Source organism: Brienomyrus brachyistius, unplaced genomic scaffold (assembly GCF_023856365.1).
Source record: "Brienomyrus brachyistius isolate T26 unplaced genomic scaffold, BBRACH_0.4 scaffold36, whole genome shotgun sequence".
Classification (NCBI taxonomy): domain Eukaryota; kingdom Metazoa; phylum Chordata; class Actinopteri; order Osteoglossiformes; family Mormyridae; genus Brienomyrus; species Brienomyrus brachyistius.
Genome location: NW_026042311.1, coordinates 3,142,716 through 3,214,804, shown reverse-complemented (window position 1 = coordinate 3,214,804; position 72,089 = coordinate 3,142,716). Strand labels below are relative to the sequence as shown.

The 72,089-nt window shown below is 44.2% G+C and overlaps 1 protein-coding gene across 7 annotated transcripts; it reads left to right on the top strand.

Annotated features, from left to right (window-relative positions):
• The first annotated feature begins 19,897 nt into the window (after window positions 1-19,897).
• LOC125721982 (NACHT, LRR and PYD domains-containing protein 12-like) lies at window positions 19,898-69,109 on the top strand. Of its 7 annotated transcripts, XM_048998204.1 has the most exons (15): window positions 19,898-20,032; window positions 25,049-25,150; window positions 25,832-25,945; window positions 27,467-27,580; window positions 28,768-28,881; window positions 41,392-41,455; window positions 41,635-41,863; window positions 42,785-44,495; window positions 50,003-50,176; window positions 51,183-51,270; window positions 51,866-51,951; window positions 53,026-53,199; window positions 65,796-65,969; window positions 66,084-66,130; window positions 67,759-69,109. In XM_048998204.1, exons 2-15 carry the CDS (start codon window positions 25,089-25,091, stop codon window positions 68,277-68,279), a joined length of 3,672 nt encoding a protein of 1,223 aa, XP_048854161.1. In that variant the 5' UTR covers window positions 19,898-20,032; window positions 25,049-25,088; the 3' UTR covers window positions 68,280-69,109. The 7 variants fall into 7 exon arrangements, with proteins under 7 accessions (XP_048854161.1, XP_048854162.1, XP_048854165.1 ...); XM_048998205.1 differs by lacking the exon at window positions 51,866-51,951 and having other exon boundaries at window positions 51,183-51,356; XM_048998208.1 differs by lacking the exons at window positions 25,832-25,945; window positions 27,467-27,580.
• Window positions 69,110-72,089: the final 2,980 nt, after the last annotated feature.

The window sequence follows — 72,089 nt, the reverse complement described above, 5'->3', positions numbered from 1 at the left end:
GGCCATCTCTGCCAGTTTGGTTGTTGGTTCAAATCCCATGGCAGACAGAGTCATCGTAACATTGTTAAGCCCTTGAGCAAGTCCCTTAGACCCAAGTGCTCTGACCCCAAACTCTCCTCACTTCAGACAAAAGCATATGCTGAATATATGTAATCCCAAAGGGCAGTTACAGAAGACCCCAGGACCGGAGTAACGTGGGAAGCAATTACTGATGCCTGGAAGCTTTAGGGCATGCAAATAAACTGCATCCAAAGGCAAATGGCTAATAAAGAATGCTCTGAATGCCAGGCATTCGTCCAGCAGTGAGATCGTAGAGATAATGAATAAAGATAGAAAGTGTGAATAAAGATAAAACATTTTGATTGTATTTGCGAAGCGATGCTGGATGTGCTGAGCTCGCCGGGAAGGTCATGTGGTCCGCATTCCCTCCCCATGCACACGTGATCAGCTCAATCACAGCAAATTTGTCGGTTTGCTGCCCTTCAGGGAAACAATCTAAAGGGTGTTACGGGAAAAGTAATCGATGCAAGAGCCAATGATGTTCTCCTGGTGCCTACCCGTGTTTATGTTATCGTTACTGACACAAACAATGATGAACGATAATAAGCATTTATAAGCCATGATGACCGCACCATTAACGCGGAGTTGCACTAACGTCTGTTTTTATAGCTAACCAGCAAGTCAACCTCACACCCTGGTAATGCAACAGCGCCGTTTAAACAATACGTTTACACAGAGTGCTTGTGATCAGTGGCCTGTACTACGAATCAGGGTTACTGGCTTATCGAGGTAACTTGATGGATTTAAGGTACCACAGTTTAAATGAATTTCATATTTGTTCATCGGGATGTCTGAATCGGTGCTAATCAGTACTACGATGCCAGTTATGCAATGTAGTTTTGATAAAAACTTTTCTGTCATTTAACATAAGAGGAAAAAAATAATTATACTGTAGTCAAATTGGCTGATATAAAATGGTTTAAAACTGTGACAAATTTTGCCTTTTTTTTACAGTGTATACTTCCAGTCACAAGGTAGCAGATACGGATTTCTGAAATAGCAAAGATAAAGGTCAATGATTAATATCCCTCATCTCTTTTAAAACGATAGGTAAGATGCTGTTTTGATATCCTGTCTAGGGTTGGAGTGTAACAGTATTCACGGGAAAGGGGAATGGGATAAAGGGACAAACAGGGTGAGGGCAAGAAGGGAACACCAGTGGACAAAGGGATATTTTTTGTATTTTAATTTTTTTTCCATGTATAATACTGACACTGAACAAATAACCCAGTGCAAAAGACTTTGGGAGTGACCACAGCCAAAATAACAAACAAAATCCCCAACTATCAAGTGTGACCCACAGCTAATCTCACCTAAGTGCAAAAGAAAAGGAAACCAAAAGACAAACACTCCACCTCACTCCCTGACCAAATAAACAGAGTCCAACACACACTTGCAAAACAAAATAGCAGTCACTGCCTACACAGCAATACAATCACACATACATAACTTACACACAAGTCAAAGCAACGAGGGGGCTAGTGAAGACGTAAACCAAAGAAAACCAAGCGGGGAGACAGCAAGCCAAACTGAGGTCGCGGGGGGGACCGGAGCCTGTCCTTGGAACAACAGGCGTAGGCAGGAACCAACCCTGGGCAGGAGTCAACACTCTGCAGGGCGCAAACACTCACAACTCAGATTTGCCAATTAACCTACCCTGCGCACTTTTGGACTGTGGGAGGAAACCGGAGCCCCTGCTGGAAGTCTTTCCCCATTCACCAGATTATATTGCCAGAAGACTGAAAATTAGATATCAAATACTAGAGTGACATAAAAACAAAAAACAAGTTTGCTTGTAATGAGACGAAAAACAGAAGATTATCTCTTTTTATATTTTGAGAAAACATTTTAACATTTATCCAACCGGCCAAATGGTTTAATACTTCATACAGCAGCATTTCTAAACTCATTCCTCAGCCCACCAGACAGCTCCACGTTTTTGCTCTGTCCCAGATCCCTGCATGCATGAACCAAACAGTCACCTTTTACTGCTGTGCTGAGAGCTTGGACAGAGCAAAACTGTGGATCTTTGCAGTGGGGTCCAAGGACTGGCTTGAGAAACCCTGGCATAGAGGAGACTGCAGTGAGAGCCAAGAAAAAAAGAGATTAGAGAGGAAGGTAAAATGCTTCCATTAGCATGGCAAATAAGCTGCAAGTACAGACCCTGTGCTTCCATTACAAACAAAAAGCCTGTATGACCCTCCTAAACACACGTCAGATTAACTTAATCAGGGGAAATAAGCATAAAACTTGGCAAAGACTAGACTATGAAAAAGGAAGGTGAACATCATACTTACACGAACTTCTGCTAAAGCAAATGGACAAACCCCTTTTAACTGAATGAAGTTACTTTAAAAAATTAATAATCCAAAAATAAATCAATAAAAATTAAGAAAAACACAATCATGCTTTGAACTAATACTGCAGTCAGTCCTAAATGTTCCCATGACATTCTTTTCGTCACGACGCACACTCGGTACATATTGGTTAAAAACCATTTATAATCCTTCATGTACCAGTCTATGATGGAGCACCCCAACCTGGGCCACCCATCCAACATGGCAAATTTCTGCCCCCTGGCCCCAGAGACTAGCAGACCAACCTCTGGAAACAGGGAACCAGGGGGACATGGGCCGCTGACTGGATGGGCGGCTCCAGAATGAGGTGGAGCAGAAGGTAGACTCCACAGCAGAGGACCGAGGAATGTAGACCAAAACCAGGGAACCTGAAGTGGCAAGAACACAAACCAGGACAGACATATAAAACCAAAGCAAACGCATCAGTGGCACAGCCCACCAGCTTGTGAAAGATGGCTACCTGGCATCATGAATCCCTAAATCAAAAACCTTTGTGATGGCAACTTTGTCACCCAGGACTGATCCCTCCTAAAGACCTCAAGTTTCAATGCAAGGTTTCCGAAATGTTTTGAAACATTAGTTCATGTGACTGCTGTGGTATTGTTCCAGGCAGGGAAAACAACTTAGGAGAAAATTTCCGTGCATGTTGGGTGTTTGTGGTACTGTTGGGCTGAGGGGGTAATTGAGTGACTATTAACCTTTGAAATCCAATTATATTATTTAAACAGGTTAGTAGTTAGACAGTGTGATTTAGATGAGGATAAGGATGTTTTATTGTCATTACAAAACGTGTTCTACATGAAGGGAACAAAATGAGGCACTCAGATCCGGTGTATTAGCAAAAATAAAATAGAAATAAAATCGAAAGAACAATACAATGAATAATATGGTAAAAATTAAAGTAAAATAGAATAAAGACATTAAGATAAATTCCATTAAACCCTCTGGGCCAGGCGCTCTGCCACTCTGCATTGTATTCTTTGCATGTACAACTTTGTACTCCATAATTTTAATATTTTATCACGAAGCCTGAAGAGCAATATGAACTGTATCATGCTTTAAGTAAATTGTCTCATCCTTTATTTGACTAAAGTATATTTAACTTCTACAGAACTTTGCAAGCTCATCTAGGATGGAGAATTTCTGCTGCTGAGCGCATTAGAAGAGATTCTCAGAGGGAGATACGAGTCCTAGGTGCCTGCTGGGTACATATTGAAGACAGAGTTAGGACCGACTCCAATAATTCTGCACTGTCTCCCAGATTAGAGGAAAAAAATGTATTTTACTGAAAATTTCATTTATGAAATTTTACCTTAGACTTGGTCAGCAGCCATGTGGATAAATTTCAGAACTACAGACGGTCTGTGGGTTGGGGGGGACAAGCAGGTTGGCCGGTGGAGGCACGCGGAATGCTCCTGGGGGTGTGGTGGGTGTGCTTATATGATTTACAGGAGCCGAGGCTAACAAAGGCACTAAACTGCACAAACAGCCTCATGTACGAAGTTTTACATGAAAAGGGGCCATGGGCTTGTTGGCACTATGTTTCTTAGCAGACTGACTAATACAGCCAACTGGACCCGTCTACCTCTTCAAAAACATCAAAATGGGGTCAAAATGGCCCCATCTGTGTTAATTTGCATCATTAATTATGGCATAAATCAATACATTCCAGATGAATTTTAAGGTAATTTCAACAAAAGCCTGTAATATCATTTTCGACCACCATGTGACACCACAAGCCATTGGAAAACCACTAAGCTGTCAATATGAGATTTGGCAGAACAGAAAATATGATGTTAAATATATCACAGTGCAATAGTTTTAAAAATAAATCACTAACTTTGCACGACTATTTTATGTGTTTTGTCAAATAAAAAACCTGAAGTATTTGAGCTTGAACTGATACTGAGCAAAATATTACCTCTTACTTATATGAAGGTTCGCATTATCTATGATGTAGAATAAAAGACACAAGTAAACAATCCATTTCTTTGTTTTAAAGAAACAGATTAGCTAAGAAAACCAATTCCCACCCTGTGGAATCAATGTGCATCACCTGTCTGTTTGTGGCCACTGCCCCGTGCACAATCTGCCACTGAAGATCCACCGTGTGCTTCTCAATGGGGGGCTTGTACAGGGACCTCCAACATCCCCGCGGGGAAGATCCAGGCCTCAACAAACCTGACCACCTAGAATCTGCCAGTCCACTCAGTGCCCGAAAATGCAGCACTTTAACACAAGCCTGGTACAGACCTTTCTTAGACAAATCTCTAAGAGCCACCTGCTGAAGAGACATGAAAGAGAGCAGCAAACCCACCTCCTCCCGATGACCCTCTACAGCAGGAGGGAAAAATGGGGACTACTGCCTCCTCCCAACTCAAGCACATTCTTAGTTGCCTCTGGTAGCGTGCAGACAATGTCCTCCAAAGCTCTCTGAAGAAGTCTGGGGGAGGGGGAAACATTTCCGCATGTAGGGGGCCCGTGGCATTTAATTATTTACAGAAAATTCCATAGAGCCAATGTAGGAACCTGAGGTCAGTTTAACACAGGTCACTGTCCGTGGTGCTGAAACCTTTACTTGATGGGCTGGTCCTGAACGAATACAATGGCTGGCCAGCGTGTCTCACTATGTGTTTCCACTGACTGACACCTTCACATGTAATGTGATTGTTAACAATGAGGAACATTTTACAAGTTACTACAGGAAGCAATATTTACATGCCTGTAGCTTTCATTTCTCACCACAGAAAACCCCAAAAAAAAGAAATAAGAAATACATTCATGTTATATCCAATATATCACTTCCTCATTTAAAATCATAAAACATATCTGACTGTTAATCTCTATGTTTTAATAATTTCAATAGCATTGCGTGATTTGCTTATTTTTTTCAAAAGCCACTGTGGAAGCGAAATTTAAAGAAGTTTGGTCCCCTTATAACAGCATTGGGTAAGAGAGCCGAGGGCTGCTGGGATTGTTCTCAATGTCTTGTTGGTGCCATGTGGGTTGTGCTGCACTAACAGCTTCAAGTTATGAGATAACATGAGCAGATGCCATTACGTCATTAGTGCTACACAAGATATTGTCATGACCTGGCTCAAGGCCATAAGAAAAAGTGGACCAGTGTTAAATCACTGTGCCCTCAGACCTCTTCAGATTGCAAGCCCATTTAAATGGCACAGAGGTACACAATGGGTGGCCTGTATCTGCTTCACTTAATGTGCACCAAAGACCTCATATGAGGACCACAAGAGCCACCCCAGATTTACCCACCATCATGAGAAAGACTAAGATCAACATGGATCAAATGGCCTATTTGGGTGTACAATCACCCCCAGACCACTCTGACTGGCTTTGGGTTTTTGAGACAATATGAGAAGGGCAGGTGCCCTTTTGCGTGGAATGTCTCCCATTCCTGTTTTTCCTTCTTCCTCTTTTTGTTTTCTTCAAGTGCCAACAAGAGAAATTAATGACAATGCCAAAGCATCTGTAATTGCAACAATTTTCTAGGAGAAGGGGTGTGTTTTTTGACACAAGTGCAGGGGTGCCAATATTTTTGGCCATGACTGTAATAGTTATTTGTGATTTGTAATAATTATTTAATTTTATCGATCCATCTACTTACCTACACTAAAAAATGTACTGTTGGATGTAATTAATTTTAAGTGGTTACATGAAATTACTTTCTAAGAACATTTTATTTTGTAATTCAAATTTTTCTTATTTTTCAAACCAAAAAGTTACAGCACTCTCATATAATACACTTCAGCCATTCACATTTATAAAACAATATGACCAATCACTAGTTCAACCTCCCAGCCATTTATCCTTCAAAAACATGGCCCTAGAAACATTCCCACATTTTCATTATATCTCGTTTCCCATTTAGTCTGTCCAACATTTTTTCATATGAAGCTGCCTTAATCATCTCATCGGTCCATTCCTTTATATTGGGGATTGTTGAGGATTTCAAATGGCTTAATATTACCCTCATGGCAGTTATGAGTCCCACCATCACAGCCTTAAACTGTTTATTATTCCCCTTTGGCAATTCCACTCTATCTCCTAGCAGACAGAGTCGGGTTTGCGGGGTAAAGTAAAGCCTAGCCATTTGTCCAGGAGATCAAGAACTCTACCCCAAAATGGATATACCTGAGAGCACTGCCACAGCATGTGTAAATAAGCCCCCACCTGTCTTCTAAAATTCCAACACTGATCAGTATTAATTAGTCCAGTTCTATTTAGTCTAACTAGTGTCCAGTACTATCTGTGTATAATTTTATACTGAATAAATTTACCTTTTACTTCCCTATAATATTTCCCCACTCTAGTAAGTATTCTTAACCATTCATCTTCTCTTTTTTAACACTCGTGACTCAATGCCTCAGTTGCAAAAATTTCCAAAAACTCCCTCCTCCTCCTACATCATACTTACTCTTTAAGTCTGATGATGACATAAACATCCTATTTACAAATAAATCCCAAAGAGTTTTCACCCCTTTGGATTGCCATTGTTTCCATACTTTTTCCTATTTGTATTTCAGGATTGTGCCAAATTGAGGAATATGGCTGCATGTCATGTGATACTTTAAGCTTCTTATGTATTTTGATCCATATATTAATCGAAAAAGATATTATCGGGTTTGTATTTCTTATATTGTCCCCCCATTGTGACAGAATGTGCAGAGGTTGAAATAGTGAAGCCAAATCGCTCTTGATAGCTATCCAGTCCACATCAGAATTCACATTCTTCCAGTGATAGTAGAGTTTGGCTATTTCAAATGACATGCTATATAATCTAACATCTGGCAATCCTAGACCTCCCTTGTCTCTGGGCGAAGTAATTTTAATCCTAAAGGTTTTTTTCTTTCCCAAACAAAAATCTTTTACTATACTCTCATACTGATTAAATATCATTTCCGGAATATTAAATGGAAGCATCATAGAGAGATAATTAACTTGAGGCACCACAACCATTTTAATAACATTAACTTTCCCCCCATAAGGATAATTTCAATGCTTTCCATTTGTCCATATTAAGTTTAATTTTGTTCAATGAGGGTTCAAAATTCAGAATTATTATTTTGTCAATATATAAACTCAACAGATTTAAATTTCATGTTTATAGTTCAATTTTGTGTTATATAAACAAAATAATTTTTAATACAGTGCATTTTTTTATTAATTCAACAGCACCCATGTTCAATCCACTTAAGTTTGGAAGGTGTATTGGAAGGTAACGCAGATATTTCTTAAGTGGGCATCCAGAGATATCGTCCCCCCCTCCAAGCACCCCTTTTCTCCACTAGTTGTGTATGGAGCTCAACAGGAGGAATGGAGAGGTAGAGAAAGGGGTTAGTCTCACACATAATGTAATGCAAAATAAAGAGTAAATACAAGTGCCATGAAGCAGAATTGAGCTCCAGCAGGCCTCGACTTACAGTAAAGGAATTGTAAGGCAGACATGCTAACAAAATAGCTTTACATTCCCAATTCCAAACCATTAATGGGCAACCTTAGAGTGACGACGGCTAAAAAAAACCTTAGCTATAAGCAGGAATGAAACGTTGTGAAAAGCCAAGACTCCACATGAACATGTTCTCCCCTTGCAGAGTCAGATCACGCATTTGAAGTGTCCCCAAGTGTTTGTGTGTTTTAGGTTCCTGTTAGTGAGGGGTCCTTTGCCGTTCTGTCTGACAACCAACAGAAAGTCCACTGTGTCTCTGCAACTTAAGCTGAGTCAGTGTAAGTGTGTGGCTCAGTAGCTCAAGTATTTGGGCTTGTAATCCAAAGTTTGCTGGTTTAAATCCAGCTTCAGATGGATAACTGTATGTTTATGGGCCATTGAGTTATGAAAAATAATCAATGTAGTGAATCACTATATTCTCAAATTACTTGTTGTACTTTTATGAACAACACCATTTATTAAACAAACAAATCTGCATTGGCAGAATGAAGAATTAAAAATGAAAATAATCATTTAAGAAACTGTGGAAAACTGAATATACAATATTTGTAAATTGAAGGAAGAGTCCATTAACTTAACGGAAAATGTGCTGGTAATTGTCTGCCAGTACATTTTCCGTTTTTTGGTGGATTTTTTTTTTTTACAGTGTATGACGCGCTTGAATTCACTGAGCTCAAGTGTATGTGAAAATTAATATATTTACATCTAGTATGTTTCATGGCTTCACTGTATTTCCCTCTGGAATGATCAGTTTCATCTAACTGCTGATGTTAAAGGCAGAGCTGAAATTTAGTTTAGTCATGACCTCAAAATTTAATTGAGTAGGTATTCTGTACAACCAGACGGAACTGCTGGTTGGGCTGGTCATCACCTGCGTTTTCTAAGTGAGGTCTAAATGTAAAGTTTCAAATTGCACAATATATATTAATCTGTTTTTAATGTTTTTACAAAATATTTTTTATGTGTTTGCATCTTATATTTTGTATAATGGGCTTGTACATTTGATTCTTCCTTGATTTCGGTGTAATGAAGTGTAACTAGTGAAAAAGAGAGAAGCTTTTGGGAAGCATTATTGAGCTGATTGTCCAGAGTCACTTGGGTGATAATTAAGGTCAATATAAATCACCTATTACCCACTGTAACCCTTTGTATTCCCCCCGCACACTCTGTTAACAAAATAAGAGGGTTGAAGTCAAATCAGGTTAAAAAGGTAAATTTGATCCTCCGCCTATCGCGGAAGATGTGGTCCAGACCCATCAGCGATAGGTGAAAATCCACGATACAGAAGGATCATATAATTTTTTTTTGAGGTTTAAGCCTTAAAATACCCCTCCCACATGCTTTAAACATATGTAAACTCATTAAAACACATATATCGGGCTATGTTAAATGTCGGGCTAAGGATATGAGTAACATAATAATAATAATAATAATAATAAAATAATAATTTTTAATATATATACACACACACAACTTTCTCTCTATATATGTAATGGAATATATAAAAATAAAAACATATATGGCTCTTACACATTCTTTTCATCCTTCTTCATGTAGCGTACTGTTGATTCATTCAAGCCATAATGGCGAACGCCGTCCGCATAACGCTTTCCTTCCCGAAGCACATCCAGAAGTTTTACCTTCTCCTGAATGGTCAACGTCTTCCATCGTAGGGCTTAGAACAAAACGAAAACAATCGGACCACAAACAATATACCGGATACGCAGAGAATTATGAGGCGTCGGAGGAAAATCCGCGATATAGTGGGGGAATCGCTGTAATGTGAAATCTGCCAATCCTGGTTTTCAGCACCATGGACAGAAACCAGTCGTTTATAGGGACCTATTATGCCCATTTTCACTGTTCATAATTGGATTTTTATGGTCTGCTAGAATAGATTCACCCTTTTAATAGGTGATATCCTAGAATCCAATATATTATTGCAGGGCTGTTTTCATTTGATGTTAACCAAACGTGATATATTTATTTTTACTTTTGATATCTCATCCTTTTCCCCTTATCTGATAAGAGCCGCTGTCCGCTGAGACAAGCTGGTGTGTTTTTACTGCTCACTGAAAAGTGGGTGGTGTGGACTTTGTGTATTACATGACACTATGAGACAGTCACTGATTGGTGGGCTCTGAGGGGGCGGTGTGACCTGAAAATCATCCATCAATCAACCCAGGATGGGGGGCCAGCCCATCGCAGGGCACACTCACACACCATTCACTCACACATGCTCTCCTACGGGCAATTTAGCAACTCCAATTAGCCTCAGCATGTCTTTGGAAAGTGGGGGGAAACCGAAGTACCCAGAGGAAACCCCACGACGACATGGGGAGAACATGCAAACTCCGCACACGTGTGACCCATGAGGAGACTCGAACCTGGAACCCAGAGGTGTGAGGCAACAGTGCTAACCACTGTACCGCTCCTGAAAATCATGAACCATTTTAAATATTGAAGTATTTTTTAAATATTTATTAATTTTAAATATTTATTAAATCACAACATTGGGCAGTATACATGTTATAGGTACTTATTAATGAATAAGCAATATAATAAGATTCAATTTTGCTTTCACTACTTAAAGCGCCAGAACATCGTATTTGAAAAATTCAACAGCAATATCTCTTACCAGAAATCAGGAACAGGTTAAGAAAATCCACAGACTTCGTCGCGAGCAGTTCAATATACGAACTATTTCCTTCTACCCGACGCCACACACCAATAATATTACTGCGCAGCAGATATCGCCAGGGAGCTCGCGCTTGTGTCTAATGCGCAGTGATACGAGTAGTGTACTTCGATAAAAGCCCGACATTTCTACGGCTGATATTTCCAAACCTGAACAACTCCCAGCAGAACTTTGATGAATAGATAACATTAAGACCCCTCTAAAATATCTTTTTATAGTTTTGGGGTGAACCTCCCATTTAAACGAAGTACATGGTGGTGCTCATGAATTTGAAAGCCTAGATGCCTCACCTCGCTTTTCCACAACGTGTCAGCAGCGCCACCATCTTGGAGCGGTAATTAGACATAAACAAGCAACATGTCAGGGTGTAGATGGAAAGATCTTTTAGCCATAACTTCTTTACTAATTAACGCATTTATATCTTACAATTATGTAGAATAAATAAACAAGCCCACCACTACTGCCCCCCCAAATTTATGTAGTACTACTCATAGTATTCTCAACAAAAACTAATGCTAGTATCCCGTCAGTGTCACAGGCAAGTAAACATGTTATGTATCTTATTTGACCGTACCGCAGATTTTTTTACCTGTGAAATGTGGTTCCCTGTTTTCTAGTTTTAACATTCCTCATGTTGTTGCTGTGATGTCCGCTCCTTCCGCTCCTCGTGTGTGCCACGCCCCCTGATTACCCACGTGTGCTTCCCTGATCGTCTCCAGCTTTGTCCATTTACTTTGCTTGGTCCTGTCTTATTTAAGTCCTGGTCTAACCTGTATGCCTTGTCTGTCATTGATGTTAGTCGTTAATACTATTAATGAAGTAGCCGCCCTATCCTTTTACTTTGTATGGAGTGTGCATACAAGACACAACTAATGCAGTTGTACTGTTATGTATATAATTTAAAAGGTATACTTGCCAGCAAAAGATTGAGTTAATAAAATTAAATGAAAAGTATTAAGACCCCTTGTCATTCATAGTATTATATACTTCTTAATTTTACAAAGACTTTTTTCCTATCATATTTTTAAGTTTTTGAAGTTGATAATCTGGAAAACTGCTGCCTGGGATCAACTATCCATTCTTGACTCTTGGAATAGGAATTGAAGTCGAATAAAACAGCCTTACAGCACCCTCTTGTGACATACAGTAATATGGAAAACAGAACAATTACTAACTGAACGCAACATCCCCCCTTTACTTATGTATTCTTCTTCCTGCAGCAGCACTGTATTCTATAAAAGACACGCCTTACCTGTAACATTTCTTCCTTTAAGGTCACTACACCCCAGACAAAACAATAATGTAAGTTCAACAAAAAACATTGTGCTTGTGCCTTCCTGTAAGTGCACAACCTTTTCACTATGAACTGCCTGTTTTGCTTCCAACAGAAATCAATTACAATTAGAAATGTTCCATTCACTGAGGACCACAGTAAGAGGATCTATGAACAACTGTTATATATTTTACACTGAATCTCTCTTTTCCTTTAAGGTATCTCTTTCTAACCAGAAAATCACGCTCAGAACATGCACTTCATTTCTTTGTTTAATTCTGTGAAGTTCCATAGTCCTTGAGCCGATGATGGTTTGTGTGCCCTGGCTGCACAGCTTCCAGTTCCTTAGGCCATTCCAAGCTCAACTGTTCTTTCAGGACCAGTCTTTGGCAGGGCTGGAAATTTGGGAAGTCCACTGGGTACTGAGGCCAAATGGGCAGCATGCCATGCTTTCCCGTCAGCCAGGATGGGTCTCGATGGGTGCAGAGAATTTCTGATGCCCTTTTTGCACATGCGCTGGTTTCCACAGCCGCACTCTGTGCCCTTCTCTGAATGAGGGAGTGCGAGCTCCCTGTCTTGCATCACAGTACTGTTTCATGTGAGATTGGCATAGAGACACCCAGCAATGCACTTTATTATCATGTCACTTAATTATCACTTATGCCCCTTCAGTATCAGGCCAAGTACAAACACTACACAAGCAGAGTATTCTGTGGGGAAAAATTAATGTCCTCAACTGCTGAGAGCAGCGTGCTGGTGATGCTCTGTGCTCATTACATCTGTGAGCTCATTACTCTCTGTAGTGCTTTTCAATGCTGCATTGAGCAGTTGCCAGGATGTTATGCTGCCTCTGAGGATAACTGTTTGTTTAGAAGTAGAATAATTCAGAATAATTCAGAAGATGAACACAGATTTTCTCTTATTAAACAAGACACTGGCTCACTCATAATTGTCCAATAAGAGGTAAGGAGCATTCCTATTGAACAATCATGACTTCTAGCTTAAGTTAACTCCACTAACTGAGAAATCCTGCTTAGTGGAACACCTCCCTGGTCAGAAGAGAACAACTACAACAACCAAGAGTCACTACCTGGCTTCTGGTTATTGTGCATTAGCTCACAGCTCAGACTGGGAGTCATTTCATAATGAATCGACTCCTCAAGTCCAAGCGTTGCAGTGGACTGCAAAGCATCCAGGGACACTGCGCAGCACGTTAAAGGACAGCTCTTATGGAGTGACCACTAAACGTAAAAGTGGAAAAATAAATCATTTAAAAAATTTTAAATGAATAGTTAAGGAAGATGTAGCATTTGATTATGTCCATGTATTTTATAATCTATTCAGTACAGGATCATAGGGGAGTCGCAATAGGACATACTGTAAGGAAGGGGAATATTCTGCCAAGAAGGTCAGTGCATCATAGGACTCACTGACAGACACAGACACACACAGGCACAAGGAAACAAGCAGCAGAACATGCATATCACATGCAGAGCCAACAAGCCTGTAGGACCTAAGAACAAACTTAGATTTGGTTTAAAGTGTTCTATCTGGGATGTTCTTGCTGTTGGTACTACAGCCAGACACACAACAGTCTGTAGTCATGATCCTCGTTCCCCAGTAAAATACTCTTATTTTCTTTCATGCGTACTTTGACAAAGACATCAGCTTAATACAATGCATAAGACTCACAAGTTGAAACTTCAAGAATAGGCACAGACCATGACATCACCTTAAAACCAGCTTGGAAGGTGATGAAATTGTAACCTGGCTGTCTTCATCGCCTGATTTAATCCCCATCGTTAACTATGGGGCCTTAATGTAGCATAAGATTAACCACGATCACAAACATTACACTTCTCAGAGTGGCATCTGGGAGGTTGTCCTGCCTGCTTGTGAGTGTATGTGTGTGTGTGTTTGTGTGTGTGTGTGTGTGTGTGTGTGTGTGTGTGTGTGTGAACTGATAGTAGGCTCATGATGGTCATTGACAAGAAAGGGCATTAAACTTGGCAAAAGGGACCGCAATGAATGGCAGATTGTTATTCTTTATATAAATTCAATAACTAAGTCTTCTTTTATTATTGCTTCTCTTAATAGAAAAGATAGAAAAATCCATCAGTTTCTTTTGTTTTCGTTTGTGACTAATTTTCTCTAAAAAAGAATTTACTTTTAGCAAGACAAAACTTCTGAATTCATTTTCTCAGTCTGTCAGTTTGCACGCACAAACACACACACACACACACACACACAGAGGTGTGAGGCAACAGTGCTAACCACTGCACCACCATGCCGCCCCCGCTACCAGAACAGACTTTACCTAAACTTATCTAAACTTCATGTAGAATAAACACGTTTTAAATGCTTTTTTGGATATTGTCATTTTCAAATCTATATAAATACAAATGTGATTAAAGAAGAATAGCAACAAGATAAAATTAAATTTTAGTCGCTGCCCACTGGTGAGTTGTGGTATTTGTAGAACAGGTCCGTGGACAACTCATGTGGTCCTTGGGGGCATCCTGGTGCCAGTGGGCACCATGTTGGTGACCCCTGTTCTAAATGGTATGTAGGGTTTGCAAACTACACCAACGCTTCTGATGTAGCTACATTTAGGCTTATAGTGGAATAATATAGTGGAAGATTCCTTGCGTGAGTGTCTGAGAGCGTGAAAGTCATGCCAGATGCATGGTAGTTGGCAGCCCTGCTTTCCGTGTGCATCTGTCTCTTACTTTAGGTGGCTAGAGATCCAGCATTACTCAGGATTAGGAGCCACTTGCACTGATAATAATTAGTTTCTTTTTCCCCTTGCAGTCTGCTGCTGTATAACATTATGAAATCAGCCCAAAAATCCGCAACCCATGACCTCCTAATATTTACCCGAAACTATGTTTTCAAAATAGCACAACTGGGCATGAACACCGCGGACCTGGAAACTCTGCTGAGCATTGAGAATCAGCGTGCAAAGGCTCTTAATTTGGATATGTTTGTGAAACGTTCTGCTGCACAGCACAACAAAGAAAAACAACTGGTCAGTGATAATGAAAAGTACAATCAGCATTGTTTTAACCATGAGAGTCCAAATGCTTAGATAAATTGTCACTTTTTCAGTGTAAGTATGCTCCTGAGCTCCACGATTCTGAATGATAGTCGGTTTCTCATTGAATTTCCATGCCACTCTGTTAAAGACTTAAGGATCTTGAGTATTATTTCAACATAAACTTTGCTTGGGTGCTTCATATTTTAAATTAAATATAAATTATGGCAACGTGCAAAACTATTAAGCAAAATGCAACGTATTTGTTTTTCATTTACGTAATTATATATGTTGATTATGATTCTTTTTAGTTCCACAGTACATGCAGATACTAAAATCCAAGCATGCACTCTTAGGTTAATTGCTATCAGTTTATATAAAGATTTATAGAAATTTCAGTCAGAGACTAGCTTCTGATATACGAAGAATGTTTACATTTTTTTGGCCGTGGAATAGTTTTTCAGTGCTGCATGTAGTTTCTCTTTATTGTTTGAATAGGGCACACTTACACATCAACAAGTGCAGTGGCAGTTGTGATGTTCTCGCATATGAGAAAATACAAGGACAACTTTTATTAAACAAAACGAAAGGCTTTACTCTCCATACTCCAGTCAATTGCATGCATAGGCCTACTGCTGCATATCACTTTGCCAACTTCCGCTTCCGTGCGGCTCAGGAGGATCTGGCTGCAGAACACTGGAAAGGGGTCCACAGCTCAAGGGGACCACCAGAGGACAGATGGAGTGGAACCGGGAACCAAGGGATTTGCCAGTGGCTGGCACTCACTGTTGTTTTCGACTACAATAAAAACAGCTGTACTGGCTAAATAATAAGCATACAAAAGGAAAAAAAGACATGGATAGGAATAAAAAAGTAATTAAAAATAGAAAAACAACAACTGAAGAGTCATTCACACTGAACACGCATCTCTGCTCTCAGGACGACGATCCTGCCAACTGCGCCAGACTGTGACAGACTGAACTACAAAACTGTAGACTCAGTGGACAGCTGACTACGCCACCCTAGGAATTTCATCCAGCTTTCCATTGAGACTACAGTTTTGCAGTCTGTTCTGCCAAACAATGTATTAAAAAGTGCAGTGTTACACATGACACTGTAATTAATTCAATTCAAGAGATGTACTATCAAGTTATAATAGTGTGATTATCATAATCACACAAATATATGAATTCCTCCGTTGCTGAATTAAACAACCCTTCATGCTGTCCCTTATGTGAATTAGTAAAAATTTCCACACCTTTTTCACCATAGCCAACCATTCTCTCCATAGTCATATGCAATTCCAATTCCCCCTTTTATTTATTTTATGGCAGACAGACAGCAGTGTTTCCCCTATCATTATATTAGGGTGCCCCCCCCCCAGAAGGTCAAGTTAATCTTATTTTATTACATTTTCTATATAGCGTCAGATCACAGCAGAAGTCATTTACTGTAAGGTTACCTTTACTATAGAAGAGCTCTATACATTGTCCTTTTAATAAACAGATTAAATAACCTTTTGTTATTATATCTTATTTGCACAACAGCTTGTCATTTTTGTCTCTATACCAGAGGTGCCCAATACATCGATCGCGATCTACTGGTCGATCGCAAAGACTGAGTAGATCGCATGACATAAAAAATAGAGGAAGGATGACGCGATCAACCGCGCCAGCTGCTGCAAAACTCCAGTAAGCAACCGAGTCGCCTCCAATTTATTTCTACTAAACTTAAGAGAGGGTATAAAACTGAATGGGGGAGCAGGACCAAGTACGAAGCCAATAACCTACCACTTCCATACGGAATGAAAGGAGGAGTATTTTTTCCCCACAAGGTCATATTCGAAGTGCGTTTGTTTCATCTGTCAGTCTACCATTGCTATTCCGAAGAAGGGAAATGTGGAGCGGCATTTTCGGACTGCTCATAAAAACTACGGCATTAACTTCCCTCCGAAAAGCGAGCTGAGAAAGAGAAAGGTGAAGGAACTAAAATCCCAGTTCAATGCAAAAATCCTTAATTTATGCCAAAGGGAAATTAATAACAATGATAAACAATATTAAATAACAATAATAATAACAACAATAAATAATAACGAATATCTATAAATCTATAAATAACAATATGTTTTTTTAAGTAGATCATTTTGACTTGGTCATTTATAAGTAGCTCGCAAGCTGAAAAAGTGTGGACACCCCTGCCCTACAATTTCGCGCATGGCGGAGTTCCGTCCCGATTCGCGCTCACAGACACGTGCGCGCACACACAGGTGAGCACACTCCCACCAGCGGACAGAGAGCGCGCGTTAGAAAATATGTAGCGTCAGCCACCTGAAAAGCAGCGAAAAATATCTGCGTTTTTTAAACGCTCCCAGGGTGATAAAGACGTTTCACAATGGAATTTTCTGCTTTAAACTATCACCGTTTTATGCTATCAGCTATCGATTTTAAAGCCTAACAGTTAATATATTTTCAGCTCGAGCCAAACATCCGCAATAGGCTGCCAGGAGACCATCTTGTAACATGCATGCAGATCTCAACAAATAGGCCTGACGTTTCCGACTTCCCATATCAAGAGGCTCTAGAAATGTTATTTTTTTCCCCTTGTCCTGTCCGGCAGTTTTAGCAAAATCATGGTCTGAATGCACTGCTGTGCCAAACATGTTTGCTTTATCATGAGGGGCTCTATAAACTCTGTATAGGCCTCTCATGTTGATCTATTTCTTTATTTTATTTATTTATTTTTGTTTTAACACATGTAAAGACATTGCAGTGGGTGAGCTGGCCGTAGTGGAGGGACATATTAGGAGGGGGGAAAAAATAATGAAAAGGAGAAAAAAAAGACAGGAAAAAGAAAAAAGGAATGGATAGATTCAGAAAGGAATAAACAAAATTATAGCGTGCAGAAAGTAACAGCACTATACAAGCATATAAAATCTTAGTGTGTGCTTGGATGGGTGTGTGTGTAGGTGGGGATTGTGATGGTGATAAGGGTTAATAGGAAACACCTGTGAGGGGAAAGGAGGAACAACATAAATTGTCAGCGAAGGAGTAAGAAGGGGGGCCCCATATGCTCGGTGGTGCTTGGAGTCCATGCTGCAGCTGCCAGATGCAGAAGCGCATGTGCTGGGGAAAAATTATTGCGTTGTTGGACATACGGCGAGTTATTGGGGTGCGCAGAGTTGGGAAGCTAATGACGCCGGTCAGCGATTGGTGGCAGCGGCGTGGATTCCAGGCGCCACAGGAAAGGTTTGTGGTTCCTTCTAGGAGTTGGATTATGGTTTGTGTTGTGGGTTTTGTTTTCGGGGGATTGGTCTGTCTTCCCCCGACTAGTTACTTTAAATAATATTGTTTGATATAAATTGATTTATTTTTTTTCCTTGTGTGTTTAGGTGTTATTTAGGAGGAACCACACGTGATTTTGGTGTTCATGGCCCTTGTCTTGATGTGAGCTGCCCAGGCCTTTTTATTGTCCACGCGTGAACTTTAGCTGGGTGTTTTAGCTGAGTGTAAAGTGTTTTCCCAAGTGTTTTAGAGATTGCTGTGCTGAGATCATTGTGTGAGGGGTTGCGGTGTTGCCTGGGTGCTCTATTCACTTATTGGGTCAGGGACACTGAATTGTGGAATCCTGGTAATAAAGGCTTATTGCTAGACTTCTGTTGTGAGCCGTTTCTTATACCTGGTGCCCAGTTTAGCCGAGTCACAAACCTGCATCATTGGGGAAATCCGACTGTTCCATCTATGGATCCTGTTGAATCTGCTGTTGGTAAGGTGTGTTTTTCTATACATGCTCTTCAAGAAATAATAAAAAAAAAATCAGGACATTCTTTACCCAAAACTACACCTCCGTTCCACATGTTTCATACTGGAATGGCATAGTGGATAATATACCTTGGAAAAAGGTGTGGACTTTACCTTTTAAGTTTTTATCAACAAAGTAGAAGTCACCTTTAAATTGACACAAAGTTTATCCGTCCAAATATTTTCAATCTAGCTGTTCTTTCTGTGAATGTGACTGCAAAACTAATGTTCGTTTATTTTGGTCTTGCCCTTTTGTTGAAAAATTATGCTCTGATATGCTTAACATGATACAAACAAATGTATGTTATAATTTTCAGTTTTCTTGTAAATGTGTTTTTTTAGCGGGTTTTTTGTGACTGGAAGAATACATGTCACGATCGCCGTCGGGCGAGCAGGGAGCGGAGAATCAGGAACTCCGGCTTATTAGGTAGAACAAACAGACCAGGCGAAACACGGAGCACGACGTCAATGACGGAACTGGGGATACGTACTCCGACGTGGACTTAAATACACAGGACTGAATGAAACAACAAGAAACAACCTCACGTGGAACCCCGACGTTAACGAGGGGGGCGTGGCACGAGCGTGACAATGCAGATAAATTTAATACTATTTTATATTCGTAAATGTAAATACAATAAATCCAACCTATTTTCCCCTGTTCCCAAATTAGACCTAATAAATTATATTAATCTAATCAGAAAGTCTAAAAAAAAAAACAATCAGAACTGTATCCTGAGTTGATCCCTTTTTTACCTGATGTATAGATATAGTGCTAAAATGTTCTGTCATATTTGGTATTGAGATGGTAATCTTTTACTTTGTAATAACTCTTTATGAATATCTGTTCTTGTTTTGTTTAATCTGTCTAAAATGTTATCTGTACTTGTTGAGCATTGGAAATAAAGTGTGATTCAATTGTTTAGTTTGACTTTTACTTTGCTGCACCAATTAATATATTTTGATGAAATTATAAAATGACAAAGTTGTCTTTGACGGTCCACCACCCCCAAATCGGTTTGATCCCTCCATTTCTAAATTTCTCAAATCGCCACTGTTAAGTGTTACTGCAGTACCGCTTTTTACATGCACGATCCTCCTGAATGTGCGTTATAATCGAATTACGGTTATTGTTACTAATTAAGTCACATAGATAATATCCCCCCAAAACCCTACGATGTGCCGCAGAGTCCGTGTTCATTTTTTGCATGAAACGGAGCTGATCATTTCCTGCCTGTAAACGAAAGTGAAATTAAGTGTCGAGATTTTAAAGGCAGAGTCGAAAGTTTGTCAAGAAATACTTTATCAATATTCTGGAATAATTTAAAGATATTCTATGTTTCAAGGTAAGACTATAATAATAAAATGCATATGTTTTACACAGCCTACATATATAGCGGGATTTAAAATAAAACGGCAGATTTGGCAAAAAGAGACAATGTCACGGTTTTTCGGTCTGGTGAGAACAGAATACTTAATCCGTGGCTTCTTATTCCAAATGTAATGAGAAATTTGAGTGTTCAATATAATTAAGCATTAAATATACGTCCGTACAGCACAGTAGGTTACTGTACGTGTATCAGAAGAGTTTCCGAATTAACATCAATAATATTTAATTACTTACAGTACGCTCAGCCATGAGTTCGCCTAATATACTGTGCTGCGTAAACATTGTAATATTTTGAAGCTATATTAAGTTTTTCTTTTTTAAAGTGTTGGGGATTAATATGCAACTAAACATAAGGCTTAACATTGTATTAAATCAAAGGTTTTACCACGGATCTGTTCTGTGTTCTCCAATCTGAAATGTTCTGATTAATTGACTGGCTTTGCAGTCGTATTTAAATTGTTTAATGCAAATAGTACGCAAGTCTGATTTTAATAATCGGTAAAGATTAAGTCAAACGCAACCCACAGCGCAGCTGAATGACAGAAGGTGGTGTATGTATGTATTACACACACACGGGGTTAATTGTGTTGTGTGTGTGTGTGTATAAGTGTGAGCTCTTTATTATCAGTCCCGAAAAGGGCGCAGCAGAGCCATCAAGCAGGAATGAATTACACATCGCGGACACCGAGCGGAGTAAATACGGAGGGGGAGGGGGTCACACATTGTACCGGAAAATGAACACACGGTGTGATTTTAGAGACACAAACTTCACTTTTACACAGACGGCGGGTTTGCTCTTGTGGTAACGAAGCATTTTGAGCAACGTTTCCCCTTTTCCCCTGGGAGAAGCAAGGTAAGCGTCCCTTTCCCCAGTGAAAGACAAGACAAGACAGGTTTTCCAACTCTTTCCGTGAGAAGTTATTCGTGAAAAACAAGTTATATACGTGAACAATGAAAAACATGTTTGTGCAGTTCAACCATAGCACAATAATATTATGGGTGAGTCAAGGACGACGTATTTGAATCTCCGGATGATTAGTCCATATACGATCAGAATCAATCCATACCTCAATCACCTCACATTCTACTCGTATGTCTACTGGGGGCGGGGGGCACTCTGCCAAGAGTAGTGGAGCCGAACAATCACAACAAATCATTAACAGTAATAAGTTAGAAAGAGATCTCTCAATGGAGGAGATTGATGATTTTATATCGTCCAAGGCGTCTTGGGATTTTTCAATACCATCGATACGAGCCAAAATTCGGTCCAGTACAGAATCGGCACCTCCCGCACTAGAATGGGAGTCATCGTCTTACTGACTAGCGAATACTCGTCAAACCAATTTTCATTTTTTTTTCTTATCAGTGTGAGAACGAGTTGAGGAAAAAAATGGAAAATCTCTGTAACTTCGACAAGGTTAAAGTATATTGTAATAGTGATTTGGGGGGTTAAATGGTGGAGAAATTAAATAGTTGGGAGCTGAGCAAGACTCTAAGCGGTCGTCCTGTACGAGATCACGTGACTTCTTGGCTTCTGATGAGTCACACCTGTTCTCAGGTAAATAGCCAGTAGGATAGAAACATTTACTGGACAGTAGCTCTGCAGGACCGGAGATGGAGACCCCTGCTGTACAGTGTTTGATATGGTTTTCAAATTATGATAAAATTCATTTTTATAAAAACACTTTGTAATGTTACAAACATACACATCCTACTGGAAATAAAGCATTGAATTCTATTCCCGAACTTGTCATACTTTTAGGTCCCTTGGAAATCAGCCTTTGTCAGAATCAGAATCAGGAGTGCAGTTGCAGTGCTGTAGGTGTTTAGCAGTGTGACAGATCAGCTGTTTAGGAGGGAGATGGCGAGGGGAGAGAAGCTGTTCCTGTGTCGGGTGTCCTGGTCTGCAGGCTTCTATATCGTCTGCCAGAGGGCAGCAGGTCAGAAAGTCTGTGTCCAGGGTGTGTGGGATCTGTGATGATTTTCCTGCCATTTCCCTGGATCTTGAGAGAGACAGGTCCTGGACGGAGGGCAGGGGGGCACCGATGATCTTTCTGCTGTCCGTACGGTCCGCTGCAGTCTCTTCCTGTCCTGTTTGGTGGCTGCTCCATACCAGACTGTGATGGAGGGCAGGGGGGCACCGATGATCTTTCTGCTGTCTGTACGGTCCGCTGCAGTCTCTTCCTGTCCTGTTTGGTGGCTGCTCCATACCAGACTGTGATGGAGGGCAGGGGGGCACCGATGATCTTTCTGCTGTCTGTACGGTCCGCTGCAGTCTCTTCCTGTCCTGTTTGGTGGCTGCTCCATACCAGACTGTGATGGAGGGCAGGGGGCACCGATGATCTTTCTGCTGTCTGTACGGTCCGCTGCAGTCTCTTCCTGTCCTGTTTGGTGGCTGCTCCATACCAGACTGTGATAGAGGGCAGGGGGGCACCGATGATCTTTCTGCTGTCTGTACGGTCCGCTGCAGTCTCTTCCTGTCCTGGTTGGTGGCTGCTCCATACCAGACTGTGATGGAGGGCAGGGGGGCACCGATGATCTTTCTGCTGTCCGTACGGTCCGCTGCAGTCTCTTCCTGTCCTGTTTGGTGGCTGCTCCATACCAGACTGTGATGGAGGGCAGGGGGGCACCGATGATCTTTCTGCTGTCTGTACGGTCCGCTGCAGTCTCTTCCTGTCCTGTTTGGTGGCTGCTCCATACCAGGCTGTGATAGAGGGCAGGGGGGCACCGATGATCTTTCTGCTGTCTGTACGGTCCGCTGCAGTCTCTTCCTGTCCTGGTTGGTGGCTGCTCCATACCAGACTGTGATGGAGGGCAGGGGGGCACCGATGATCTTTCTGCTGTCCGTACGGTCCGCTGCAGTCTCTTCCTGTCCTGTTTGGTGGCTGCTCCATACCAGACTGTGATAGAGGGCAGGGGGGCACCGATGATCTTTCTGCTGTCTGTACGGTCCGCTGCAGTCTCTTCCTGTCCTGTTTGGTGGCTGCTCCATACCAGGCTGTGATGGAGGAGCAGAGGACAGACTCAGTGACTGCAGTGTAGAACTGGATCAGCAGCTCCTGTGGAAGACTGTACTTCCTCAGTTGTCTCAGGAAGTACATCCTCTGCTGGGCCTTTTTGAGGATGGAGGAGATGTTGGTCTCCCACTTCAGGTCCTGGGAGATGGTGGTACCCAGGAACTTGAAGAACTCCACAGTAGACACCGGGCTGTCTGATATGCTGAGGGGGAGCAGTGATGACGGACGTCTCCTGAAGTCCACTGTCATCTCTACAGTCTTGTGCGTGTTCAGCTCCAGGTTGTGCTGACTGCACCAGAGTACCAGCTGCTCCACTTCCTTCCGGTATGCAGACTCATCACCATCCTGAATGAGTCCAGTGATGGTGTCGTCTGCAAACTTCAGGAGTTTTACAGCTGAGTTCCTGGAGGTGCAGTCATTGGTGTAGAGGGAGAAGAGCAGTGGGGAGAGGACACATCCTTCAGGGGCACCGATACTGAGGGACCGTGTTTCAGAAGTGACCCCCCCAGCATTACTTGCTGCTTCCTGTCTGTCAGGAAGCTGGTGATCCACTGGCAGGTAGCTGGTGAAACGTTGAGCTGGGAGAGTTTGGAGGAGAGGAGATTAGGCAGAATGGTGTCGAAAGCCGAACTAAAGTCCACAAACAGGATCCTGGCATAAGTTCCTGGACGGTTGAGATGTTGCAGGATATAATGCAGCCCCATATTCACTGCATCATCCACCGACCTATTTGCCCGGTAGGCAAACTGCAGGGGATCCAGCTGGTGTCCTGTAATGTCCTTCAGATGGGCTAAAACCAGGTGTTCAGAGGATTTCATGACCACAGACATCAAGGCGACAGGTCTGTAGTCATTCAGTCCTGTGATGGTGGGTTTCTTGGGGACGGGATAATGGTGGAGCGTTTGAATCAGGAGGGAACTTCACACAGCTCCAGGGATCTATTGAAGATGTGGGTGAAGATGGGAGCCAGCTGATCAGCACAGGTTCTGAGGCAGGAGGGGGAGACACCGTCTGGTCTGGGGGCTTCTTGGATTTCTGTTTCTGGAACAGCCGGCTCACATCCGCTTCGTGTATTCTGAGTTCCGGGGGGGGGGGGGGGGAGGTGATAGGTGTGAAGAAGGTCGTGGTTTTTGTACTGTACTGTGTAGATGTACTTTGTTTAAGTACATCTGCCCTCCCCTGGTCTGCTGGAATATCACTGCTGTATACATGCACCCACTGCAGTCACCGATCCGCCTGTCGACCTCCCGCTCCATCCTTCCCTCACTCGTGAACAAGACCTTGAGATACTTAAACTCCTCCACTTGGGGAAAGACCCCCTCCCTGACCCAGAGAGAGCACTCCACCCTTTTCTGGCTGAGGACCATGGTCTCGGATTTGGAGATGCTGATTCTCATCTCAGCCGCCTCACACTCGGCTGCGAACTGCTCCAGTGAGAGCTGAAGGTCACGGTCCAATGAGCCCAACAGAACCACATCATCTGCAAAAAGCAGAGACCCAATCCTGAGGCCACCAAACCGGACACCCTCAACGCCCTGGTTGTGCCTAGAAATTCCATCCATAAAAGTCTAGTGACCCGCGTCCAGGGGAGGGAGAACGTGAATCCATGTTTTTACTCATCATAAGGGGTCTAATGAGCCGCAGTTAGTCTGGTTCCTCACCCAGGACCTGCTTGCCTTGGGTGACCCTACCAGGGGCATAAAGCCCCTGGCAGCTTAGCTCCTGGGACCTTAATTGTAACACGCAAACCCCTCCACCACGATAAGGTGTCGGCTCCAGGAGAGGATGTTTATACATATATTTATAAAAAAATGTGGCATTGAAATTTTGCACTAAACCTCTTTACTATGTGTAATTATAGTTACATGAGTCCAGTTCATCGATTTGATGTAAAAATGCTGAGTACTCGATATTGTGTATTTATCTATGTATCTACTTACCCTTCATGTTCACAGAGGCCCCAGCAGGAATCATCTGGTCTGGATCAGCATAGAAATGGATGGATCTGCTTCTGAAATGCGCCCCCCTGTGGGGTGTAAGAGAAAGAGCCCTGAGAGGTAACAGTGTTACAGCCCACTAGCATGCATGTCTCTCTGGGTCTATAGTCAGGCCAGAACATAAAAGTAAACTGGGCTCCTAGCTGGGGCTGGTCAGTGGGCAGCACTTTAATATGTGTAGCTTAATAAAAAGACCTCGCCATCTTCTGTCTTCGCCGTCTTCTTCCACAATCAGCCAGTACTTTTATACTAGAGGCGAGTAACAGACCATCCCTCCTGTACAAAATGGCCACATAACAAAACTAAACAAACAAACAAAAACATATATAAACAGGTAAAGAGTAACATCAGTCAAGTGTAGTTGTGGAGGTTTTTAACAGTGATGCTAAAAGTTTCATATAATATCTAAATTTTAGATGAGACAATTTCCTTAACAGCCGACTGTAAATAAGTCTGTTTACATCAAGAGCTTCACACAGGGGCGCCGCTAAGGGGGGGAAAGTTGAGACAATTCTAAGGGCCCACGCCCTTTAGGGGCCCCCAGAGATCTGAATGGGTGTGGTAGGGGGGCCCAACCTCATATTTTGTCATAGGGCCCAAAATTGCTAGCGGCGCCCCTGGCTTCACAGCATATCAAAGTACATGAAGGCAGAGCAGAAGGATAAACAGCAGTGTGATGTCGTCCCTATTGTATGAATTATATTTATACCATGAGGGTTTGTTTCCTCTCGCTGCCCACAGTGTCCTGATGAAGAGAGCAGACTCCCCTGTACCCAGCTGTGTTTCCATGAAGAGTGACAGGTCAATGAAGCAACCAGTCAAATTCAGAGAGGAACCTTTTCCTACAGATCAAAGGTAAATGTGCATTTAAACAAACACTGTTAATGACATTCAGACTCTCAGTCAAATGGCACAGAGACACATACAAGCTATGAGGAAATAACATATTTAAAATGAATGCAGCAATTTTTACCTTTAACAGATTCCATCACCTTGAGAATTTAAAAGTTTGTCTGTATTCTATATAAATAACATCTGAGGTAAATGGATGAGGATTACTGTAAAACCTGACTTTCTGTGAGCTGGAATTGGAAGTTATTTAATCACAAAGTGGATTTTAAATTTCAATCCTCAGCACAGAGCTGTAAAAACCTGGTTTGCCTGTTTCCCCCTGCATGTCCATTAAAGAATGACTCAGCAATAGATTGTTAACATGTGAGACGGATGCTTCTGTGTTAATAAATAATTTCACTCATGAATCCATTAGATTATGCTCAGACTAAGGCTTTAGTTTAACATGTTTAATGGAACAATGTGGCTTAATAATGAGGCAGGATCATCAAAAAAAAGAGAAAGACTATTGGTTTGTTAGCCAATGGAGACAATAAAATTTTGCTGATTCAGTGCAAAAATAAGTAAACATTTTTAGAAGTGAATGAAATTTCTGTAGGATAACAAGTTTAAAAAGTACACAGAACACAAAGAAAAAATCCTGAAAATACCATATAGTTCAATAAATAAATATAGATAAAAAATTTTTAATGGTTAAAACTCGGACGTTAAGGCTGGCTGTGGGGGCTGCACATCGACAGCAGGCATTGTGGTGTCTAACGGCAGCAGGCAGGAAAGATCCCCAGTAGTGCTTCTTAGCTCACGGTGGGGGAATGAGCCGGTGGCTGAAGGTGCTCCAAGATAGCGCCCCCTGGAGCCTCGGCTGGGTTATGGACCGGGCCAGTGGGGCCGGTGCCCTGGGGCATCAGGACATTAGAAGCTGTGAGTCACAACATTTATAGTTCAAGCCATGAAATGCGCCCCCCTGTGGGGTGTAAGAGAAAGAGCCCTGAGAGGTAACAGTGTTACAGCCCACTAGCATGCATGTCTCTCTGGGTCTATAGTCAGGCCAGAACATAAAAGTAAACTGGGCTCCTAGCTGGGGCTGGTCAGTGGGCAGCACTTTAATATGTGTAGCTTCATAAAAAGACCTCGCCATCTTCTGTCTTCACCGTCTTCTTCCACAATCAGCCAGTTCTTTTATACTAGAGGAGAGTAACAGACCATCCTTCCTATACAAAATGGCCACATAACAAAACTAAACAAACAAACAAAAACATATATAAACAGGTAAAAAGGAACATCAGTCAAGTCTAGTTGTGGAGGTTTTTAACGGTCATACTAAAAGTTTCATATAATATCTAAATTTTAGATGAGACAATTTCCTTAAAAGCTGACTGTAAATAAGTCTGTTTACATCAAGAGCTTCACAGCATATCAAAGTACATGAAGGCAGAGCAGAAGGCTAAACAGCAGTGTGATGCCGTCCCCATTGTATGAATTATATTTATACCATGAGGGTTTGTTTCCTCTCGCTGCCCACAGTGTCCTGATGAAGAGAGCAGACTCCCCTGTACCCAGCTGTGTTTCCATGAAGAGTGACGTGTCAATGAAGCAACCAATCAAATTCAGAGAGGAACCTTTTCCTACAGATCAAAGGTAAATGTGCATTTAAACAAACACTGTTAATGAAATTCAGACTCTCAGTCAAATGGCACAGAGACACATACAAGCTATGAGGAAATAACATATTTATAATGAATGCAGCAATTTTTACCTTTAACAGATTCCATCACCTTGAGAATTTAAAAGTTTGTCTGTATTCTATATAAATAACATCTGAGGTAAATGGATGAGGATTACTGGAAAACTGGACTTTCATCCGTTCTCATCCCCTGAGTATAAAATAGGATGATTTGTTGATCCAAGAGGGGAAATTCTCTTGTGTTCAGCAGCAAACTGTTGTTATTTATATGATTAAAAACAGAGAGCAGCTTTTACCACATTAAAAATGGGACGTTAAGGCTGGCTGTGGGGGCTGCACATCGACAGCAGGCATTGTGGTGTCTAACGGCAGCAGGCAGGAAAGATCCCCAGTAGCGCTTCTTAGCTCACGGTGGGGGAATGAGCCGGTGGCTGAAGGTGCCCCAAGATAGCGCCCCCTGGAGCCTCGGCTGGGTTATGGACCGGGCCAGTGGGGCCAGTGCCCTGGGGCCTCAGGACATTAGAAGCTGTGTGTTGCAACATTTATAGTGCAAGCCATGAAATGCCCCCCCTGTGGGGTGTAAGAGAAAGAACGTAGAAGAAGAAGAAAGAGGCAACAGTGTTACAGCCCACTAGCATGCATGTCTCTCTGGGTCTATAGTCAGGCCATAACATAAAAGTAAACTGGGCTCCTAGCTAGGGCTGGTCAGTGGGCAGCACTTTAATATGTGTAGCTTAATAAAAAGACCTCGCCATCTTCTGTCTTCACCGTCTTCTTCCACAATCAGCCAGTTCTTTTATACTAGAGGAGAGTAACAGACCATCCTTCCTATACAAAATGGCCACATAACAAAACTAAACAAACAAAGAAAAACATATATAAACAGGTAAAAAGGAACATCAGTCAAGTCTAGTTGTGGAGGTTTTTAACGGTCATACTAAAAGTTTCATATAATATCTAAATTTTAGATGAGACAATTTCCTTAAAAGCTGACTGTAAATAAGTCTGTTTACATCAAGAGCTTCACAGCATATCAAAGTACATGAAGGCAGAGCAGAAGGCTAAACAGCAGTGTGATGCCGTCCCCATTGTATGAATTATATTTATACCATGAGGGTTTGTTTCCTCTCGCTGCCCACAGTGTCCTGATGAAGAGAGCAGACTCCCCTGTACCCAGCTGTGTTTCCATGAAGAGTGACGTGTCAATGAAGCAACCAATCAAATTCAGAGAGGAACCTTTTCCTACAGATCAAAGGTAAATGTGCATTTAAACAAACACTGTTAATGAAATTCAGACTCTCAGTCAAATGGCACAGAGACACATACAAGCTATGAGGAAATAACATATTTATAATGAATGCAGCAATTTTTACCTTTAACAGATTCCATCACCTTGAGAATTTAAAAGTTTGTCTGTATTCTATATAAATAACATCTGAGGTAAATGGATGAGGATTACTGGAAAACTGGACTTTCATCCGTTCTCATCCCCTGAGTATAAAATAGGATGATTTGTTGATCCAAGAGGGGAAATTCTCTTGTGTTCAGCAGCAAACTGTTGTTATTTATATGATTAAAAACAGAGAGCAGCTTTTACCACATTAAAAATGGGACGTTAAGGCTGGCTGTGGGGGCTGCACATCGACAGCAGGCATTGTGGTGTCTAACGGCAGCAGGCAGGAAAGATCCCCAGTAGCGCTTCTTAGCTCACGGTGGGGGAATGAGCCGGTGGCTGAAGGTGCCCCAAGATAGCGCCCCCTGGAGCCTCGGCTGGGTTATGGACCGGGCCAGTGGGGCCAGTGCCCTGGGGCCTCAGGACATTAGAAGCTGTGTGTTGCAACATTTATAGTGCAAGCCATGAAATGCCCCCCCTGTGGGGTGTAAGAGAAAGAACGTAGAAGAAGAAGAAAGAGGCAACAGTGTTACAGCCCACTAGCATGTATGTCTCTCTGGGTCTATGGTCAAACCATAGGGCACTTAGCACACGCCAGCCGCCTGGGGTAGTTGGCACGGTTTTTCGAAAGTCTTGCTGGATGTGTTGAATAGCAGCACATCCAAATTCTCAAACCTGCTCAGAGCAGGTTTGTTCTGCATAAACAGGGATTAGCTCACAGATTAATAGTGTCCGTGCATGGAAATCCGTTCAGTCATGGCCTCGCCATTCATATACGTAAAATCAACAAACACATACATACACACACAAACTCATACATACAAACATATATATATATATATATATATATATATATATATATATATATATATATATATGAATGAAATGTTGTGTTTGTACTTCACTTTAACTTGTTCCCATATCCTGCATGATTGTGCATGTATTTTATCTGTAATTATGACAATAAAAGAATGATGAAACACTGGAAACATAATACTACATTCAAGTGATAAATACAATAACTAAAAACTACTTACACATTTAATTTGTCGGACACTTTTTGCCAGCCGTCTTTACTGGTTTGGGTCGCTTTTGATGCACTAAATAAAACTACATAAGCATAAATGAATGTATACAAATGAATACAGAATACAAACGTATATTTAAAAATATGCAATACGCAACTCAATATGTTTTGTAACATTAATTAGTCTCATGTCATACCTTGGGGTTATTTACACTCCCACCAAAATTATGTGTGTTCCAAGCAATACCCACAAACACAAATATTTTTCAAATCTGTATCATTTGGAAAATAAAGCATAAACATCAGTGAAATGTACGTAAGTAGCTTCTCATAACAAGACTAACCTCTGCACTGGACGTTCTAGCACTGACAGCTTACCAAGGCGTTCCCCTTTCTCGCTAAGTCTCTTATCTCCTATACATATTTTACCCTTTCTTACCAGTCCATCTTCATCAGTGACAGTCTCTAAAATCCGTCCCAGTTTCCATTCACATCTGGGTAACAAGTCATCCACAAGCATCACTGTATCTCCCACTTGTACATTTCTCTTTGGTTTGTGCCAACGCTGTCTTGCAATAATAATGTGGAGATACTCCCTTTCCAGTGACTCCAAAATTGTTCCGCCAGATACTGTACTCTGCGCCATCTCCTTTGTCCATAATCGTCCTCCCTAACACACTTCCCTGGTGGAGGTAGAGCCATGTTGGACTTCATTGTAAGTAGATGATTGGCTGTGAGTGGTTCCATACTATCAGGGTTGCACAGGTTGTCCACAGTAAGTGGGCGACTGTTGAGTATAGCCATGACTTCATAAAACAACGTTCGCAGAGAAGTACCGTTGCGTCTGCAAGAGGCAAATGATAATGTGGAGTTCAACACACTCCTTATGGTCCTTATCTGGCTCTCCCACACACCTCCGGCGTGACAGGAGTGAGGTGCGTTGAAAACAAAATCACAATGGTTTTCGGATAGAAAGGTGGTGAGTCTGGGAGTGTCAAGTTCTTGTAAAGCTTTGTTCAATTCGTTCTTTGCCCCCACAAAGTTGGTGCCTTGATCACATTGGATTTGTCTAACAACACCACAAATTGCAATGAAACATCTCAGACCATTTATAAAGGCATCAGTGGACATATCCTCTAACATTTCATTATGGATCGCTCATGAGCAGAAGCAAGTGAACAGCAAACCATATCTTTTATGCTGCTTTCTTCCCTCTCTAGTGGTAAAGGGACCAAACAGTCCATGCCACACTATGAGAAAGGTGGGGAGGGCTCTACACCTTCCTTTGGAAGGTCACTCATCCTTTGACCTTCTGCAGGTCTTCTGAGTCTCTGGCAAGTGACACACTGCCGGATAAAAGATGCAACTGCTCTGCTTATTCCAGGAGTCCAATAGCCATTGGATCTGATTTCATTGATGGTAAAGCCCTCGCCTTGATGTTTTACTCTTTCATGATAATGACTAATTATCAGCTTAGTCAGATGATGGTTTTTTGATAAGATCACTGGGTGTCTGAGTAAGTTGGAGAAGGATGATCGACTGAGCCTTCCTCCCCCCCTGATCATGCCATCTGCATCTAAAAAGGCATCTACTGTAGGTGCTGCACCTTGGGATGATCTGGCAGCCGACTTCCCTTTTTCAGTAACGTTATTTCTTGCTTGTATACCTGCTTTCGGAGGTGTTTGACGATGACACGCCCTGCACTTTCCAATGCACTTACATTAGCGAGTCCATTTATTTTTCCTTTAACTCCTCGCAAAAGGCATGAAACGGCCTTAGTAGCCTGCAACCATGATGAGAACTCGGACAAGCGGTCAGCAGCACTACACCCCTGTATGCAGTGTTCCAGTTCTTCACACCTCTGGATCACCTATGAGAGGTTCCAATACTACATCTGTTATTATCGATATTTCCTGTTTCCAGAGGAACACAGAAGCACTAAACCAATTTGAGGAAAACAACTCATTTATGGTTTTCCCTCTAGAGGCAGTGTCTAATGGATTCTCTTCTGTTGAGACATAAAGCCATTGTTGAGGATTTGTACTGTGGCGAATTGTCTGAACCCTATTGGCTACAAACGTGTGAAAGAGTCATGCATCATTATTTATATTGCCCAGAACTACTTTTGAGTAGTTTGGAGTCTGCCACATTCGAATAGCTAAGCTCTTCTCTAAGCATATTGCTGACTGTAACTGAGACTACTGCCGCTGATAATACTAGCCTTGGTATGGTGGTCGCCTTTGTGGGAGCTACATGTGAATTTGGCAAAGTCTTGGAAAGATGGGAATTCGCCACCTTCCATGAGGGCTACCGTAACCCGACGATTCCAGCGCAATGCTAACTAGTCAGGTAGCTTCTGAATTAATGTTTGATTTTCCCCACAGTCACTCAGTATGTCTAGGCCCTTTGCATGAGGCATAGTTTGAAACAGGCATTTAAAAATCAGAAAATGTTCGTAGAACCTTCAGCATCTTTGGACCGTATTTGCGGCCATTTTGAGAGCCTCTCCAGAAATGCCCTTTGGATGATGAATGGCTGACCGTATGGCTGACTGTATGGCTGACCGTATGGCTGACCGTATCACTGACCATATGGCTGACTGTATCGCTGACCGCATGGCTGACCGTATGGCTGACCGTATCGCTGACCGTATCACTGACCGTATCGCTGACCGTATGGCTGACCGTATGGCTGACCGTATCGCTGACCGTATGGCTGACTGTATCACTGACCGTGTCGCTGACCGTATGGCTGACTGTATGGCTGACCGTATGGCTGACCGCATGGCTGACCGTATCATTTACCGTATGGCTGACCGTATCACTGACCGTATCGCTGACCGTATCGCTGACCATATGGCTGACCGTATGGCTGACCGTATGGCTGACCGTGTCACTGACCATATCACTGACCGTATCGCTGACCATATGGCTGACCGTATCGCTGACCATATGGCTGACCGTATCACTGACTGTATGGCTGACCGTATGGCTGACCGTATCGCTGACCATATGGCTGACCGTATCACTGACCGTATGGCTGACTGTATGGCTGACCGTATGGCTGACCGTATCGCTGACCGTATGGCTGACCGTATCACTGACCGTATCGCTGACCGTATGGCTGACCGTATGGCTGACCGTATCACTGACCGTATCGCTGACCGTATGGCTGACCGTATGGCTGACCGTATCGCTGACCGTATGGCTGACCGTATCGCTGACCGTATGGCTGACCGTATCGCTGACCGTATCGCTGACCGTATCACTGACCGTATGGCTGACCGTATGGCTGACTGTATGGCTGACCGTATCGCTGACCATATGGCTGACTGTATGGCTGACCGTATGGCTGACCTTATCGCTGACCGTATGGCTGACCTTATCGCTGACCGTATCGCTGACCGTATGGCTGACCGTATCACTGACCGTATGGCTGACTATATGGCTGACCGTATCGCTGACCGAGCTTATTCCAAGCATCTTTGCATGCCTCATCATCACTTCCGTAGAATGTGCCCTCAAGACATTTATGAGCAGAACCACTGATATATTTCTTAAGGTAATACAGCTTATCTGCTGAAGAGATACCTGTTCTCTGAATGAGTACATAAAGGATGCCTTCCATTCAATAAAATGAATTGGATCCCCGTTAAACACAGCAGGCTCTGGCATTGGGAGCCTGTTAACGGCTTTGCTGTTCTGAATAGCTTGAGCCAGGTAAGACACATCAGTGAGGGATGGTGTTGTGACATCATGCGAAGGTTAACGTCTATTATAGGTGCTTTGTGTGTTGCAGTCAAACTTAAAGGTCTGGCCATACATTTCATGTTTAATTTCTCTGTCATAGGCTTGTAATCTGGCACGAGCAACCTCTATATGCCTTTCAGCCTGCAGATTTTCTAATTCAGATCTCTGGCCTTCTAATTCTTTTCTGTGTTGCTCCTCTAGTATTCTTATCTTTTCTTGTTGCTTTCTTTCTACTTGGGCTATTTTATACTCTGCCTCCTTTGCTGCAAGCTCTGCAGCTGCTTCTGCCCTTTTCGCAGATATACTAGAGTACTCTGAGTGGTGACTGGCGATTGACTGGGAGGCAGCGCCATATACTGAGTGAGCATAGTCAGACACTGACAGTTGATGCAGACGACGACCTTCAAGATCGGCATCAAAATCTCCATCTACTGCAGTCAACCTTTTGTACACAATTTTAATTATGTCATTAGTTACAGCTTCACATGCGTGAATCTTGATAATTCATTAGTCGGTGTGATACGTTCCCTTATTTCTCCATAAACTTTCATAAGATCATTCTTTTCCCTTTCAAGGATATCTGCTATATTGGCCAGATTAGTTTCTGATATGTTTTCTTTTAATTCTTCCCTTGATTTACATAACAGAATTTTCCAATGTTTATATAAGCTAAGTGTCACGATCGCAGGCTGACGAAGCGGCGATCGTGCGGGTAAGGAAGCAGGCAGGCAGAGTACGGGATCAAACACGGGTTTAATGAATATACGGGGACCGGGAAACAACTCACGCTTACAAACATCAATGACAGACTGAAAAAGGAAAACTGGGGAGACCAGGACTTAAATGCACAGGACTGATTGAAAGCAAACGGACACAGCTGGGTACGATCCGGGAAACACACGTGGGTAAGCAGGGGGCGTGGCACACAGGAGGAGCGGACGAGCCGGGCATGACAGAACCCCCCCCCAAAGGCGCGCTACACTCTTGCAAAACATGGCAAGAGACAGAACATAAGACAGGAGCTGACAAAGGGACGGGAAGGCAGAGAGACAGATCAGGAAGGGAGAAACAGAGGGAACAGGAGGAACAAAAGGAGCGGGAGTGACGGGAGGGAACGACGGGAAACCAGGAGCGGAGCGGGGCAGAACAAAGGGACCAAGAACAGAGGACAGCGGGACAGAGGCAGGAGGAGGGACAAACACAGGCAGGACCGGGGCAGGAAAGGGAGAGAAGGAGGGGGAACTAAGGGGAGCCCGAGGGAGCCCCAGCGGGCGACGGGCGGCAGCCGGAGGGGCCGCAGACGGCCGAGAGGCCGGAGCCGGAGGGGACCGAGAAGGGGCCGAGGAGACAGGGCGAGGGACCCGCGGAGGGGCCAGGGAGGGAGCAGGAGGGAGCACCAGGGAAGGGGACGAGGGAGCTGGAAGGGGCCAGGGCGAAGGCAAGGCGAGGGGGGGAGCCGCCGCAGGCGGCGACGTCCTCCGACGGGCTGAAGGTGGGGGCCCCGCAGGCGACCAAGGAACCGCCGTCGGGGAGCCCCCCGGCGACCGACCAGGCACCGGAGGGGGGAGCGAGTCAGGGCGACGAGGCACCGGAGAGGGACCCGCAGGCGACAGCCGACCCGGAGGGCCAGGACCCGCAGGCGCCAACCGAGCCCCAGCGCAGACGAGGCAGGGCGAGCCAGGGGGCAGGGCGGGCGGGACCCCAGCCCTGCGTCTGTGTCCCCTTCCCCTGCGGGACACAGACAGGCCGACCCCAGGTCGGGGTCGACATCGCCAGGGCGAGGGACAAGGGGTCACATGTTCTGTCCCCGAGGGGTCCCATTCCAGCTCCTCCACCTCCGAAGAGGGAGGAGCCAAAATGGAGTCGTCTGGGACCACCTCGGGGACTAGGGTGAAAGGGACAGGAGCTGGGGCTGCTGCAGGCGGAGGGACAGGAGCTGCTGCGGGCGGAGGGACTGGAGCTGCTGCGGGCGGAGGGACTGGAGCTGCTGCGGGCGGAGGGGGCGCCTCTGGAGCTGCTGCGGGCGGAGGGGGCGCCTCTGGAGCTGCTGCAGGCGGAGGGGGTGCCTCTGGAGCTCTCCTGAGCTTGATCAGCCTCCGGAGGTCCTCAGCCATCCTCTCCAGATCGGAATACGGGGAGTCTGGAGAGAAGGAGGCGAAATCCTGCCCCAATTGCGCAGTGAGCCTTTCCCCCTCCGGGGGGCCCTGTGGGGCCGGTTCCCCCATCACCCTCCAGTACAGTCCCTGGAGGGTGAAGTACCTGTCGGCGAGGGCCGCGGGCGATATGGGCGTGGCCCCTTTAAGAGGGCGGGGTATTCGCGGGATGGCTTCCCTCACCGCCTTACACCCTCTCCAAGTTGTCAGCCGCTCGGGCCGGTTATCGCACCGCTTGGGGGGCGGCAGCTGTTCCGCAAGGAGGGGCTCTGGGTCCGGGAAGACAAAGGGCTCGTCCTCTTCATCCTCGCTCGGAGCCCAGAGCCTCGCCAGGGAGCAGGGTCCCAGACCGTACGGTCCCAGGTCGGGACCCAGGACGAGCTCCTCCTCCTCTTGAGGGAGCCAGGGGCTGGAGAGCGAGCAGGAGGAGCTGACGAGCCAGGCATGACACTAAGCAACTTTTTTTTTCTTTTTTACACAATTCCTCCCTTTGGTAAGCATGCATTTTCTCCATTATAACCTTTGGACGTTCAGAATGCCGAGGCAATTCCTCAGCTTCCCTTTTTTTACACGTAAATTCAGCCATTATTTTCTCTTTACTTTTAATTCTTTTTATTAATTCCAGTCTTGCAGTACCTTCTACTTCCTTTTCGAGTAATAAGCTTTTACATTCCTGGATTTCCTTCTCTATATTTTGTATTTGTTCTTGAATATTTTCCATATTAATACGATTTTATTCCTTACCGAATTCTCTGGCCATCGCGCCGTCCGCATCTCACTGCTGTCCTTAAGCAGTCACCCCATGAAATCCGTCAGCAGCGCGATGTGGCGGGCGAAGGTAAAGCTCTTACTGCAGCATTCCCCTCCGGATTGATGGCCGAAAGACGTGACTGATGGTTCACGATTTATTTAAAATATTTTAATTAACAAAAAAAAAACGTAACCAACGTAAGAGCTTGTGTCTTTACCAGGGGGGTGCTTAAACCATTTGATTTGATTATGATTTGATTTGACTTACAAAATATCATAAAGCAAAAGACAAACACGTTCTTCGCTTAGCTTAGCTTAACAATGTTCTGGTAACCGAAAAAAACGGAAGTCCCTCAAAAAAGGGGTCCCACTACATAAGCAAATGAATGCATACAAATGAATACAGAATACAAACGTATATAAAAAAATATGCAATACGCACCTCAATATGTTTTGTAACATTAATTAGTCTTGTGTCAAACCTTGGGGTTATTTACATCCTCTAATAAAAGGTCCTGCTCGGATTGCATGAAAAATTGCGGCCTGTTTTTTGATGTTTTGCGGAACCCAATGAGAGACTTGCCGATCAAGGTGTCTATACTCGATGTATATGGGTTTTTCAAGCAGCGCAGGCGCGCAGAATCATCTCGGACGAATGGATCCGGCGAGACTAATCTACTACACAGCGTTTGAAAAACTGACTTATCCCAGATGAGTCTCACTGGCATTAACTCATCCAGGATGAGGCATCTAATCTCGGATGATTTAAGCGACGTACGGAAAATACCCCACGGGCCTCAAGGGGGTATTTCATGAAAGTAGCTAAATAAAGCCAGACTTTCCCGAAAAAGTCAGACTCAAACTAGCTCCATCTCTAAATGTAGCCTCATGTCGTTCCACTAACGCAGTTCAGCTTTAATTAATCAAAGCTCATACAAGACAGACTTGCATAGTCTCACTTAGTGCATATACCCGAGATATTTAAGAAACTGAATGAATGGATGAACCAATTCAGTTGGAAAGTGGGTAAAACGAGAGCGGTGTTTCTTTCCGCTGCAGAACAAACGCTGCTGATGGAGCTGTATGAAAAATACAAGGATGTAATCGCTACAAAAGGCAATACTGTGGCCATAAATACAGCCAGGGAGTTGGCTTGGCAATGAATTGCAGACAGACTAAATGTGTAAGTTATGTAAATGTTACAAGTGCCCAGTACAGTGGCATGGTGGTACAATGGTTTATGCTGTCACCTTACGCCACGAAAGTTCCTGGCTCGATCCCCATAGTCAACGGGGAACCTTCTGGGTTGAGTTCATGTGTCATTCTTACTGTATAATGTTATTCTGCATTATTTTATCTCCATAAAATACTTTCAGTCGCATAAGTGTGAAATGTTGTGTACAAATAACCGTATATTGTCTTTGCTATTTTACTAATAAACTTTCAAATCAGACAGTGACTAAACAAAATATAAAAATATCTTCCTGTTCATATTATTTTAACATTTTTTTTCAGTTTGAGTTATTGCATTTCATGTTTGACCTTTCTAACATGGGTACGCTTTTACTTGAATTATTTTGGAATTAATTGGAATGTTGAGTTTTGGAATGTGATTTTTTTAATAGGCTTTATTATATTTGTTACACAACATTAGTAGTGAGATCGCGGAATTTCGCCCGACGGTACAATGTTTTGGGAATCTGGTCCTACACGTTGGACATTCTTTGAGACAACGCTTAACTAAGCAGTCAGTTAACCTGGTCTGGATCAACCTTGTTCACTCACCTAAGTTACCATGGTAGCTCAGCAGGGATTAATTTAAGACACGTTGATGGAAAGGAATTCCCACTTAAATGAGCCAGACTTGTCGAAATAAGTCAGATTTTCCCTTAATCCTGCTTCGTGTGACACCCCCCAGAAGGCTTGGCCCACAGCGTTATGGCCAGGGAGAGTGACCCAGAGTGTTCCGGCTTAGGCTGTGCTGACGTTCACTAGCATCCGGTCTGATTAAGCAGATGGAGGGGGCTGCATGAGTCGGAACTCCTAAAGCGCGTAGCCCCACCAGGCCCTGTCAGCTCTCAAGCTGCCTGCCCTGCATGCACAGCTGGGCCAGTTAAGGTTTGAGGCAGCATCACCAGCACTTGAGTTCATGGACAGCTGGGTGGTGTAAGCTGAGAGGCCTGCCTCCGCTCATACTGCCCGCTCCCCTTCCCACCCACTCTCACGCTTCCCCCTGTCCCCGGTCAGCACATCCCCATCACATCCTAATGGGATAAGAACGTTCTGAAGGTTTGAGGCAGAATCACCAGCATTTCAGTTCATGGACAGCTGTGTGTATGTTTTCCCTCACTGCTGCTGGCTGACAGACAAACGATGATCCCTGAAGCAGTTAGTATTCTGTAATACAGTAGGGCATTGTAAAGGGAGTGGCGCACGCTGATGACATCATTCACATTATGTCCACTGGGATGGAGAACAGATGCAGGATGATGATGTTTAATTTTTCATCATAATTAGGCAACAATATCGCCGCGGCTAGTGGGGATTCACTGTTTGCTGGTTGCATAGGAAGAAGTGTGCTCACTCTGGGGGGGGGGGGGGGGGGGGTTCTAGCCTAGCTAAAGGACAGATTCGGCCCATTAGCCCTGCAGGTGCTGAATTTGACCGACAAGCTATTTAACCAGTTTCTTGACTGAGGATTGTGAATCACATGCTGGTATTTAGCTCTGCTAATGAAGTGAATCACTGTAAATGTCACTGGGTACAAAGGGCTGCATAGAAAACTGTCCTTCCTGCCTGCTGTGTCTCTGTGTGCTGGAGCCTGATGTCACTGGTTCTCTTCTGCTGTCATGAGAAAATCAGGAAGCCGCCCCAGTGAATAAAGCTTAACATGGCAGATACATCTTTCCAAACTACAACCCCAATTCCAAAAATGTTGGGACGTTCTGCAAATTGTAAATAAAAACATAATGCAGTGATATGGAAATCTGATGAACCTGTATTTTATTCATAACAGAACAGAAAACATATCAAATGTTCAAACTGAGAAAATGCATCATTGTAAGGAAAAATTTTGAATGTCGCAGCAGCAACACATCTCAACAAAGTTGGGACAAGGCCATGTTTACCACTGTGTGGCATCTCCTCTTCTTTTAACAACAGTCTGTAAATGTCTGGGCACTGAGGAGATCAGTTGTCTGAGTTTTGGGAGAGGAATGTTGTCTCATTCTTGTCTGATACAGGATTCTAATTGCTCAACTGTCCTAGATCTTCTGTGTCATATTTTTAGTTTTATGATGCACCAAATGTTCTCAATGGCTGGAAGATCTGGACCGCTGGCAGGCCAGTTCAGTACCCGGACCCTTCTTCTACGAATCCATCATGTTGTAATTGATGCAGTGTGTGGTTTGGCATTGTCATGTGGGAAAATGCAAGATCTTCACTGAAAGAGACGTCGTCTGGATGGGAGCATCTGTTGCTCTAGGACCTGGATATACCTTTCAGCATTGATGGTGCCTTTCCAGATATGCAGGCTGCCCCTGCCATATGTACTAATGCACCCCCACACCATCAGAGATGCTGGCTGCCCCTGCCATATGTACTAATGCACCCCCACACCATCAGAGATGCTGGCTGCCCCTGCCATATGTACTAATGCACCCCCACACCATCAGAGATGCTGCCTTTTGAACTGAGTGCTGATAATATGCTGGGTGGTCCTTCTCCTCTTTAGTCCGGATGACATGGTGTCCCTGGTTTCCAAAAAGAATCTCAAATTTAGATTCGACTGACCACAGAACAGTTTTCCACTCAGCCGCAATCCATTTTAAATGAGCTTTGGCCCAGAGACGACGTCGGTGATTCTGGATCACCTTCATATACGGCTTCTTCTTTGAATGATCTGTGCATGGCAGCGCGAATTCTGTTCACTGACAGTGTTTGTGGGAAATATTCCTGAGCCTATTTAGTGATTCCATTACAGAATCATGCCTGTTTGTGATGCAGTGCTGCCTAAGGGCCAAAATATCACAGGCATCTAGTCTGGTTTTTCACAGAGATTTCTCCAGATTCACAGAATCATTTGATTACATTATGTGCTGTAGATGATGAAATATTCAACCTCTTTGCAGTTTTATACTGAGGAACTTCTTTCTGAAATTGCTCCACTATTTGTCAGTGCAGTATTAGGGGGATTGTGACCCTCTGCCCATCTTTACTTCAGAGAGACACTGCAGCTCTAAGATGCTCTTTTTATACCCAGTCATGTTACTGACCTGTTGCCAACTGACCTAATTATTTGCAAATTGTTGCTCCAGCTGATGGGTTTTTGTACCACGAACTTTTCCAGCCTCCTATTGCCTCCATCCCAACTTTTTTGAGACGTGTTGCTGTCATGAAATTCAAAATCAGCCAGCATTTTTCATGAAATAGCAAAATGTCTCAGTTTAAACATCTGATATGTTTTCTATACTTTGTTATGAATATAATACAGGTTTATGAGATTTCCATATCATTGCATTCTGTTTTTATTTACAATTTGCACAATGTCCCAACTTTTTGGAATTGGTGTTGTAATATACCACAATGTTATTCTTTATCTGCAGTAACAGCAATTTTAATGGGGAACTTTTCAGTCTTTCTGTTACATTTGTGTAGATGAATTGAGGTCTTTATGTTTCTGCCTAATTCACAGAGACCAAATGGAAGAATGCAGTTCAGATCTACATGATAAATCGGGTTTATCATCCATATTGAAGGTTTGTATTTATTGCTGATATATATTTTCTTGGCTGTTATGTCAATTAGCTTATATTTTATACAGCTGTATAATAAGAAATTCATCATCTTAAAGAAAATATGTTTTAATCTATGATTCACAAGTGAAACTCTGAAAAGGTTTGGTATAAGTAGCAATAACTCTGACTGTTTATTTTAGTCTCTAGAGGAAAAAGCCATGAAGTTCCTAAAGGAGGAACTGAAGACGTTTGTGAGGCACCTAGATCAGAATTACCCAGAATTCTCTGAGCCTCAGCTGGAGGAGGACAATGACCTGGACTGTGATGGTCAGATGCAGAAGACCAGTGTTAGAGAGGTAGCTCTGAAGATCACACTGTACATCCTGAGGACCATGAAGCAAAATGATCTTGCTGACCTGCTGGACAAGAGTAAGAGCTTTATAACATTATGTACATGTACAATATTGTGCATAAGCCTTAGGCAGCCAGAGAAAAGGATGTTTAAATGGTCTTCATGTTGGTGTAGAACTACTATAATATGTATGTCAAAGTGTGTTTGCCATTTCAGAACCTCTCCCAACATCACCCTAATATTTGCAGAAATCGTGCAGTATATCCACGTATTTTTTTACTTGACCACTAACACACCTCATGTGGCTGATCAATATCTTCTTGAGTTTTAAACTAATTTAATTAATTAATGAAGTGAGCTGGTGGTGAAATTTAACAAATACATGGACTGGCTGTGGTGTGTCAGGATCGTGTTCGCGGGAAGCGACGATCGTGCGGGTCGGCAGGTAAGGAGAGGCAGGCAGGCAGTGATCAGGGCTAAACTGGGGTTTATTTATGACGGGACAGGAGCTTGAAACACACACCACACCGATTCCACAATGACGGACAAGGGGAACGGGTCAGACCAGGACTTAAATAGGACAAGACTAAGCAAAGTAATCAGACAGGGCTGGAAACAATCAGGGAAGCACACGTGGGTAATCAGGGGGCGTGGCACACACGAGGCGCCGACGAGCCGGGTCATGACATGGTGCCCCTGAGGAGAGGTTTGGGAAATGAAAAGGGGTTTTGTGTTTTTTTTGGGTCTGAGCAGATATACATTTACTACCCAGATAAATGGCTTTAAACATTTCCTTTGGCTGCCTAAGGCTTATTCACGGTCCTGTATGTGGTGTTCCAGTAAAATACTCATGATAAAACTTTCAGTTTCACATTCACAGTCACAGGGAAATATCTGAATATGTATGTGTAAAAAAGTGTGTTTTTGGAAAATATTCTTCCTCATACTGGTCAGGATCACGGTGAGAATTAGTGCATTTTTATCTCATTTCTTTTCAGGACAGCTCATGCTACAGGATATCAAAGCTAAACTTAAGAAGCAATTTGAGTGTGTATTTGAAGGGAAAGCTAAGGAAGGACAGCCAACACTTCTCAGTGAGATTTACACAGAACTCTACATAACTGAAGGTGGGACTGGAGCAGTCAATGATGAACATGAAGTGAGACAGATTGAAACAGCATCCAAGAAAAGGCGAACAGAAGATACTACAGTCAAGTGCAAAGATATATTTAAACCCTTATGTGGGCGTGTGACACCGATCAGAACTGTACTCACGAAAGGGGTGGCAGGTATCGGGAAAACAGTCTCTGTGCAGAAATTTATTCTCGACTGGGCAGAAGGAAAAGCAAACCAGGATGTTCACTTCGTATTTGCTCTTCCTTTCCGGGACCTGAATTTGATTAAGGGTGAATACAGTCTGATTGAACTGCTTCACCACTTTGTCCCAGAACTGAAATCATTTGAATCCACTGACCTGTTTAGCTCCAAAGTCTTGTTCATCTTTGATGGTCTGGATGAGTGTCGCCTTCCTCTGGATTTTCAGAACAATGAGAGCTGGTTTGATGTAACAAAGAAAACGTCACTGGATGTGCTGTTGACTAACCTCATTAAGGGGAATCTGCTCCCATCCGCTCTCCTCTGGATAACCTCCCGGCCAGCAGCAGCCAATCAGATACCTCCTGAGTGTGTCCACCAGGTGACAGAGATACGAGGGTTCAGTGATGCCCAGAAGGAGGAGTATTTCAAGAAGAGATTTAATTATCAGAGCCTGGCCAGCAGGATTATCGCACATGTGAAATCATCAAGGAGCCTCTTCATCATGTGCCACATACCTGTGTTCTGCTGGATTTCAGCCACTGTGCTTGAGAGGCTTTTTAGCGAGACTGACAGTGGAGAAATTCCAAGGACTCTGACTGAAATGTACACACACTTCCTGATCTTTCAGACAAGTTTAAAAAATGACAAGTATATGAAAAACCATGAAACTAAGCTTAAGAAATACAGCAAGGAATTCCTTTTAAAACTTGGTAAACTTGCTTTTGACAACCTTGAGAAAGGCAATCTCATATTTTATGAGCATGATCTGTCAGAGAATGGCATTGATGTCACTGAAACTTCAGTTTACTCTGGAGTGTGCACAGAAGTCTTTAAAGAGGAGTATGGGTTGTACCAGGAGAAGGTGTACTGCTTTGTGCATCTGAGCATCCAGGAGTATCTCGCTGCTTTATACGTGTTTCTGTCAAACTCATCAGCTGACCTGCTGAAGACTGCAGTGAATCAGGCATTAGAGAGCAAGAATGGACACTTGGACCTCTACCTCCGCTTCCTCCTGGGCCTCTCAACAAACTCCAGTAAGACTCTGTTACGAAGGCTACTGGGACAGACAAGAATCAGCTCACATACCATTAAGGATACAGCCCTGTACATCAAGAGGAAAATAAAGGAGAATTTATCTCCAGAAAGGACCATCAATCTGTTCCACTGTCTGACTGAACTGGGTGACAATTCTCTAGTAGAGGAAGTACAAAGATACCTGAATTCAGGAAACATTTCAGCAGATGTCCTCTCACCTGCACAGTACTCAGCTCTGGCCTTTGTGATGCTGATGTCAGACGAGGAGCTGGATGTGTTTGATCTGAAAAAATATATCAGATCAGATGAAGAGCACTGCAGGCTGCTGCCTGTGGTCAAGAACTCCAGGACGGCTCTGTAAGTGACGTGGGGATGGGAAATCATGTCTGGTCTGGCAGTAATACATGAATATTGTTTGAAATGTGTAATATATATTATATCTTTCTCCTCATGCATTAATAAATGGGTTTTATTTTGATAATCATAGCTATAGCTGTTTGTATAGCAGTAGCTAATCTTGACCACAGACTTTATAATGACTGAAGGTAGTGATGTCACTTTTTGTTTGTTACTACGTTTCCATTCCCATCCAGTCTGCCTTCTGATCACAGCACAGCATCCTAACCTGCTATAGAAACAGTGAGGCTCTTTATCCACAGGGTGTATCAGTGGTATGTGAGTGTTATTGTCAGCAGGCGTGTTCATATGATGGAGCCCAGAGCTGGGAGCTTCCGTATGACTGCTGTCTCTGGCTGCTCACTGGCGCCCTCTGCTGGCTTCAGCTGCACCTGGCTGAGGATTTGACCGCACATCTAGTCCGGCAGAAATAGATAAACAGTGTTTAAAATATAAAATGAATATGTATATATGTAATTTATTTCCCCTCTTTTATCAACAAGGTTCCTTTTTAATCTAGTTTATATTAACTGAAGGTAGTGATGTAGTAAAAACAAAAAAGACAAGATTTCCACGACCTTCCTTTGTGTAACAAATAACCAAAGATACAGCATCATACAGAATGGTCCAGTTTTCATTAATAGTGGGAAAACCACTCATATTTGTTTCAGTTCTGGATGCTGTAGGAAGCATTTCTGTAAATACTGGGTGTGGTGCATGACTCTTTGGGTTCGGACTCTGTGTCTGTGAGCAGAATGTTGCTGGTTCAGATCTCTTGGCCGGCAGAGTGATGTCATCACTGGGTCCTTGAGCTGCAGGGGTGCTGGACGCTGGCCGATCCTGTGCTGTTACCCCCAAACTTCCTCTCACCTGTATATGTGTCTGTGTGTCTCTTGGAGAGCAAGATGGGAGGGGCGAAAAGACAATTTCCCCATGGGGGTGAATGAAGTATCATTATTCATAAATCATTCAAACAAACAATTTTCCTAAAAGCCTATTTCACAGGACTGATAGCTCTCCGATTAGTTTATTGTTGGTTAGGGCTAGGCGATAAGTAAAAAAATGTGTATGTGTCATTTAGTATAAAAATATCGCAATAAACAATCATTTTGAGTCTCCCCCCAAACACTGAATGCAATTTCAGTTCAGTTCAGATTTATTTGTATAGTGTGTTTTCACAACATTATATCATCTCAAAGCACTTTACAGCATCCCTGCCCAAAGCCCCCAGTGAGCAAGTCAGAGATGACAGTGGCAAGGAAAATTACCCTAGAAGGAAGAAATCTTGGGAGGAATCATAGTCAAAGGGGGAGCCCATCCTCCAGGGGGCAGCAGAGGAAGCCATAACCCTAACCAGACTCAAAGGGGGAGCCCATCCTCCAGGGGGCAGCAGAGGAAGCCCTAACCCTAACCAGACTCAAAGGGGGGGGGGGCATCCTCCAGGGGGCAGCAGAGGAAGCCCTAACCCTAACCAGACTCAAAGGGGGAGCCCATCCTCCAGGGGGCAGCAGAGGAAGCCCTAACCCTAACCAGATACAAAGGGGGAGCCCATCCTCCAGGGGGCAGCAGCAGGCCAGAAGGACGTCACAGGTAGTGGAGACGTCACAGACAGCAGGGTAGGCAGGATATCTTGAAAATGTGGGGTCTCCAGGCAGCACAGCCCAGGGGGAGCATAGAACAGGGCTAATATAATAAATTTTTTTAGTGTTTGTATGAACTCTGGCTGCTGCATTTTGTACCAGCTGACGTTTATGTGAGGATCCAGATGGGCACCCAGAAAGGAAGGCATTACAGTATCCAGCCTGGAAGTTATAAAGGTGTTGCTGCATCACCAGGTAATGTAAATGATCGGTAGCGAAGCTCCTCTCACGGCCAATGAGAGGGAGTCTCACAATATTTCAGTCGAGTTTGAGGTTTTAGAGCTTAGTAGCCAAATCGCACAGAGGCAGGGACTATTGTGAGCACTCAGTGAACAGAGGCTGAAGTGGTGTAAAACTGGAGTGATTTTCCATCGGTTTGATACCAAACATGCCATACCAGCCTAGCGGTTCACACTGAATACCATCTGTAATGATTAATTGATGATTACTTATATTATGTCATTATGTTATATTACTCACACCAGTCCCTGGTCTAAGTGGTCTAGGTTGCACCTCAATCAGAGGTTACCCTTTATACAGACATTACATGACATATTCTCATGTCAGCAGCACATCTTACCCTTAGATAGGCATGGTAGAATATAAAGAGCTTACTCACGGCCACAAAGATCAGATAAGGGCTGCTGAGGAATGTGGAAAAGAAAAGGGGGGGGGAAGGGTTTGTCAGTCAAAGAAAAAGAGTCTTTGAAAGTTAGGACACATTACAAACATAACCTGTCTGTATATTGAGACTAGTAGTCATGGGTAAATATACAGATATACAACAGCCAAACTTAAAAGAAACTTTCTTTAGGGTGTTGGGTGAGTGGTATGTAAGGCAGGATGTCTGGGGAGGGGGTTGTGTGCCAAGTTGAGGGACCCCTATCCTTGAGGTCCACTCTGCTGTCTATAGGTCGTTAAAACTTTGAGCAATAAAAGTTGGAGTGCTGGCCCCCCTTGTTGTCTGTGTGTGTTTAAGTGTGTCTGTGTGTGTGGGGTCACTAACCCCCCTTTGAGGCCTAGGCCAATGTGTGCCTCTCGTACCAGGGTAGGTCTTGTCTCAGGCCAACTGGAATTTAAGCTTTGTGATATGTGCATGTGTGATCCTACACCAGATTTAAAATGGGTAACCTTAAAAGGGAAATACTGTTCTGCAAAGCAAGCACAGTTTGTGGAAACACGACCATAAAGTCATAAAGCAGGCTAACAGAACTGCTTAGGTTGTTAAAAAGAAAGGAAGTTGGTTTACTTGTTTGCAGAGTGGAGGGGGTCTTGGCAGTATTAAATAATACCTGCTTTTGTTTCTAGTAGAATAAATTACTGTAATGCCCTCTTGTCTGTTTCACATCTACTGTTTCACATCTACAACGGGCCCAGAATGCCGCAGGCGGAGTGTTAACACGCACCAGTCACAGGGATCACATCTACAACGGGCCCAGAATACCGCTGGCGGAGTGTTAACACACACCAGTCACAGGGATCACATCTACAACGGGCCCAGAATGCCGCTGGCGGAGTGTTAACACACACCAGTCACAGGGATCACATCTACAACGGGCCCAGAATACCGCTGGCGGAGTGTTAACACACACCAGTCACAGGGATCACATCTACAACGGGCCCAGAATGCCGCTGGCGGAGTGTTAACACGCACCAGTCACAGGGATCACATCTACAACGGGCCCAGAATGCCGCTGGCGGAGTGTTAACACGTACCAGTCACAGGGATCACATCTACAACGGGCCCAGAATACCGCTGGCGGAGTGTTAACACACACCAGTCACAGGGATCACATCTACAACGGGCCCAGAATGCCGCTGGCGGAGTGTTAACACGCACCAGTCACAGGGATCACATCTACAACGGGCCCAGAATACCGCTGGCGGAGTGTTAACACGCACCAGTCACAGGGATCACATCTACAACGGGCCCAGAATGCCGCTGGCGGAGTGTTAACACACACCAGTCACAGGGATCACATCTACAACGGGCCCAGAATGCCGCTGGGGGAGTGTTAACACGCACCAGTCACAGGGATCACATCTACAACGGGCCCAGAATGCCGCTGGCGGAGTGTTAACACGCACCAGTCACAGGGATCACATCTACAACGGGCCCAGAATGCCGCTGGCGGAGTGTTAACACGCACCAGTCACAGGGATCACATCACACCTGCTCTCACATCCCTGCACTGGCTTCCTCTGGCTTCTAGGATTGATTTTAAAGTTCATTTGCTAATTTGTAAATATTTACATGGTTTAGCTCTGTCCTGCCTCAGTAACATGACTGTAAGGTATGTCCCAGGCAGATCAGGCAGATCATCCGGCAGTAATTTACTGATTATTCCTAAAACCTGGCTGGGGAGGGAGGGGGCAGCTTTTAGTCACTATGAGCCCAAACTCTGGAACTCTCTCCCAGAAAACCTGAGAGCTACTGAATGTCTCAGTACATTCAAAACTAGGCTGAAAAGGCATCTTTTCACCAACGCATATTATAATCTATGATAATCAGTTGTATTATTTTTTGCTTTTATTAATATCAGTAATTGTGGGGGGGCGGGGGGGCGGTCGCTTCCCCCAGAAGACATAGGGGCTAGAGGCCCCTTTGAGGAGGGGTCCTTAAAGAGGACATGGGTGGTTAAAGTCCTTTATGATGGTTTTTAATTTTATTTTTTTAAAACATTTTTACTCTATTTTTATTTCTTTTGGCGTTATTGTTATTTATTCTGAGCTTATTTCAATTTCTTTTTCTTCTTTTTAAATGTTTGCAAAATTCTTTATAAACGCTGTGGCTAAAATGCGCTATATAAATAATGATTGATTGATTCAGATAGATAGATGAGAGAGAGAGTTTACTTTTAACCACCTTTATTAAACAGTTAGCAACCAATGCTAATCACAGCCCTGGCGGGGTCAGGGACACACTTAAAGCCGTGCCTGAGACTAAGATACGAAAAACTGAGTTGGGAAGCTCAAAAATCCCACCAGAAAGCTGCACTTGAATGACTGACATTCTGGCTGCTGACTCAGAGATAGAAGTTTGTGATGTGACAATACTGAACTTACAAGAATGGTGAACGCATGGTTACTGCAATGGACAATGCTTGTGAAATTCTGTGCAATGTTTCTTTTTAACTGCTTCAGAATCTTTGGCTAGAAAGCTGAACTGAAAGCAAATCATGAATCTTTCTGTTATCTTGCTTTGTATGTAGCCTAAGCGCGTTTCCTCAGCAAAGACGATAATCGCCGGTTAGTCACGGTCAGATATCGACACCGGGATACTTGTCTTATTACACTGATTACTGATAATATCGTCATATCACCCAGACGTAATTGGTGATTTGACATGTTCCCAGGTATAACAATACAGGGAGAGAAAGGATTTTACTCATGGGATCAGGAATCCAAGTGCCAGTTGCTGCTGCATTAGCTGCTGGGAATGTTCACATCTCCTCCTTTCAGTGATACGTCTCGAGTGTAGGGACACCTGGCAGAAAGATGGCTAAGGACTGCACTGGAAGCACTGGTCTGACTGTTATGGGAGGTTCACGTCCATCTTGCTGTTGATGTGTTCCTATGTATTCCTATAGCTTGTACTTAATGTTTTTACCTCTAGTTTTGAGCAAAGGTGCACTGACTCACAATTAGTGATCATGTGACTGCAGCAGATTGTCAGGACGCACAGAACACTCTGCAGACTATAATTCATTTTGAAGTGTAAGCTGTGCTGCTAATTATAATGAAAACAAATGCTTATTGTAATGCTTTGTATTTTACTAATGTGTAGGATGTGTATATGTCTGTGTCTTAAAGTGTTTTCTGTTTCAGGCTGAACAGCTGTGATCTCATAGATAAACACTGTGAAGTGCTGTCTTCAGCTCTCAGATCAAACTCCTCACCCCTGAGAGAGCTGGACCTGAGTGACAATGACCTGCAGGACTCAGGAGTGAAGCTGCTCTCTGCTGGACTGGGGGACTTACACTGTAAACTGGAGATACTGAGGTCAGTATTACTGGGTATTCCACACTGTAAACTAGAGATACTGAGGTCAGTTTTACTGAGTATTCCACACTGTAAACTGGAGATACTGAGGTCAGTATTACTGGATATTTCACACTGTAAACTGAGGATACTGAGGCCAGTATTGTGGGGTATTCCACACCGCAAACTGGAGATACTGAGGTCAGTATTACTGGGTATTCCACACTGTAAACTAGAGATACTGAGGTCAGTTTTACTGGGTATTCCACACTGCAAACTGGAGATACTGAGGCCAGTATTACTGGATATTCCACACTGTAAACTGGAGATACTGAGGCCAGTATTACTGGATATTCCACACTGTAAACTGGGGATACTGATGCCAGTATTACTGGATATTCCACACCGCAAACTGGAGATACTGAGGCCAGTATTACTGGATATTCCACACTGTAAACTGGAGATACTGGGGCCAGTATTACTGGATATTCCACACTGTAAACTGGGGATACTGATGCCAGTATTACTGGATATTCCACACCGCAAACTGGAGATACTGAGGCCAGTATTACTGGATATTCCACACTGTAAACTGGGGATACTGAGGCCAGTATTACTGAATATTCCACACTGTAAACTGAGGATACTGAGGCCAGTATTGCTGGGTATTCCACACCGCAAACTGGAGATACTGAGGCCAGTATTACTGGATATTCCACACTGTAAACTGGGGATACTGGGGCCAGTATTGCTGGGTATTCCAAACCACAAACTGGAGATACTGAGGTCAGTAATATTGGGTATTCCACACTGTACGCTTTATATACTGAGGTCAGTATTACTGTGTATTCCACACTATAAAGAGGAGATAGTGAGCAATTAGCTAAGGGAAAGAGAGGAGGGGTCCTGCCTTGTCTTAGACACTAAACTGTAATTCTTGAATTATTTATTAGAGCATCACATTTATTTAATAATTATAATGGTGAGGTGATATTATTTATTGGGGAGTTTCTGTCTTTCTCTGCAGGCTGTCAGGCTGTAGAGTCACAGAAGAAGGCTGTTCTTCCCTGGCTTCAGCTCTGAGGTCAAACCCCTCACACCTGAGAGAGCTGGATCTGAGCTACAATCACCCAGGAGATTCAGGAGTGAAGCTGCTCTCTGCTGCACTGGGGGATTTACACTGTAAACTGGAGATACTGAGGTCAGTATTACTGGGTATTCCACACTGTAAACTAGAGATACTGAGGTCAGTTTTATTGGATATTCCACACTGTAAACTGGGGATACTGAGTCGAGTATTACTGGATATTCCACACTGTAAACTGGGGATACTGGGGCGAGTATTGCTGGGTATTCCAAACCACAAACTGGAGATACTGAGGTCAGTAATATTGGGTATTCCACACTGTACGCTTTACATACTGAGGTCAGTATTACTGTGTATTCCACACTATAAAGAGGAGATAGTGAGCAATTAGCTAAGGGGAAGAGAGGAGGGGTCCTGCCTTGTCTTAGACACTAAACTGTAATTCTTGAATTATTTATTAGAGCATCACATTTATTTAATAATTATAATGGTGAGGTGATATTATTTATTGGGGAGTTTCTGTCTTTCTCTGCAGGCTGTCAGGCTGTAGAGTCACAGAAGAAGGCTGTTCTTCCCTGGCTTCAGCTCAGAGGTCAAACCCCTCACATCTGAGAGAGCTGGACCTCAGCTACAATCACCCAGGAGACTCAGGAGTGAAGCTGCTCTCTGCTGTACTGGAGGATCCCAGCTGTAAACTGGAGAAGCTGCAGTGAGTACAGAATATGCATTTTACACAAAAGTAACTGGACAGCAAGAAAACCCACGATGCCTTTCAGCAGTTACATAATAAACAAACACAAACAGCTTCTGTTTTCTTCTCCTACTTCCTTATATCCCACAATCTTATCAACCATCGATCCATGTTAGAAATAATTAAGCAGGGAAGCAGGAAACATCCATTCAACCATATTGTGATGTCCGCTGAGCGGAGGAGCAGGCAGACAGGGCAGTGGAGCCGTGAAGACGAGCAAACGGGGTTTATTAAGGGCAGACGAGGAAACACGGCTCACAACATCAATGACAGATCTAGGGAAACAGACCTGAACACAGACTGAAATACACAAGACAAGCCGAAATAACAGGAAACAGCTGGTCACAATCGGGGCAGCAGACGTGGTTAATGAGGGGGCGTGGCACACGAGGATCGCACGAGCTGGGCGTGACACATATAATCCATGCAAAACATTTGTGTTGGTTAGCAAAGTTAACAGCACTGTTACAGATAAACATGCTGACTTTAACGTGTTATGGACAAAAAAATAATGGACACCAAACAGAATCGGAATGATTGTTAAAATTATTTTTAATAATTTAATTGTTTTCTGGGGCGGCATGGTGGTGCAGTGGTTAGCACTGTTGCCTCACACCTCTGGGACCCGGGTTCGAATCTCTGCCTGGGTCACATGTGTGTGGAGTTTGCATGTTCTCCCCATGTCGTCGTGGGGTTTCCTCTGGGTACTCCGGTTTCCCCCCACAGTCCAAAAACATGTTGAGGCTAATTGGACTTGCTAAATTGCCCATAGGTGTGCATGTGAGAGTGAATGGTGTGTGAGTGTGCCCTGCAATGGGCTGGCCCCCCATCCTGGGTTGTTCCCAGCCTCGTGCCCATTGCTTCCGGGATAGGCTCCGGACCCCCCGTGACCCAATAGGATAAGCGGTTTGGAAAATGGATGGATGGATAATTGTTTTCTGAAAATCCATTATGTCATGACCCTTATCATCCTCATTTGAATACAGTGCTGCAGTGTAAAAAGTGGATTTAAAAGTGTTTAATCTTTATAAGGGTGGGCCGGTGTGAACTCACAGAGAAATGCTGTGAGGCACTGGCTTCAGCTCTCAGATCAAACTCCTCACCCCTGAGAGAGCTGGACCTGAGTGACAATGACCTGCAGGACTCAGGAGTGAAGCTGCTCTCTGCTGGACTGGGGGACTTACACTGCAACCTGGAGATACTGAGGTCAGTCTGACTGGGTATTCCACACTGTAAACTGGGGGTAGTGAGGTGAGTATTACTGGGTATTTCACACTGTACGCTGGAAATACTAACGTAGAAAATAACGAATGATTTCAAAATAAAGCAGGAGTATCTAAGTCTAGGGGTTGACTTAAAAAATAACATTAGATTCGCTACAGTAAGTGGAATGTCGAAAGTAAGACTGCATTGGAGGTTAAGGATGACATTAAAAGTTTCTTCCAATATTTTAACTCCAAAAGAGCTCTAAAAGCTGAAATCACTAATCTGCAGGATAGTAAGGGCCTTATAATTGAAAATGAAAATTGATATAGTAAATGAGTTTAATGATTATTTTACATGGGTGTTCACAGTAGAGGACATGATTAACTTACCACCATTTAGTACAAATACAGCGTCGTATATAAACAATATACAGTCCCTCCACAATTACTGGCCCCCTTGTAAAGATTTGTAAAAAGGGTTAGAAAAAAATCCACCTTTTGGCGAAGCAGCTTCATCTCACACTGAAAAAATGAGAAAAATCCAACCTTTCATTGAAATAAATTTATTCAAAGAAAAACAAATCCTTCATCAAGAAATAATTATTATCAACAAAAACACATGTGCCACGATTATCGGCAGCCCTGCTTTTAATACTCTGTACAACCTCCCTTTGCCAGTATAACAGCACTGAGACTCCTATGACATTTTATAAGGTTGGAGAACACAGAGCAGGGCATCTGAGACCATTCCTCTTTACAGAATCTCCCCAGATCACCCAGGGTCCTCGGCCCTCTCTTGTGCACTCTCCTCTTCAGCTCAGCCCACAGGTTTTCAGTGGGGTTCAGGTCAGGGGACTGAGATGGCCATGGCAGAAGCTTGATTCTGCGGTCAGCTGACCATTTTTATGTTGATTTGGACATGTGCTTAGGATCACCATCCTGCTGGAAGATCCAATGAAGGCCCAGTTTTTGTTTCCTGGCAGCAGCAGCCAAATTTTGATATAAAATGTCCTGGTATTTCATGGACCCCATAGTGCCATGTACCCTAACGAGGTTTCCAGGGTTTTTGGAGGAAAATCAGCTCCACAGCATCACAGAACCTCCACCATATCTTACAGTTGGGATAAGGTTCATTTCATTATAACCATCCTTCTTTTTACGCCAAACCCACCTTGAATGTTTATTGCCCAAAAGCTCCATTTTTGTTTCATCTGATCATTGAATTTCATTCCAGTCAAAGTTGTATAATGTTTTGCAAACTCCTGGCACTAACATTTTAATTAACCGACAGAAAAAGCTTCTTTCTGTCATAACTTTCAAAACGTCTGTTAGCATGAAGGGGGCGTCTGATGGTTTTTTGGAGACGTGGTAACCCCAAGGTTTTACTTTGTCTGGTAATTGACTAACAGTCATCCTTGGGGATTTTTTGTCTCTCTTACGATCATCCTCACTGTATGTGGGGGCAAAATAAACTTGGGTCCTCTTTCAGGCAGGTTTCTAACAGTTCCAGTTGATGTCCACTTTTTAATTATTGCCCTAACAGTAGAAATGGGCATTTTAAGGCGAGTAGCTATTTTTTAATACCCATTCCCTGACTTATGAAGGTCAGCACACTTCTCCCTCATTTGGTCTGTGTGTCTCTTATCTTTCCCATGTTCATGGATGACTAAGGGAATTTGGGCTCTGTGTCTCCTCATGTTTGTACCCCAGTTACTCAGGAAGTCATGGATTACAGCTTGAAGGTTCCTATTCACTTCAATCAACTCAAATATGTATAATTTACATGGGAAACATGCTTCAGTTACATTGTGTTTGTCACGCTACGTAAATTCGGGTAAGGCAGGTGGGCAGGAAGGACCAGGCAGGAAGGCGGTAAACGGGGCAAACGAGGGTTTAATTGGGAATAGGGCAGGACGGAAACGCAGGCAGGGACAAACGGCAGGTAACGTCAATGACAGACAACGGGTTAGTGTACAACAGAGACTTAAATACAGGGAACTAATCAGAAAAGAACATGACGCGACTGGGCACAATCAGGGAATCACACGTGGGTAATTAGGGGCGTGGCACACACGAGGAGCGGACGGAGCGGGCGTCACAGTGTTCACTATAATTTGCAGGGCTGCCAATAATCGTGGCTCATGTGTTTTTCTTAAAAATAATTAGTTATTGATGAAGGATTTGATTTTCCTTCAAATAAATTGATTTTAAGTAAAGGTTGGATTTTTCTCATTTTTTTCCGTGTGAGATGCAGCAACTTCACCAGAAGGTGGATTTTTTCTTACCCCTTGTACAAAGGGCTGCCAATAATTGTGAAGGGACTGTATGTATAACTGAGGCTGATGTGGTACAAAACCTAGCTAAGCTCAAAATAAATAAATCACAGGGTCCTGATGGCATCTTACCTATAGTTTTAAAATAGATGAGGGTTATTATTAGCCAACCTTTAACTTTACTGTTTCCGAAATCCTTATTTGCACGTGTGGTACCTTATGATTGGAAGTATGCTAATATAACACCCATATTCAAAAAAGGGGATAGATGTAATCCAGTAAACTATAGGCCAATTACTTTAACTTGCATAACTGGAAAAGTTATGGATACAAATAACCTGGATACAAATAACATTCTGAGGGGTAGCCAACCTGGATTTAGGAGAAGTAGATCCTGTTTAACTAATCTACTTGAGTTCTTTGAGGAAGCAAAAATAGAACTTGGTCACAAAAAGTACTTACATTTGCAGAAGACCTTTGATGTTGTCCCCCTCAAACAGCTCTTGCTTAAGCTCAAAGCTGCAGGGATTTTAGGAACTGTAGCATCTTGGATTGAAAACTGGTTAACAGACAGGAAGCAGCAGGTAGTTATTAGAGGCACAATGTCACAGTGGGCCTGCGTTCATAGTGGGGTACCGCAGGGTTCAATTTTAGGACCACTATTGTTCCTATTTTACATTAATGATATTGACACCAATACATACAGTAAACAAGTTAAATTTGCAGACAACACCAAGGTGGATGATGTAGCAAATACTGATCTAGCAGCGGAGAGGCTACAACGGGATCTTGATTTAATTAGCGACTGGGCTGATACCTGGCAGATCAAATTTAATGTAGATAAATGTAAGGTAATCCATGCAGGGAGCAGAAATATAAAGTACAGATTTTTTATGGGTTCCTCTGAAATAAAGGTAGCTGATTATGAGAAAGACCTCGGTGTGTATGTTGATGCTTCCATGTCCCACTCTCACCAGTATGGGGAAGCAATTAAAAAGGCCAATAGGATGTTGGGTTACATCTCTAGGTGTGTGGAGTTTAATTTAAATGAAGTGATGCTAAGATTATACAATTCCTTGGTAAGACCCCACCTAGAATATTGTTTTAATGTGAGAGGGGGATATAGGGATGTCGAAGGAACAATCAGGTTCGCTTTGGTCCGTTCAGAAATATTTCTTAAAATATACACAAAATTATGATATATTTCATAAGCATTGATAGGTAATCGGGGGCAGCATGGTGGTGCAGTGGTTAACACTGTTACCTCACACCTCTGGGACCCGGGTTCGAGTCTCCGCCTGGGTCACATGTGTATGGAGATTGCATGTTCTCCCCATGTCGTCGTGGGGTTTCCTCCGGGTACTCCGGTTTCCCGCCACAGTCCAAAAACATGCTGAGGCTAATTGGACTTGCTAAATTGCCCATAGGAATGCGTGTGTGAGTGCATGGTGTGTGAGTGTGCCCTGCGATGGGCTGGCCCCCCATCCTGGGTTGTTCCCTGCCTCGTGCCCATTGCTTCCGGGATAGGCTCCGGACCCCCTGTGACCCAGTAGGATAAGTGGTTTGGAAAATGGATGGATGGATGGATGATAGGTAATCCCACTAATTAATAAAATGAAAAAGTAGCCACAAGCCATCTACACTCGGACGTGCTATAATCACCCACCTTCACACACGGACTGGGGAGCCCCTTTCAGTCCTGGCAGGAGACCAACACATAATTCCTGAGAAGTTCCGGGCGATGCGCGCTCTATCCCACGGCTGATCTCCGGTCAGTGCTGAGCTCTCCCCCTTCCTATATGCTAAATCTGGAGTGGTACTCGTGCGGGGAGGGGGCGAGCTGGCCAGGCTCACCCCCTTCCTCAGGGAATATGCTCTTTATTCTCCAATTCCTGTCCAGGTGAGGCTGTTTTGCGCTTGCGGTTATGAAGCATTTTGGGCAAGGCTTTCCCTTTTCCTCTGGGAGAGAAAAGATAAGCATCCCTTTCCGCTGGGAAATACAAGATAGGTGTTCTAGCTCTTTCTGTGAGAAACAAGTTATATAAGTGATCAGTGAAAAAACATGTTTGTGCAGTTCACCTGTGGCACAACAATAATGTGGGTGAATCACGGTGGACGATGTATTTGAATCCTGGGGTGTTTAGTCCATACATGATCAGAATCAATCCATACCTCAATCCCCTCATAGGTATGTCTGCTAGGTGGAGTTGGAGGTGCAGTATAATCCCATTATAACGAACTCGCTTATAACGGAATATCATCTGTAACAGACAAGGTCCGCTGGCCGTGCGCCTTTAAGAACCTGCAGAAAAAGCATCGCATATAGCGGACTCACATACAATGGAATTTCGCTTATAACGGACAAACAGTTTGGTCCCATTTGTCATTTGCCGTTTGTCTGCGGCAGGATACATGTGTGTGAGAGTGTCTGTGGCAGGGTATGTGTGTTTGAGAGTGTCTGTGACAGGGTACATGTGTATGAGAGTGTCTGTGGCAGGGTACATGTGTGTGAGAGTGTCTGTGGCAGGGTATGTGTGTGTGAGAGTGTCTGGCAGGGTATGTGTGTGTGAGAGTGTCTGTGGCAGGGTACGCATGTGTGAGAGTGTCTGTGGCAGGGTACATGTGTATGAGAGTGTCTGTGGCAGGGTACATGTGTATGAGAGTGTCTGTGGCAGGGTACGTGTGTGTGAGAGTGTCTGTGGCAGGGTATGTGTGTGTGAGAGTGTCTGGCAGGGTACGTGTGTGTGAGAGTGTCTGGCAGGGTACATGTGTATGAGAGTGTCTGGCAGGGTACGTGTGTGTGAGAGTGTCTGGCAGGGTATGTGTGTGAGAGTGTCTGTGACACGGTACGCGTGTGTGAGAGTGTCTGCGGCAGGGTACGTGTGTGTGAGAGTGTCTGCGGCAGGGTACGTGTGTGTGAGAGTGTCTGTGACAGGGTACGTGTGTGTGAGAGTGTCTGCGGCAGGGTACGTGTGTATGAGAGTGTCTGTGACAGGGTACGTGTGTATGAGAGTGTCTGTGACAGGGTACGTGTGTGTGAGAGTGTCTGCGGCAGAGTATGTGTGTGAGAGTGTCTGCGGCAGGGTACGTGTGTTTGAGAGTGTCTGTGGCAGGGTACGTGTGTATGAGAGTGTCTGTGGCAGGGTACGTGTGTGTGAGAGTGTCTGCGGCAGAGTATGTGTGTGAGAGTGTCTGTGGCAGGGTACATGTGTGTGAGAGTGTCTGCGGCAGAGTACGTGTGTTTGAGAGTGTCTGTGGCAGGGTACGTGTGTATGAGAGTGTCTGTGGCAGGGTACGTGTGTATGAGAGTGTCTGTGGCAGGGTACGTGTGTGTGAGAGTGTCTGTGGCAGGGTACGTGTGTGTGAGAGTGTCTGCGGCAGGGTACACGTGTCTGAGAGTGTCTGCGGCAGGGTACGTGTGTGTGAGAGTGTCTGCGGCAGGATACGTGTGTGTGAGAGTGTCTGCGGCAGGATACGTGTGTGTGAGAGTGTCTGCGACAGGGTACACGTGTCTGAGAGTGTCTGCGGCAGGGTACGTGTGTGTGAGAGTGTCTGTGGCAGGATACGTGTGTGCGAGAGTGTCTGTGGTAGGTTACGCGTGTATGAGAGTGTCTGCGGCAGGGTACGTGTGTGTGAGAGTGTCTGCGGCAGGATACGTGTGTGTGAGAGTGTCTGTGACAGGGTACGCGTGTGTGAGAGTGTCTGTGACAGTGTACGCGTGTGTGAGAGTGTCTGTGGCAGGATACGTGTGTGTGAGAGTGTCTGAGGCAGGGTACATGTGTGTTAGTGTGTCTGTGGCAGGGTATGTGTGTGTTAGTGTGTCTGTGGAAGGGTACGTGTGTGTGAGAGTGTCTGTGGCAGGGTACGCGTGTGTGAGAGTGTCTGTGACAGGGTACGTGTGTGTGACAGTGTCTGTGACAGGGTACGTGTGTGTGAGAGTGTCTGCGGCAGGATACGTGTGTGTGAGAGTGTCTGTGGCAGGGTACGTGTGTGTGAGAGTGTCTGAGGCAGGGTACGTGTGTGTGAGAGTGTCTGTGACAGGGTACGCGTGTGTGAGAGTGTCTGTGGCAGGGTACGCGTGTGTGAGATTGTCTGTGACAGTGTATGTGTCTGTGAGAGTGTCTGTGACAGGGTATCTGTCTGTGAGAGTGTCTGAGGCAGGATACGTGTGTGTGAGAGTGTCTGTGACAGGGTACGCGTGTGTGAGATTGTCTGTGACAGTGTATGTGTCTGTGAGAGTGTCTGTGACAGGGTATCTGTCTGTGAGAGTGTCTGCGACACCCCACCCCCAGTGCACTAGGTGACCTGCCCCACCCAGAGGCACAGGAGAAAAGAACCACTACCCCAAAGTAGAGGCTAGTTGAAGTGGCAGGAATGGGGGGGCGAATGAAGTCAGTATTTAATGTGAGGAGTCATAGAGGGGAGAGGAAAAGAAAAGGAGATAAATGCAAAAAAGTAAAATACGAAGGATTCTATTTATATATGATGATTGTGGATGATTGGAGCCATATTTGTCAAAAAGAAATTAGTAAATAAAAAATTATCACACATATACACTCCTCAAAAAAATTAAAGGAACACTTTGAAAACACATCAGATATCAATGGGGAAAAAAAAATCACGCTGGATATCTATACTAATGTAGACTGGGTAATGTGTTAGGAATGAAAGGATGCCACATCGTTTGATGGAAATGAAATTATCAACCTACAGAGGGCTGAATTCAAAGACACCCCGAAAATCAAAGTGAAAAATGATGCGGCAGGCTAGTCCATTTTGTTGAAATTTCATTACAGTAACTCAGAATCATACTCAGTAGTTTGTATGGTCCCCACGTGGTTGTATGCATGCCTGACAATGTCGGGGCATGGTCCTAATGAGACCATGGATGATGTCCTGGGGGATCTCCTCTCACATCTGGACCAGGGTATCACTGAGCTTCTGGACAGTCTGAGGTGCAACCTGGTGGCATCGAATGGACGAAACATAATGTCCGTGGGGGGCAGTCAATGGTATCAATTCCTTCATCCTCCAGGAACTGCCTACATGCTCTTGCCACATGAGGCCGGGCATTGTCGTGCATCAGGGGGAACCCAGGACCCACCGCACCAGCATAGGGTCTGACAATGGGTTCAAGGATTTCATCCTGATACCTAATGGCAGTCAAGGTGCCGTTGTCTAGCCGGTAGAGAACTGTGCGTCCCTCCATGGATATGCCTCCCCAGACCATCACTGACCCACCACCAAACCGGTCATGCTGAACAATGCTGCAGGCAGCATAACGTTCTCCATGGCTTCTCCAGACCCTTTCACGTCTGTCACATGTGCTGAGGGTGAACCTGCTCTCATCTGTGAAAAGCACAGGGCACCAGTAACAGACCTGCAAATTCTGGTAATCTATGGCAAATGCAAATCGAGCTCCATGGTGCAGGGCAGTGAGCACAGGGTCCACTAGAGGACATTGGGTCCTCAGGGCACCCTTATGATGTCTGTTTCTGATTGTTTGCTGAGAGACATTCACACCAGTGGCCTGCTGGAGGTCATTTTGTAGGGTTCCAGCAGTGTTCATCCTCTTCCTCCTTGCACAAAGGAGCAGATACCGGTCCTGCTGATGGGTTAAGGACCTTCTACGGCCCTGTCCAGCTCTCCTTGAATAACTGCCTGTCTCCTGGAATCTCCTCCATGCCCTTGAGATTGTGCTGGGAGACAGAGCAAACCTTCTGGCAATGGCACGTACTGATGCGCCATCCTGGAGGAGTTGGACTACCTGTGCAACCTCTGTAGGGTCCAGGTATCGCCTCATGCTACCAGTAGTGACACTGACCGTCGCCAAATGCAAAACTAGTGAAAAAACTGTCAGAAAAGATGAGGAGGGAAAAATGCCAGTGGCCTCCACCTGTTAAACCATTCCTGGTTTGGGGGTCGTCTCATTGTTGCCCCTCTAGTTCACCTGTTGATAATTTCATTAACACTAAAGCGGCTGAAACTGATTAACAGCCCCCTCCGCTACTTAACTGACCTGATCAATATCCCAGAAGTTTAATAGACTTGATGCTATACTCTGATTAAAAAGTGTTCCTTCAATTTTTTTGAGCAGTGTATATTAATACATAGATATGAATGTCCATACATACACAGACACACTTTCATACATATCTGTAATGACTGAAACATACAATACATGAATCAAACAGTAATAATAATAATTAATAAAAATAACTGCAAAAAAGTAAGGGGGCGGTGGGCGTTGAGGTAGCTTTTATTCACAAAATAGTTTGCTGCAAACATGCATCCATCCATCCATTTTCCAAACCGCTTATCCTACTGGGTCGCTGGGGGTCCGGAGCCTATCCCGGAAGCAATAGGCAAAAGGTAGGGAACAACCCAGGATGGGGGGCCAGCCCATCACAGGGCACACTCACACACCATTCACTCACACATGCACACCTATGGGCAATTTAGCAACTCCAATTAGCCTCAGCATGTTTTTGGACTGTGGGGGGAAACTGGAGTACCCGGAGGAAACCCCACGACGACATGGGGAGAACATGCAAACTCCACACACATGTGACCCAGGCGGAGACTTGAACCCGGGTCCCAGAGGTGTTAGGCAATAGTGCTAACCACTGCACCACCTTGCCACCCCCAGCAAACATACAAACAACCAGAATTCTAGAAAAGTACTTTATATTTCAATGAAATAACAAATAAAACACTTTCAAATCACATGAGCCTATATTTTATTCACAACAGAACATAGATAATATTACAAATGTTCAAAGGCCGAAGACCTGTATTGGATGCCCGTGGTCTTCGGGCCCTCAGACGACTCTACATCACTCATCGGCATGATTGTGTCAGTGACATTACTAAATGGGCCCAGGAATACTTCCAGAAAGCACAGTCGGTAAACACAATCCGCCGTGCCATCTGCAGATGCCAGCTAAAGCTCTATCATGCAAAAAGGAAGCCATATCTGAACATGGTCCAGAAGCGCCGTCGTGTCCTGTGGGCCAAGACTCATTTGAAATGGACTGTTTCAAAGAGGGAAAGTGTTCTATGGTCAGACGAGTCCAAATGTGACATTCTTGTTGGTAATGAAGGGCACCCTGTCCTCCGGGCTAAAGAGGAGGGAGACCTTCCAGTGTGTTATCAGCGTTCAGTTCAAAAGCCAGCATCTCTGATGGTATGGGGGTGCATAAGTGCATACGGTATGGGCAGCTTGCGTGTTTTGGAAGGAACTATGAATGCTGAAAGGTATATAAAGGTTTTAGAGCAACACATGCTCCCCTCCAGAGGACGTCTGTTTCAGGGAAGGCCTTGTGTATTTCAGCAGGACAATGCAAAACCACATACTGCAGCTATTACAACAGCAGGGCTTCGTCGGAGAAGAGTCCGGGTGCTGAATTGGCCTGTCTGCAGTCCAGATCTTTCACCTATAGAGAACATATAGTAATTACCTGTGACACCCACGGTGCACTGTGAGCAGGTATACAGGCCAACAGAGCATGCAGATAATTATCTGTGACACCCATGGTGCACTGTGAGCAGGTATACAGGCCAACAGAGCATGCAGATAATTATCTGTGACACCCATGGTACACTGTGAGCAGGTATACAGGCCCACAGAGCATGCAGATAATTATCTGTGACACCCATGGTGCACTGTGAGCAGGTATACAGGCCCACAGAGCATGCAGATAATTATCTGTGACACCCATGGTGCACTGTGAGCAGGTATACAGGCCCACAGAGCATGCAGATAATTATCTGTAACACCCATGCTGCACTGTGAGCAGGTATACAGGCCCACAGAGCATGCAGATAATTATCTGTGACACCCATGGTGCACTGTGAGCAGGTATACAGGCCCACAGAGCATGCAGATAATTATCTGTAACACCCATGCTGCACTGTGAGCAGGTATACAGGCCCACAGAGCATGCAGATAATTATCTGTAACACCCATGCTGCACTGTGAGCAGGTATACAGGCCCACAGAGTATGCAGATAATTATCTGTGACACCCCTTGTACACTGTGAGCAGGTATCAGTACTGACTACTTTTTATATTGAGTCACATGTTTTATGTGAATTACTTTGTACTGAACTGAAGGCCAGTATTTGTCACTGTGAATATGTTGTTGCAGACGTCCATCCAGAAATCAGAGCTGGGGGAAAAGATAAGGTCCTTATTCACATAAATTTTTGGTACAAATATCAATGTGTCTGTCGCAGATGGAGGATTATATATTCTAGAGGTTTCTTTTTATTTTTAAGTTGCAGAATGTTGTCTCATCTGAGGAGGATTCAGTGTATTATGTGTGAGGTTCGTTTTGGTTTTGATGCTGTATTCAGTTAGTAAATATTAGAAAAATTGCTTATTCTCAACTCGTATTTATGGATTAAGTCTTCGAATGTCATGAAATGACTGTTACTGAAAAGGAGGTGGAGATGTGTAATCCCTTTCTGTCCCCGTGAGTGATAGTGAATAGTGATATTGTGAAGTAGGAAGTCCAGATTATGCCAGATTGGCGTGTATTTACAGGGTCTGAGAGTACAGTTAGTGATTTTAATGGCTTTCCACTGGGCTGTCAGTGCTGTGGAAATGGCAGCACTGTGTTGTTAAAGCAGTTTTGTTTCTTTAATGACATTTTGAGTAAGTCTGCATGTCTGAGATTTTTACAGTACAGCTGCTCCTGCTGTAACCATGAGCTGCTGTTACTGCTGTAGTGTGACCATTTAGTTAAGTCTTGCAGTTGATTTGCTAAGTAATAATTAAGAAAAATGAGCTTGTAATCCAACTTGAGATTTACTTTTCTGTAATGTGGAATGTTTGATTTTGAGTTTTTGTTTTTCCAGCAAAAATGTGACATTAATGAGTTTGAAAGAATTTTTCTGAATTTATTCTGGACGAGTAATTTTATTTTTATTGATTTAAGTGGGAGACTCATCTATTGTTTTGAATAAGGGGGTGTAGTTGAGGGTAACCAAGTCAGACAGCCTGTGGGAGATGTAGATACCCAAGTACCGGATATTTCCAGTGTGAAATGGACCATCCTGATCGGCTGAATCCCAGGCATCTTCAGACAGTGAGAATATTATGGGTTTTTTTCCAGTTTATTGTGTAGTTTGATAGATTTGAAAAGGTATTAATAAAATTAAAATTTCATATTTTGAGGGTTTCATAAAAACAGCAAGATATCATCTGCATAGAGATTAATTTTGGGTTGACTTATTAGTATGAATTCCATTTATTTCACTGTTCTGTCGTATTGCTGCCACAATTGTTTCTATGAAGATGGCAAACAGTGAAGGAGAGAGTGGGCATGCAGGCCGTCTTCCCCGTCGGAGTGTGAATGCAGGTGATGTCATCCCATCTGTGACACTGTAGCTTTGGCTGAGGTGTACAGTATTTTAACCCAGTGGGTGAACGACTCTCCGAAGCCAAATCTATGCAATGTATTAAAGAGGAAAGTCCAACTGACTGTCAGATGACGTTTCTGCATCTAATGATGTAATCATGGTTTTAGTATGGGTATGCTGAGCAGCATTGACTAAATTAAATAATCTATGGATGTTGTCCGAGGCATGTCTTGTCTTGATGAAGTCTGTCTGATCAGGATGGATTATAGTAGGAATGACTGTCTGTGACTGAGTGGCGAGAGGTTTTGTAATGATTTTCAAGTTATTCATTAATGAGAGTGGCGGGTAACTGGAGGGTTGTGTTGGGTCTTTATCAGGTTTCAATAACACTGTAATGGCCGGTAACTGGAGGGCTGTGTTTGGTCTTTATCAGGTTTCAATAACACTGTAATGGCCTATAGATTTCTGCAGGGTAACCATCCGGTCTGGCGATTGGTTGTTAGGCATTTGGTTGAGGACCTTATGGAGTTCTTCTGATGTTAATGGTGCATCAAGCAGAGGTGGAGATTTCAGGTCCAGGGAGTACAAATCCAGACCAAGATTTTGTTTCAACAAACCAGTTGAGTCTCTGTGACTGTGACTCTTTATATTCATCTGGTTGGTTGAAACAAAATCTTGGTCTGGATTTGTACTCTCTGGACCTGAAATCTCCACCTCTGGCATCAAGGGCATCTGCTGTTTCATTGGTTAATATGGGTAAGTCTAGATTATTTTTAAATGACTCTATATCGACTGGATCTGGTTCTGAGAAGTATAGGTTCTTATAAAATGTTCAAAAGATGTTAATTTTGTGTGATTATTGAAATATTTATTAGAGGAGTCACTTTTGCTTAAAAGTAATGCTTGTAATGGTCAGGTGATCTTATTTATTGTGGATTTTTTTCCCATATTTCTGCAGACTGTCAGGCTGTAGAGTCACAGAAGAAGGCTGTTCTTCCCTGGCTTCAGCTCTGAGGTCAAACCCCTCACACCTGAGAGAGCTGGACCTGAGCTACAATCACCCAGGAGACTCAGGAGTGAAGCTGCTTTCTGCTGTACTGGAGGATCCCAGCTGTAAACTGGAGAAGCTGCAGTGAGTACAGAGTGTGTGTCTGACACGCTACAGATACTTATGCATGTATGTGAAGAAGAGGCACCAATAAATAAATGGATACAGCAGTACTATATCATTCTGCTTCTCCTGTAGTGTGGATTACGGTGGAGAGTGCAGGACCAGAGCAGGCTTACAGAAATGTAAGTGTCTTTGCATGTTTTTATTAATAATACCATGAATACTACTGTATGTTATGGTTGTATTCACACAATTGTTGTGATGAGTGGCTTTTTGCACTGTGTGTAGATGGATTTCCATGTTTGTGTTTAGGTGAGTTTCATGTCATTTTAGACAAACATCCAAACGGGAAACAAAAAATCAAAATCATCACCAAAACACTATCAATTAATTTAATCGGTTTTTAAAATATTTTTTGCAAATGCTTTATAGCTGCTTGTATTATCTTCGTGTTTGTGTGGGAGTGTAGGATGGTTAAATATATTCTGAATTAGTTATACATATTTAATTTCACAAAAAAAGAATCCTTTGCATTTGTTCTTTTTGCGGATGCCGTGAGTGTATGTGTTTTCTGTGAGAGATTCGTTAGTATTGTCCTAAGGAGGCACCTGTAGGCAGTGAGACCGGACTCTCTCCTCAAGTGCAAAATGTGAATTTGCATTTTTACAGGGTGGTTCTGGAACATTCCTTAAAATTCATGAGAGAATATTACTGATTGGTCACTGAATCCCTTAAACCAGGGGAGCCCAAATCCAGTCCTGGAGGGCCAGAGTCCTGCACATTTTTGGGTTTCCCCTCATTTAACACACCAGATTCATCTCCTTGTGCTAATAACCACACAGCTCTTGAGCTGAATTATTTATGGTGGAACAGAGAAAGAACTTTGCTACACAGGGCACCGGCCCCCCAGGACTGGATTTGGACACCCCTGCTTTAGGTAAAAGAAACAGGCAGCACAAGTCAATGTTAACTGGCCAATGAGGTAGTGCCCCTCTCATAAATATTAATCAGCCAGCCAATCGTGTAGGGCTTCACTCATGAATATTAAAAAGTTCTGCTGATCCACGGTGCTAAAAGAAATTAGCGCCCAGGACACACTGGATGTGCGGCGGAAAATATCAAATTTCATTTCGGCGCCCATGTTAACAGATCAGAGCGGCCGCGTGCGTGCGCGAGATGCGGGGCTCACGCCTCGCGGCAGCGGCGCAGCATCTACAGTCACGCGCGCGGTAAGCGGTTCTCTATGGAAGCGTATTGCATTCATCTGGGAAAAATTAATTCTGTTTTTCCGAATTAATGAGATAATAATCCCGTTTTTCAGAGCAATATTTTTCTGAATTAATGAAAACCTTCCTGTTTTTTATGATGCACGATCTGTGCCGGAATCATCATTTATATCAGAATCCAGATCCAAATGTTTATTAAATATCACTTTAAACGTGTAATAATATTACTTAAATATTCTGTTATTGATGGCCATTTTCGAGCCGCATGCGCCGGAATTAGCGGTTAGAAGGAAAGACACTGACCTTAGTATTGATCTCTGGTGCCGTTTTGTGGTAAATATGCTTGTGATGAATATGTCTGATGAATGTCGCTGCTTTGTCATTTTTTAATTAAATTAATTAAGCTGTTAGTTTAGCTCGCGCCCCATTTTGGCGGCTCTTCCCGCCGCCGTCGCGCGCCCTCCTTATGTTTCATAAACTTCAGTTCCCGCTTCGTTAGGGGAAGCTGTGCTGTTTTTATATCGTACAGAAACATAAAGTACAGGCGGCCTGATGGGATTAATAATTCTTCCTCCTGCCTACAGACTCCTGCCAGCTGACGCTGGACCCCAACACAGCAAACAGACGCCTGTCTCTGTCAGGGGGGAACAGGAAGGTGACAGGGGGGGCAAAGCAACCATATCCTGATCATCCAGAGAGATTTGACAGCTGGAGCCAAGTTCTTTGCAGAGAGAGTCTGACTGGCCGCTGTTACTGGGAGGCTGAGTGGAGTGGAAATGGAGCCTGGATAGCAGTGACTTATAAAGGGATCGGGAGGAAAGGAGGGAGTTATGACTGTGGGCTTGGAAACAATGACAAGTCATGGACTCTGTACTGTTATACTGACAGATACTCTGTCCAGCACAATAAGAAACAGACTCTCATACCCATAGAGCCCTCAGGCTCCCGCAGAGTAGGAGTGTATCTGGACTGGGGGGCTGGTGCTCTGTCCTTCTACAGAGTCTCCTCTGATGGACTGACCCCCCTGCACAGATTCACCTCCTCATTCACTGAGTCCCTCTATCCAGGGTTTGGGGTTTATAGAAACTCCTCTGTGTCACTGTGACGTGTTGCTGGTTCTCCTGGCAAAAAGGTAAAATCTCTGCTTTTTAACCTTTATAATCCTTTTTACTCTGAAATGTACAGAACTGTGCAAAAGTCTTAGGCAGGCAAAGAAAATGATGTTTAGATTATCCTCCTGTTGGTGTAAAACTATGATATGATGCCTGTCAAAGTGTGTCAGCTTCGCCATTTCAGAACCTCTGCTAAAATCATCCCAGTATTTGCAGTGACCGTCCAGTGCAGCCATGTATTTTTAGACTTGGCCACTAACACACCTCATACAGCTAGTCAATCTCTCACTGACTTTTTAACCAATATATTTAATTATTTAATTGAGCTGTTGGTGAAATTTAACAAAATCGTGGAACGGCTGAGCTGCCCCTGAGGAGAAGTTTGGGAACTGAAGCGGTGTTCATCTAGCCATCCAACTAGATATCAGTAACTTTTTAGAAAACAGAAGAAATTACTACTAGTTTTTATTGTGTTACTCTTAATTTGCACACGTTCTAATGTTAAATTGTGTTTTTTGTTCTAAGCCAAAGTACACTTGCTACCCAGATAAACAGCTTTAAACATTTCTTTGGACTGACTAAGACCTTTGCACAGTACTGTATGTTTGACAAAAAATAAATGACTGTGTTCAGTGAGCTGAATAAACATGAAAAATATTGTTTTTTATATGTTTTCTCTCTGACTAAAATGTAATTAAATGTAATCCTGATTGGGGGGGGCTATCCCCTTCTCCTGTATATGTACATTTTATATATTGTATATTTATGTCCATTTACTGTATTTCCTCCCTGTACAGTGACAATAAAGGCTTTCTGTTCTGTCCTATTAATGTCCTGCTTCAGCGTCACCCAAAGCATAACTGAGTAACATAATGAAACCACAGTCTGCGGAATTAAGTTAAATTAACTGTATTACTGCAGCTGAACAAAACTGACACAATGACTGTCAATCAGTGTATGAAATAATCATTTAACTAGAGACATAACAGACTGAAAAAACTGGAAAATATAATTATGTCCTGGTTCAGTGGATTAAAGTAAATACAATTATTATTAATATATTTAAATAAATAAAGAAATTTGATTTGTTAAATAATTAACACCCTTGCCACCCCCACCCCCCAGTAGTAGGTCTGGTTGCTCCCCCGTAGGATAGAAGGGGCAGGTGCCCAGACAACCTTGCCTCCCCCACCCCACTGTAAAAGAACTGGTTATGCCCCCATCAGACAGAACAGGCAGGTGCCCAGGCAGCATTGCCACCCCCACCCCCCTGTAAAAGGTCTGGTTATGCCCCCGTCAGACAGAATGGGGAGGAGCCCAGGCAGCCTTGCCACCCCCACCCCACTGTAAAAGGTCTGGTTATGCCCCCGTCAGACAGAAAAGGCATGTGCCCAGGCACCCTTGCCACCCCCACCCCACTGTAAAAGGTCTGGTTATGCCCACCTCAGACAAAAAAGGCATGTGCCCAGGGACCCTTGCCACCCCCACCCCACTGTAAAAGGTCTGGTTATGCCCCCGTCAGACAGAACGGGCAGGTGCCCAGGCAGCCTTGCCACCCCCACCCCACTGTAAAAGCTCTGGTTAAAGCCCCGTCAGACTAGACGGGCAGTTTCCCAGGCAACCTTGCCACCCCCTCCCCACTGAAAAAGGTCTGGTTCTCCCCCGTCGTGCAAAAGGCGCAGCTAACCAGAAACCCTTGCCACCCCCACCCCACTGTGAAAGGTCTGGTTATGCCCCCGTCAGACAGAACGGGCAGATGCCCAGGCACCCTTGCCAGCCCCACTCCACTGTAAAAGGTCTGATTTCTCCCCCGTCATACAGAATAGGCAGGTGCCCAGACAGCCTTGCCACCCCCACCCACCTGTAAAAGGTCTGGTTATGCCCCCGTCAGACAGAACGGGCAGGTGCCCAGGCACCCTTGCCACCCCCCCACCACACTGTAGAAGTTCTGGGTGCTCCTCCGTCGGACAGAAGGGGCAGGTGCCCAGACACCTTTGCCACCCCCACCCCACTGTAAAAGGTCTGGTTATGCCCCCGTCAGACAGAATGGGCAGGTGCCCAGGCATCCTTGCCTCCCCAACACATTGTAAAAGGTCTGGTTATGCCCCCGTCAGACAGAACGGGCAGATGCCCAGGCACCCTTGCCACCCCCACCCCACTGTAATAGGTCTGCTTACTCCCCCGTAGGACAGAAGGGGCAGGTGCCCAGGCAGCCTTTCCACCCCCACCCACCTGTAAAAGGTCTGGTTATGCCCCCGTCAGACAGAACGGGCAGGTGCCCAGACACCCTTGCCACCCCCCCACCACACTGTAGAAGTTCTGGGTGCTCCTCCGTCGGACAGACGGGGCAGTTGCCCAGACACCCTTGCCACCCCCTCCCCACTGAAAAAGGTCTGCTTCTCCCCTGTCGTGCAAAAGGCGCAGCTAACCAGACACCCTTGCCACCCCCACCCCACTGTGAAAGGTCTGGTTATGCCCCCGTCAGACAGAATGGGCAGGTGCCCAGGCAGCATTGCCACCCCCACCCCCCTGTAAAAGGTCTGATTTCTCCCCCGTAGGACAGAAGGTCAGGTGCCCAGGCACGCTTGCCACCCCCACCCCACTGTAAAAGGTCTGGTGATGCCCCCGTCAGACAAAAAAGGCATGTGCCCAGGCACCCTTGCCACCCCCACCCCACTGTAAAAGGTCTGGTTATGCCCCCGTCAGACAGAACGGGCAGATGCCCAGGCACCCTTGCCACCCCCACCCCACTGTAAAAGGTCTGGTTATGCCCCCGTCAGACAGAACGGGCAGGTGCCCAGGCACCCTTGCCACCCTCACCCCACTGTAAAAGGTCTGGTTTCTCCCCCATAGGACAGAAGGGGCAGGTGCCCAGGCACCCTTGCCACCCCCACCCCACTGTAAAAGGTCTGGTTAAAGCCCTGTCAGACAACGGGCAGGTGCCCAGGCAACCTTGCCACCCCCTCCCCACTGTGAAAGGTCTGGTTATGCCCCCGTCAGACAGAACGGGCAGGTGCCCAGGCACCCTTGCCACCCCCACCCCCCTGTAAAAGGTCTGGTTAAAGCCCTGTCAGACAACGGGCAGGTGCCCAGGCAACCTTGCCACCCCCTCCCCACTGTGAAAGGTCTGGTTATGCCCCCGTCAGACAAAACGGGCAGGTGCCCAGGCAGCCTTGCCACCCTCACCCCACTGTAAAAGGTCTGGTTAAAGCCCTGTCAGACAAGACGGGCAGTTTCCCAGGCAACCTTGCCACCCCCCTCCCCACTGTGAAAGGTCTGGTTATGCCCCCGTCAGACAAAACGGGCAGGTGCCCAGGCAGCCTTGCCACCCCCTCCGCACTGAAAAAGGTCTGGTTCTCCCCCGTCGTGCAAAAGGCCCAGCTAACCAGGCACCCTTGCCAGCCCCACCCACCTGTAAAAGGTCTGGTTATGCCCCCGTCAGACAGAACGGGCAGGTGCCCAGGCACCCTTGCCTCCCCAACACACTGTAAAAGGTCTGGTTATGCCCCCGTCAGACAGAAAAGGCATGTGCCCAGGCACCCTTGCCACCCCCTCCTCACTGTGAAAGGTCTGGTTATGCCCCCGTCAGACAGAAAAGGCATGTGCCCAGGCACCCTTGCCTCCCCACCACACTGTAAAAGGTCTGGTTATGCCCACGTCAGACAGAACGGACAGGTCCCCAGGCAGCCTGACAACCCCCCCACCACACTGTAAAAGTTCTTGGTGCTCCTCCGTCGGACAGAAGGGGCAGGTGCCCAGACATCCTTGCCACCCCCACCCCACTGTAAAAGGACTGGTTACTC

Coding starts and splice junctions, on each gene's coding strand:
- LOC125721982 (XM_048998204.1), top strand. CDS start 25,089: ATGGATGGATCTGCTTCTGAAATGCGCCCCCCTGTGGGGTGTAAGAGA. Junction 27,581..28,767: donor CCTTTTCCTACAGATCAAAG/GTAAATGTGCAT, acceptor CGCTGCCCACAG/TGTCCTGATGAAGAGAGCAG. Junction 44,496..50,002: donor AAGAACTCCAGGACGGCTCT/GTAAGTGACGTG, acceptor TTTCTGTTTCAG/GCTGAACAGCTGTGATCTCA.